Below are 72089 nucleotides of genomic sequence, written 5' to 3'. Positions count from 1 at the left end.
CAGTGATCTTCTGTAGAAAATGATGGACATTCTTTACATACAGAGAAGGTTTCTGGAAAATTCAAAGCATATATTTAGAACATGAGAGACTAGGTGTTACAAATATATTTAACCACATTATCAGAGGAAGATCTTGGATACCTTCACTTTGTGTGTGTCTTAGTCAGGCTTTCTATTCCTGCAAAAAACATAATGACCAAGAAGCAATTTGGGGAGGAAAGGGTTTATTCAGCTTATACTTCCACATTGCTGTTCATCACAAAAGAAAGTCAGGACAGGAACTCACACAAGGCAGGAACTTAAGAGACATGAGTGGGTGCAGAAGCTATGGAGGAATGCTGCTTATTGGCTTTCTTACTTCACAATTCAGCATGTCTACTTTTTTATATTTCTCCTTGAAATATAGTGCCAAGGTTAAAAGATCTAGAGATGATTTATTGTGTCAGGTAGCATCTGCTCCATATACTATTTATTTTATTAGTGTTGGCTTTGGACTAGGAGCGGTTACTGTCAAACAACAGATGCCATGCTACCCTAATTTTTTTTCCTCTTGAATAAACCTATTAAATGAACTACCTCACTTCTCCTTCCTGTACATTCATTTTTATGTAAATATTGTAAGTCTTCTTTCTCTTCTTTCTCTTTGTTGTTTGTGAACCTTAAATAGGTCAAAGAATTAGCTCTGTATTTCATTGGTTCCTTGTAATTTTAAAAGTTTCTTTTTCATGAACTTCAGGAAATTGGGGAAGATTATGTCCTGAACAAGCAGGTATTGTTCAGAGGTTAGATCCTGGGAAAAAGTACCAGGAGATCAGAAAATAAAGAGGATGGAAGAGAGAAAAGGTAAAAAAGCTTGGGATCAGAATGTCTTACAAACAATGCTTTATGTGAAGCAACATTATTTTGAAGTACATATACTTTTTGTGGCAGGGAAATATGAAGTCAGCAGAAACCATCATATAATGGGAAGAAATCAGAAAGAAGCTAATCAAACAATCTTGTCCCAGGGGAATACAGAATATCTTAAGAACATAATAGGACGAGACATGGGACAGATAGCTATAGTACCCTTCATTTAAAACAGTTGGGTTCTCAAGATCCCTGTATTTATATCCAGGCCTCATGGAAGAGCTCCCAAAGCCCTGCCAAGTATGTTCCTGCTTTTGAGAAGGAGGTATGGTTCCTTCCTGGTACAACGGGGCATCAGAGAAAGCCTCCGTTAATCAGACCTGCTCTCAACAGTAGATAAGCTAGAGTAACTGAGAGTGAAACATAATCACAGTATAGTATGTACTTGTGTACAAAAACATGTCACCTTATTCATCCTCAGCAACTATTTTTCAAAAAAGACAAATAATATCTTAACCTCCACATATCCACATATGATGAGGGAAGGAATATGAGAAAAGATAACTAAAATTAAGGACTATTTTAGGGATAGTAAGGAAACTTATAGTCAAAGCTGTGTAAAGTGTATACACTGCATTCTAGTGCCTGTCCTACTGAAAATTACTGTTCAGCTACCAAAGGACAAATGTAAACACCAAACCAGCCATGAACCATCTTTCATATAGTGAAGTCCTGCCAACAAAATATGCTAATGTTATGGTGAGAAATACCTTGTCAGGATAACTACCCAATATCAGATTTGACTTAAGTCTATAACTCTCTGTGAGATAGAACTTGACTCTACATAAGTGAACAAGAACCCAAGACTCTATAGCCCAGGGACATAGGATAAAACCATTACTGTTCTAAAATAACAAACCAAACCAAAACAAAACAAAATGTAGCAATAAAATGACTTCTAATGATACCAGTTACACTTTTAGATAAGTGCAGGTTGATGTCATTATGCAGGTGAAGGCAGGAACAAGATAGAATGAGGCCTGTCATTGGACAAGAAGGAAAGATGGATGGGAGAAAAGTTTTAGAGAGGGAAAGAGGCTGGAGCAAGGAGGAGAGAGCTGAGAGAACAAAGTGGTGGATGTTAAGATTCCTTTCTGTACATGTTACAGGTTGTGATGCTTATTCTTAAGGGATGGATGTATACAGGATTGTGTGTTGTCTAAGTGGGCAAATTATATCTTATCAATTGGATCAGACAATATTGTGTAATATGCAGAAAGTAAGAGACCTTGGAACACTCTGGCCTTAAACAGATGTATCTATCAAATCTCTCTCCTTAGGTTTCAAGAAACTCTGCAGAGGAGTTTCTGAAAAAAACTGTCTCAGTCCTCTCATAGACAGGAAGAGTGTAGGAGGACAGAAGGGGACAGAAGACACCAAAAACATGACCTTCTAAATCAGCAGGATCACAGCTCCTATGAACACACAGAGGCTTAAGCAATATGCTCAGGAACTGAGTGAATATCCACCAGGCTTCTGGGTATATATTATGGCTCTAGTTTAGTGTTTCAATAAGATTTAATAGCACTTAATAGGATTTAATAGTGGTTTAATCAGATTTAATAGGATACTTAATAGTGATTTACTATGAGTGCTCAAATACACCCCTGTGTCTTAGAAATTCTTTAGGGGGCTTTTCCTTCTTTTTCTTTGTTCTGTTCTATTTTGATATACTTTTTGTTTTGTTTTATTTTATCATTTAATTTATTAATATCTCTTGAAAGTCTGTTAATGAGAGACAGAGTAAGTAGATTTGATTGGGATTGGGATTGCATGGATGTAGGAAGATGGGAAGGAACAGAAACCATAATTAAGATATATTAGATGAGAAAAAATATGTTTTCAATAAAATGAAAAAGAATTAAATAGAAAGAAATAAAGAATAAGAACAAAGTCTGATTTTGGAGCCAGTAGCCAACCCTGACCATAACACAAAGTCTTGTCTTTTCTATTTTGATAGACATAGACTTCATACTACACAGTTGGGATTGAGGGTCAAAAGTTTATGCTGTTGTCGAGATTTGTGTTTTGTTTATAACACAGGACTGTAATTGTTGCTTTTATTTTTTCAGATAAAGGGATGAGATGAGAGCTATCCCCAAGCTGTGTATTTACAGCTTGGCATGAGCCCAGAGTGTTTCTTTGTTCTAACTATTCCTAGGCCTAGGTATGAAAGCTTCTAGCCTTCATTCAGTTGAATCTTCCAAGCTGACTGATTCAGCTATTCTCAGCTTTTGCCTGAATTGTTCTGCTTAGCTCATACTAACTTTGGCAATAGGCTCTAATCTTCTTGCTACTTATTCTCTAATTATTCTGTCTTCACCCGTGTCACTTAGCTTGTTCTCTCTGTACCCATCTCTGTAAAACTGTCATGGTACAACTGTCATACTCACACCCCCTTTCTCTTCTTGCACTGCTCTTAACAAGGCGGCCTCTCTTCCTTGTGCTATTTTCATGTGAGTTGGATGAGTCCTATCTCTTACTCATTCTGTCAAATCTTTCTGAATCATCACTTTATTTGCTCCTCAATTAGGTGACACTTTCAAACAAGGCTGTGTCCCTCTATAAACTAAACTTATGTTTACTATTATGGATTAAAAGTATGTAATAAGGGTGATGTATATTCAAGCCAGATCATACTGTAATTCATGTCTTCATTCCAGCTGATCTTAAAGACCTAGAAGGCTTTTAGATATGATCCTTTGCCAGAAAGGCCAAATTGCTGGTTTAAAACTCCTCTATTCAGGGATTATAATAAAATGGAAGGGTTTAATGTCTGGCTTTGTGTTCTTTTCCCTGAGAGTGATCCTGAGAGCTTTTCGGGGTGTTCAGCTTCACAGTGCAAACCATGGTCCTACTTCCCCAATTCATGAAAATGACATCAAGGTTAACAATATGATTTGTTGTGCATTGAGCATATCTGTTTAAAATAAAAAAAAATTCCACAAATCTCAGAAGTAAACGTGTCCTGAATGTGTTACAAAAGAGTGATGCTTACATTAATCTTTCACTGATTTTCATTTGCAGAAACTCATATGGCAGAATAGTGGTGTACACCACAGAAGTAAGCCTTGTGAAGAAGCAGGAGACAAATGATGGAATACTAACCACATTATGACACATGTGCTGGCACACATATTTGCACTAGTTTGTGATTGTAAATTCTATAAAATGTGAGCATGAATGACAATTTACCTCTTTTGAATATAGGTAAGTCAATTTATGTTAATGCACTTAACACATTTTAATATTCTATGAAATAGATATTCAACATTTCTGCACATAGTTTACTCCATGATTGATGGAGTAAAACAACAGATTATTGTTTTGTTCTGTTTTGTTTTGTTTTGTTTTGTCTTTATGAACGTAACAGGATTGGTGGTAACTCTTTACTCAGTTCAGACAATAGTTCCAAATGACTTATTTCAGAAAGCCTCAAGGAATGTGTAGAAAGGAAGATATCGACAGTTTAGTTTTAGTTACCATACATTAGGGAGAATGAGAACAACTATATCCATATCCTAAATGTTAGTGATCTAAGATTAAAAAGGACATTGCACAGATAAAAATAATGCATGAATTTAGCTAATGTGCTAGCTAGCTGTGTCTTCTTTTACTTATTTATCTAAGTAACATCAGTAGCTTGGCATGACTTTGTTTAATATCCCTGTATTATTGTTTCTTTTAATCTGTAGAAAAAAGTGCTATTGCCATTTTTCTCTTGGCTTTGCATTGATTTATTTTATGGAACTTGGCCATTTGGAATTAATCATTAAATACTTAATGAGTAGACAGAATGTTATATCTATGCCCTTCCATTATATCTCTAGGAGTGTTGAATGTCATAATTCAAAAAATTGATTTATCTATTGTAATAAGCAAGGCTCACATAACTTAAAGTTTTATCCTTTTCCTAGCACTTTTAAGTAGCAATGTTGGACATGCTTGTTGGGAATCTGGAGATCTGAGGGCAGCAGAGAAAGCACAAAGAGGAGCCTCTAGGTCACTGAAAGAGATCTGCAAGTCCATCAGCTGTATAAGAAAACAACTAGTAGAAGACACACAAATATATCACAAATGAGAAGCTCTGATACAGTTTGATTTTATAATCATATAATTCATACAATAGAATTAGAAATGTATGGCTGGTTCCATGTTTGTTGCTGTGCTGAAATACCACAATCAAAGCAACTTTGGGAACTATTTATTTATACTTAACAGATGCAGAGAGAAGAGTTCATCATGGTCATAGTGTAGAGGCATGGCAACAAGTGGTAGCATGGTGCTAAGAGCTCACAGGTGAGAACTTACATCTTCAATCCAAAGAGGAACCAAGCGGGGTGAACTTGGAAGTGGGGAAAGTCTATAACTCCCTTACCCTCATCCCTGTACTTCCTTCAGCCAGGATCTATTTGCTAAAAGTTCCATTAATATCCCCCCAAAGCTCCATCAGAGGGGGACTAACTGTTCCAATATTGAATGCTGTGGACAGTATTTCTCATTCAACTTACTATGTCTCTTTATTTATTTAATTAAGTGGAATGCTAGTAAGACATTTAAATTTCTTTCATTTTGTGGAATGGAGAGATGAAGCAATTAACTTGGGGCAAACAGAAATGTAGCTGGTAGAGTGTCTAATATAATCACTGAGTTAGTTGTCCATGTTAAGTTACATAACAAAGGTACCTTTTCTGCTTCTCTGCCTATGGATAGCAGCCAGCTTCTTGTGGTGTTGAGAGAGTGTTGTACTGTTGAAATAAGAGTACAGTCAGGTTCTTAGAACAGGAGTTCAACCTAGCTTGCAAGCTAATGAAGTGGTCCTAACTGGCATTGCATCCTTTTTGCATGCCAAATATCAAAATCTCCTGAGTAGTCTTGGACTTCCCCTGTGAGTAAAATCTTATTGTGCTCTAGTTTATTTGTCTGTGACTTACATTCATGTGTATCTGTTGGTGGCTGTGCTCACCTGTGCATGAATGTTGGGAGGCCAGAGTTCCTCTATGATTCTTCACCTTCCTTTTTGAGCAAAGTTAGACAGGGAACCTAAAGCTCCCTGTTTTATCAAGATTGGCTGTCTCCAGTCTCCTTGACTCAGACTTTCTTGTTCTTGCAAACCTGTGTTTGGACTACAGGTACATTTAACCATTCTCAGTGCTTTACACCAATGTTGAGGATCAAATCCAAGCTCACAAACCTGCGTTGTAAGTGAATAAAAAAAATAAATAAAAAGTAGAGACTTGACTGCTCCTAGGTATGGTAGAGCAGTATTTTGTAGATGAAATAGAGAGTATAGCCAGAGCAGCAACATTGGGGTGGGGGTGGGAAACAAAGTGAACAAAACCTGGGGCCCAGCCATGTGAGGAAAGGTGGGAGAAGAGCGGCAAGAGCATGCAGAGTAAAGGTTAGATGAAAGAGCCCAGCATCTGAAAGGTCTAGATTATTTAAGGAAGGGCAACTGGGAGAAGAACAGCCCAGACTCTGGGCTGGAGAATTTACAGTAGGGGACATGGTATACCAGCTGTACTTTGTAATAGCTAGGGACTGAAGTTTTCTGGGAGAATCTGGTTTTCAGGTCCATTTTGATATGTCCCTTTGTCCTAGACTTGAAACCTAATAGTAAGCATCTTACCCACTGAGCCATCTCTCCAGAATTGACTTATTTTTGACCTGTAAATGTTTGATTTACATGTATCGCAGTTTTGCTTTTGAAATTTTCCCATTTTTTTTCAAAACATGTCCACTAGAAGCAGTTTTATCCAGAGCAAAAGGCAGACTCATAGTCACTTATAATTTTTATATTTAACATTTATTGAGAGGACAACCCTCTCTATGTTTATGTATGTATGTATGTATGTATGTATGTATGTATGTATGTATGTATGTATGCATGTATGTATGCTTACCTGTGCATGCATGTTTGGGCTATAATAATGTATTATATATTATTAGAGTAAATGGTAGATGAAAAGGCCAGACAACCAAAATGGCTGGATTATACAGGGAGGAGCAGTTGGGGGAAAAACAGTCCAGACCCAGGAACAGAGAAGTTTAGGATAGAAAGTAGGCTATGCCAGGTATACCTGGTAACAGATAGGGACTTCAGAATGCTGGGGGAATCTATTTGACGTATCACCCTATTTACTAAAGTAAATAGTATATACAAAATAACTTCACAATTTGTACTTTTGATTAGGACATTATGTCTGAGGAAGTAATGCTTTAATATGAGTTTTACTAGCTAGGTCCTTTAATGAGTTTCTGTCTGTCAGTAAGCACTATTTTGATATACCATCTTCCTTGAATACCTCCATTTTTGAGTCATAAAGTTAGCCATTGTTCTTTAAACTTTCATGTTTTGTACTAAGATCTGTGCTGCCTTTCCTTCTTAGATGAGGCAATCTAACACATGGTAGTCATTCCTAGGAGAGGACCCTTTCAGTTATCTACCTGCACCCACAGCTGGGGCTGTTTCACAGCCCTCAGACACAAAACCTGCCTGCAGAGAGCGGGTCTGCCAGGAACACTCTCACTGCAAATATCACAGGATCACAGGATCACAGGATCACAGGATCACATGATCACAGGCCCACAGGAGGGACAAGCTCCAGTCAGAGACAGCAAGAACAACTAACACCATAGATAACCAGATGGCAAGAGGCAAGCATAAGAACATAAGCAACAAGATTACTTGGCATCATCAGGACCCAGTTCTCCCACCACAGCAAATATTAGATATCCCAACACAACAGAAAAGCAAGATTTGGATTTAAAGTCACATCTCATGATGATGATAGAAGACTTTAGTAAGGATATAAATAACTTGCCTAAAGAAATACAGGAGAACAGGTAAACAAGTAGAAACCCTTAAAGAGGAAACACAAAAATCCCTTAAAGAATTACAGGAAGACACAACCAATAGGTGAAGGAATTGAAAAAAAATCCAGGGCCTAAAATGGAAATAGAAACAATAAAGAAAACACAAAGAAAGATAGACTTTGAGATAGAAAACCTGGGAAGGAGATCAGGAGTCATAGACCCAAGCATAACCAACAGAATATATGAGATTGAAATGGGAATCAGAGGAAGAAGATACCATAGAAAACATTGACACAATAGTCAAAGAAAATGGAAAAGGCAAAAAGCTCCTAACTCAAAACATCCAGGAAATCCAGGACACAATGAGAAGATCAAACCAAAGAATAATAGGTATAAAAGAGATCAAAGATTCCCAACTCAAATGGCAAGTAAATATCTTCAACAAAATTATAGAAAGCTTCCATAACCTAAGAAAGAGATGCCTATAGATATAAAAGAAACCTACAGAACTCCAAACAGATTGGACCAGAAAAGAATTTCCTCCTGTCACATAATAGTCAAAACGCCAAATACACAAAACAAAGAAAGAATATTAAAGGCAGTAAGGGAAAATGGTCAAGTAACATATAAAGGTAGACCTATCAGAATTACACCAGACTTCTCAAGAGAGAATATGAACATTAGAAGACCCTAGACAGATGCCATACACACCCTAATGCCAGCACTGTCAACTATATCTGGCAAAACTCTCAATTAACATAGATGGAGAAACCAAGATATTCCATGACAAAACCAATTTTACACAATATCTTTCCACAAATCCAGCCCTACAAAAAATAACAGATGGAAAACTCCAACACCAGGAGGGAAATTACATAGTACACAGTGCAACAAACCCAAAAGAAGATAGCCGCACAAACATAATTCCACCTCTAACAATAAAAATAACAGAAAACAACAATCACTATTCCTTAATATCTCTTCACATCAATGGACTCAATTCCTTAATAAAAAGACTAACAGACTGAATACATAAAAAGATCTCAGCATTTTGCTGGATACAGGAAACACACTTCAGTGACAAAGACAGATACTACCTCAGAGTAAAAGGCTGGGTAAAAATTTTCCAAGCAAATGGTCCCAAGAAACAAGCTGGAGTAGTCAAGGACACTTCAAACTTATCAAAGGAAAAATCCACCAACACAAACTCTCAATTCTGAACATCTATGCTTCAAATGCAAAGGTACCCAGATTTATAAAAGAAACTTTACTAAAGCTCAAAGCATACATTCCACCACACACAATAATAGTAGCAGACTTTAACACCTCACTGTCATTAATGGACAGATGATGGAAGCAGAAACCAAAGAGACAGACAACGAAACTAACAGAAGTTATGAATCAAATGGATTTAATAGACATCTATGAAACATTTCATCCTAAAACAAAAGAATACACACTCTTCTCAGCATGTCATGTCACTTCTCAAAAATTGACCATATAATTGGTCACAAAATAGGCCTCAATAGATAAAAGGAGATAGAAATGATCCCATGCATCCTATCAGATCACCATGGACTAAAGCTGGTCTTCAAGAAAAACAAACAAAAAACAAACAAACAAAAAACAGGAAGCCCACATACACAGGGAAGCTGAACAATGCTCTACTCAATTAAAACATGTCAAGGAAGAAATAAAGAAAGAAATGAAAGGGTTTTTAGAATTTAATGAAAATCAAGGCCCAACATATGCAAACTTATGGGATACTATGTAAGCAGTACAAAGAGGAAAACTCATAGCTCCGAGTGCCTCCAAAAAAGAAACTGGAGAGCGCATACGCTAACAGCTAGCCTGACAGCACGCTTGTAATCTCTAGAACAAAAAGAAGCAAATAAACTCAAAAGCAGTAGACAGCAGGAAATAATCAAAGTTGTGACTGAAATCAACCAAGTAGAAACAAAAAGGACTATACAAAGAATCAACAAAACCAGGAGCTGGTTTTTTTTTTTTTTTTTTTTTTTTTTTTTTTTTTTTTTTTTTTTTTTTAGAAAATAAACAAGATATATAAACCCTTACTTAGACTAACCACAGGGCACAGAATGAGTATCCAAATTAACAAAATTAGAAATGAAAAGGGAGACATAACAACAGAATCTGAGGAAATTTAAGAAAATCATCACGTCCTACTGTAGAAGCCTATACTCCACAAAACTGGAAAATGTGGATGAAATGGACAATTTTCTAGACAGATACCAGCTACCAAATTTAAATCAGAATCATAACTCCTAAAGAAATAGAAGAAGTTATGAAAGGCCTCCCCACCAATAAAAGCCCAGGACCTGATGGGTTTAGTGAAGAATTCTATCAGACCTTTATAGAAGACCTAATACCAATATATAATCCACAGGCCACACATGAAGCTCAAGAAGGACAACTAAAGTTGGATGCTTCACTCCTTCTTAGAAGGGGGAATAAAAATATTCATAGGAGAAGATACAGAGACAAAGTTTGGAGCAGAGACTGAAAGAAAGGCCATTAGAGACTGTCCCACTTGGGGATCCAATCCATACACATATAGCCACCAAACCCAGTCAATATTGCTGATGCCAAGAAGTGCATCCTGACAGTAGCTTGAAATAAGCTGTCTTCTGAGAGTCTCTGCCATAGCATAACAAAAACAGAGGCGAATGCTCACAGCCAACCATTGAACTGAGAATGGGGTCACCATTGGAGGAGTTAGAAGATGGATTGAAGGAGCTGAAGGGATTTGCAACCCCATAAAAACAACAATACCAACCAACCAGAAGTTCCAGGAACTAAACCATCATCCAAAGAGCACACATGGGCAGACCCATGGCTCCAGCTAAATATATAGCAGAGGATGGCCTTTGTTGGGCATCAGTGGGAGGAGAAGTCCTTGGTCCTTCCAAGGCTTGACCCTTCAGTGTAAGGGAATATCAGGATGGGGAGGAGGGAAGGAATGGGTAGTTGGGTGGTGAAACACCCTTATACGAGAAGGGGAGAGGGATAGGGGGTTTAATGGCAGGAAACCAGAAAAGGGGATAACATTTGAAACATAAATTTAAAAAAATCCAATAAAAATAAGTTACTCTGTCAGCCCATGTCTGCCAAATATTAGATAAGCAAATAATTCTTGAAGTCCATTTTTTTGTTTGCTTTTTAAACCTGAGGATGTCTGTCAACTTAATACATTAGAAAATTGAATATATCAATTCTTGTTTCTGGCTTGTAACAAAGGAGTTTTAATATCTAACCAGAAGGACCTCTGAAAACTAATAGGAAATATTGTCTTTAAATGAGATTTAGCATTCATACTATAATTACAGTCATCAATACCACATAATTAATTAGGAGTACATATAACTTTTACTACAAAAAGAACCAAGATGCTTCATATAAATTTTGAGATTCTTTTATCTTTAAATATTGCCTGCCCTCATTCTTACCTTCAATAAATGGTCATTATCAGGATGGTGGTATGAGTAGGCCATGTGTCCATCTCTGAAGTTTTCTTGGGTATCCAGCAACATTCTAGTGAACAATGGTCATCCCCAAACAGTATTAACACTGAGATGTTATTCAGTATGTGAAGTCTTGGAGAAATTCACTCTGATATTAAGAGTAGACCTTGGTTCTTTTCACTGTTTGCTATAAGTCTGATTAAAGAATTACAATTTAAAAAATTATGTGATTCAGGTGTATCTGCATCCAGTGAATGTGCTGCATATTACCTGGTATATGATGACAAAGACAGTCACAGTGCTGCCCTGTTTATTTTTAGCAAGCCAAAGCTATCACAAAGAGTATCTTCATAAAATGAGTTTAACTTTGCTTGAATTTCATCTGTAGAGGATTTGGTCAACCATTAATAAACTCTGTAATGTATTAAGTAATTTTATCATTAGTTAAAATGACACACTTTTCATATAATTCAGTATACATTTTCCTTTAGAAGAATTTAGAGAATTTTTTCTCATTAGTAAATTATAGACTTCATGAGATCAGGAAAATGGTCCATTGCACAAAGATGCTGAAGCCTGTGGTTCACTCTTACATTCTCTAGCCTTAAAGCATAACTGATCATTGCTGTGAAGCAATCAGGGATATTTTATTCCATTTTAATTCTAAAACGAAAAAATGTAATCCTGAGAGTAAATTTTATAGATATTCAGTTGTAAAATGTGATGATTACTATAAAAAAAGAGGTTTTACAATGTTCAATCATAAAAATAGATATACACGTTAGTTATAGTTATATGCTCATCCACTCCCACACCCCACCTCAGAAACCTCCAAATGAAAAGGGTTGCTTTCTAGGCAGAAGAGAAGGTGAGGTACCTAAGAGAAGTTCGCTCTTTCTGCAGAGGATCCAGGTTTAGTTCTCAGCACACAAATGGAAGCTTACTACCACCTGGACCCTCAGTTCCATGGTATCCAGCTCCTTCTTCTGGCCTCCACAGATGCCAGGTATGCACGTGATATACAAACATACAAATATTCATGCATAAAAAACTTCTTTACAAATTGTTTGTTGCAGGGTAGGATGTTTATACTCAATACCTATAATCCAAACCCTTAGGAATCTGATGCAGGAAGATCAGAAAACCTGTCAACCCAGAGCTTATAACGAGTCTGGGGATAACCAGAGCAAAACATTTAGAGTGCTCAAAACAAACTGACCAAATTTCCTTTTACATAAATCTTGGTTGGAAAAAATACTGTTTCAGGAGTTTACATCAATTTTACTTCTTCCTGGGTAGATTTTTATACCATCCTCTTTTTGAAGTAAAATCATGATTATCAAAATCAGAATTTGATTCACTCTAATATCACATGTCGTATTCTTGAGCTCAACACAATTACTGCCTTAAATTTTAAGGGTAGAAATAGACTTTAATAGTTTATCATTACCAGAAATTATCTTTAGTAGAATGGCCTTTTTCTTTTTCAAACTTCATAGCAACATTTACCTCAGCCTCATTTGTGGTTATGACTAACAAAGCACAACTGGCAAAACTATGAATCAATCTCCATTCTATTCCCACATTAGCAGCATAGTTCAAATTCTTAACCTGCAAACAGAAAAGGTGATAAATAAGTTGTATTTGCTTGCACTATGTCCAAGAATTTTTCCTTTATCAATATGAAACTATTTTATACAGTATTTTAATGAATGATTATGTTACCATTGTTTCTTCTTTTTAAAACTCACTTTAAACCCCACTTGCTGACTCCTTCAAGGTACCATGCTCACATAGTCCCTCTGCCATCCCTTATCCCCTTCTCCTCTGAAAAGGAAAAGGGCCCACTGGGTATCGCCCCAACTTGGCACATCAAGTGTCTGCAGGGCTAGGTGAACACTCTACCACTGAGGCCAGATAAAACAGTTCAGTTAGGGGAAATTACTCTATCAACATGCATCAGCTTTAGGGATAGGCTCTGTTCCAGTTGTTGGGGGGGGCACATGATAGCCAATCTGCATGTCTGCTACATATGTGGAGTGGGGAGCTAGGTCTAGCCCATGTATGCCCATTGGTTGGTCATTCAGTCCCCAATGAGTCCCCAAATAGGTTAGTTGACTCCAGTGGTCCTCATGTGGAGTTCCTATTCTTATGGGACCCTCAATTCTTCCCCCAGCTCATGCATAAGAGTTCCCGAGCTCCATCCTTTGGGGCCGTCGGTCTATGAATCTATTTAGATCAGCTTCTAAGTGGAACCACTTAGAGAACAGTTATGCTAGGTGCTTGTCCGCAAATACAAAAGAGTGCCGGACACTATTACTGATGTTAAGGTGTGCTTATAGATAGGAGCCTAGCATGGCTGTCCTCTGAGAGGCCCAACAAGCAGCTAACTGAGACAGATGCAGATACTTACCAACTGTTGGACTAAAGTCAGGGACCTTTGTGGTTCCATTAGGGAAAGGCTGGAAGAAGCTGAGAAGGGCTACCCATTAGGAAGACCTGCAGTCTCAACTAACCCAGAACCCTAAGGTCTCTCAGGCACCTAGCCACCGAACAGGCAGCATACAGTAGCTGTTCGGAAGACCCCCTCCCTCCCTGACACATATAGAGCAGAGGTCTGTTGTCAGTGAGAGAAGAAGTATCTAACCCTTGAGTATTGAGGTCCCAGGGAGTGGGGAGGCCCAGTGGAGGGCAGGAAAAAGTATCCTCTTGGAAACAAGGGGGAGGAGAATGAGGGAGGGCATACCAGGAGTGGGGCAATGACTGAACTGTAAAATATAAAAGTAATAAAAGAAATAGTGTCAGAAATAGCGCTTGTCTATGGGATGGGTCTCAAGATGGGGGTAGTTCATGGGTGGTCAATCTTTCAATCTCTACTGTAACCCCCATAACTTTCTGGTAGACATGATAAATTTGGTGTTGAAAGTTTGATGTGTGAGTTGGTGTCCTTATCACTCCAATGGGGCTCCTGCCTGGCTACAGGAGCTGGCCTCTTTTAGGTTCCAAATGCCCCCGCTGCGAGTCTTAGCTAAAGTTGGCCCCCATTGACTCCTGTGAGCCTCCCCATTCCCAAGCCCAGTCTTTGGCAAATACTTGAGATGCTGCTGACGCCTCCAGGCCTGCCAGCTGCAGCTTTCCATTTGTTCTCCCTGCCCTCTGGCTCTCTCTCATATCTCTCCCAACACCCAATCCCAAACACCCATTCCCATCAACATCTCTTCTCCCACAGAGTTTTCTTCCTCTGTCTGCCTTATATAACTATATTATTCCTCCTAGGTGAGATTCAAGCATCCTCACCCAGGCCTTCCTTTATGTTTACCTTCCTTGGATTTGTATAGTGTAGCATGGGTACCCACTACATTATGGTTTGTATCCACATATTAGTGAGTATGTACTATGCATGTCCTCTTGGATCTGGATTACCTTTCTCTGCATGATATTCTCAAGTTCTACCCATTTGCCTGCAAAATTCATGAATACTATTCCATTGTGTAAATGTGCCACGTTTTCTTTCTCCATTCTTAGGTTTAGGGACATCTATGTTGTTTCCAGCTGCTGGCTATTATGAATAAAGCTACTACAAACATAATTGAGCAGGTGTCCCTGTGGTATAGTGGAGCATCACTGGGTAAAGGTCCACAAGTGGTATAGCTGCACCTTCAGATAGAACTATTTCCAGTTTTCTGAAAAACTGAAAAATTGATTTCCAAAGTGGGTGTACAAGTTTACAATCCCACCAGCAGTGGAGGAATATTCCCTTGTTCCACATCCTCACCAGCATATGCTATCGCTTGAGGTTTGTTTGTTTGTTTGTTTGTTTTTATCTTAGCCTGCTGAATGGGTTAAGGTGAATCTCAGGGTCTTTGAGATTTGTGTTATTCTGATGTCTAAGTACATTTAGCATTTCCTTAAGTGATTCACAGCCTTTCAAGATTCATTCTAATTGGGTTATTTGGGTTGTAGGTGTGTTATTTCTTGAATTCTTTATTTATTTTGGATACTAGTTCTCTTTCAGAGATAGAGATGGTGAAATTCCTTTCCCAGTCTATAGGAAAGTACTCCTATTGATGGTATTCTTTGCCTTACAGAAGCTTGTCGGCTTCATGAGGTCCCATTTATCAGTTTTTTGATATTAGGGCCTGAGCAATTGGTGCTCTGTTTAGGAAGTTTTCTCCTGTACCAAAGAGGTCAAGACTATTCACACTTTACGTTCTATTAGACGTATTGCTTCTGGTTTTATGTCAAGGTCTTTGATCCACATGGACTTGAGTTTGTGCAGGATGAGAAATATGGATCTATTTGTATCCTTTAATTGTAGACATCCAGTTAGACGAACACAATTTGTTGAAGGTGTGTTTTTTCCATGGGATGGTTTTGCCATATTTGTCAAAAATTAACTGTCCATAGGTATGCGGGTTTATATCACGGACTTCATTTCAATTCCATTGATCAACACATCTGTTCCTATACCAATACCACACAGTCCTTATTAATATTTCTATGTAGTCCTGCTTGAGGGATGGTGATAGCTCCATCTTTCATTATTCAGGATTCTTTTAGATATCCTGGTGTTTATTTGGTTTTCCATATGAAGTTAAAAATTGCTCTGTAAAGGTCTGTAAAGAATTGTCTTAGAATTTTGATGACAATTTCATTTGAATCTATAGATTGTTTTTGGAAAGATGACCATTTTCACTATGTTAATCCTACTGATCCATGAGCATGGGAGATCTTTTCTTCTTCTGAAATCTTCCTTAATTTCTTTCTTCAGTGATTTGAAGATTTTGTCATTTAGTTCTTTCATTTGCACGTCTAGAGTTATACCAAGATATTTTTATATTATGTGTGGCTACTGTAAATGGTGTTGTTTCCTTAATTTCTTTCTTTGCCATTATACCATTGGTATAAAGGAGGACTATTGCTATTTTAAAGTTAATTTTGTATCCAGACACTTTGCTGAAGGTTTATAAGTTGTAGAAGTCTCTGGTTTAATTTTTAGTGTCATTTATGTACACTATCATTATCATCTGAAAATAGTGATACTTTGACTTTTTCCTTTCCAATTTGTATCCCCTTGATATCTTTTAGTTGCTTTATTACTCTGGCTAGAACTTCAAGTACTATATGGAATATATAGGGAGAGAGTGTGCACACAGCCTTTTCTTGTCCCTGACTTTAGTGGAATTGTTTTAAGTTACTTTCAATTTAATTTAATGTTGACTATTGGCTTGTTGTATATTGCTATTATTATCTTTAGATATGGAGCTTATATCCCTGATTGGTCTAATTGTTTTAACATGAAGGTTTTTTTTTTTATTTTGTCAAGGGACTTTTTAGCATCTAATGAGATGATTTTGCATTTTTCTCTTTGTGTATATGTCAGATTACACTGATGGATTTTCATATATTTAACTATTCCTGTATCCTAGGATGAAGCCTACTTGATCATGGTAGATGATGTTTTATGTGTTCCTGGATTTGCTTTCCAAACATTCTGTGGAGTAATTTTGTATCAATGTTCATTAGATGAATTGGCTTGAAATTTTCTTTATTTTCGTTTGTTGTTGTTGTTGTTGTTGTTGTTGTGGAGTCTTGTGTGCTTTAGGTATCAGGGTGACTATAGCCATATAGAATGTTTTTGTTTCTATTTTATTGAATAGTCCGAAGAGTATTGATATTAGCTTTTCTTAAAAGTCTAGTAGAATTCTGAGCTAAAACCACTTAGTCCGGGGCTTTTTTTTGGTTGGTGGTTAAATTACTGTTTCTATTTCCTAAGTGGTTATAGGGCTGTTTAAATAGTTTACTTAAGTCTTGACTTAATTTTGGTGATATCTTCTATAAAATCACCCATCTCAATAAGATTTTCCAATTTTGTGGAGTATGTGCTTTTGAAGTAAGACCTAACAATTCTTTAAATTTCCTTGTCGTCTGTTGTTTGTCTCCCTTTTCATTTCTGACTTTGTTAATTTGGATATTGTGTCTTTGTATTTTAGTTAATTCGACTAGGGGTTGTCTATTTTGTTGATTTTCTCAAAGTACCAGCTCTTTGTTTTATTAATTTTTTTGTATTGTTTTCCTGTTTCTAACTCAATGACTTCAGCACAGATTTGGTTTTTTCCTCCCTTCTACTCCTCTTTCTATTTCTTCTAGAACTTTCAGATGTTCTTTTAAATTGCTGATATGAGAACCTTCTAATTTTTTATGGAGGCTTAGTGCTATGAACTTTCCTTTTATCACTGTTTTCATTGTGTCCCATACATTTGGTTATGCTGTGCCTTTATTTTCATTGAATTCGAAAGAGTTTTTAATTTTTTTTCATTTCTTCCCTGATGCAGAACTCATTGAGTAGCGAGTTATTCAGTTTCCATGACAGTGTATGCTTTCTGCTATTTCTGTTATTGTTGAAGTCTACCTTTAGTTCATGGTTGTCTGATAAAATATAAGACATTTATTTCAATTGTCATGTATCTGTGTGGCTTGCTTTATGACCAACTATATGTCCAGTTGTGGAGAAAGATCTATAAGGCACTGAGAAGAAAGCATATTTTTATGTTTGTCTGAATTATTCTGCAAATGTCTATTAAACCAATTTGATTCATAATGTCAATTAGTTTCATTATTTTTCCATTTAATGTTTGTCTGAATGACCTCTCAATTATGATAGTGGGGAGACTTCCATTATTAATGTGTAGGGTTCAATGTGAGATTTAGTTTATCATGGTATTTCTTTTACAAATGTGATTGTCTCTGCATTTGGGCCATAGATGTTAAAAAAATTGAGATATCATCTTTGTAGATTTTCTCTTCAATGAGTATGAACTTTCCTGTCTCTTTTGAAAAATTTAAGTTGAAAGTCTATTTTAGTAGATACTAGAATACTACTCCAGATAGCTTTGTGTGTTCCTTTGCTTGGAAAATATTTTTTACCCCTTTACTCTGAGGCAATATCCATCCTTATTGCTGAGGTGTGATTTTTTTATGTGTGTGTGCAGCAGAGTGATGGATCCTGTTTTTGCATAAATTCTGTGAGCTGTGTTTGTTTATTGGGGATTTGAGTCCATTGATGTTGAGGAACATTTATGACCAGTGATTGTTAATTCCTGTAATTTTAACATTGGTGGTGTTGAAGTGTGTGTGTGTGTGTGTGTGTGTGTGTGTGTGTGTGTGTGTGTGTGCATCCTTTGTTTCTGCTGTTTTGGAATTATTTATTTCTTGTGTTTTCTTGGATGTAGTTATTCTCCTTAGGTTGGAATTTTCCTTTTACTATTTCTTTTTATTCAGGACTGCATTTGTGGATAAACATTGTTTAAATTTTGATTTGTCTTAAAATATCTTCTTCTCTCCACCTATGCCTGGTTGGCATTTGTGGTTCTTTACAAATTGCAAGATATCTGCCTAGTCCCTTCTTGCTTTTACAGTCTCTGCTGAAACATCAGCTGTAATTCTTATAGGTCTGCTTTTGCAGCTTTTAATATTGTTTCTTTGTTTTGTAGATTTTGTGTTTTGATTATTATATGTTGGAAGGATTTTCTTTTCTAATCCAATCTAATTGGTGTTTTGTAAGCTACTTGCATGTTTATATGCATCTTTTTCTTTGGGCTTGGGAAGGTTTTCTTCGTTGATTTTGTTACAATTATTTACTGGTCTTAAGAGTTGTGAGTCCTCCCTTCTATTCTTACTATTCTTATGTTAAGTCTTTTCACAGTATCCCAGATTTTATGGATGATTTGTGTCAGGAATTTTTTACATTTAACATTTTCCTTGACTGGTGTATCATTTTCTTCTATTATATCTTCTACACCTGAGATTCTCTCTTCCATTCCTGTATTCTCTTGATGATGCATCTGTTTTTTCCTGTTCTCTTTCCTAGCTTTTCCATCTCCAGGATTCCCTCAGTTGTGCTTTCTTTACTGCTTCTATTTCCACTTTCAGGCCTTGCACAGATTTATTCCTATTCACCTTTTAAATTGTGTTTTGCTGTATATCTGTAAAGGATTATTTGTTTCCTTTTTCAAGACCTTTACTGTTTCGTTGTATTTTCCTGTATTTTCTTAAGGGATTAATTAATTTCCTCTTTCAAGGCCTCTATCATCTTTGTAAGTTTAGATTCAAGGTCATTTTCTTTTGCTCCACTTGTGTTAGGATACCCAAGACTTGCTCCAGTAGTATAGATGTGCTCTCCTGAAGCAATATTGCCTTTGATTTTATTATTTTTATTCTTTTGAGAGTCTTTAGCCATCTAGATCAGTTTAGTCCCATCATTTTTTGTATTTGATCATTGTTCTTAAAATCTCACTTAAATTAAAAAACTCACACTGTAGAGAAATGTAACATAATGCTGTTTTCTAGCCTCTGGTTGTTCATGTTGGAGACCTAGGAAAGTCGTCTGTATATTCTGGATAGATTTGTAAGATGTGATATCTCCCTAGACTACTGAGCAAGATTCTGCTTTTTCATACATTCTATCATAATCTTAGAAATTGTGTTGCACTCTGAGAACAAACAGATGAAGTAAAGAAGTGTCTCAGCTTGTTAGGTGCAGGAAGCAGAGGAAGGGCACAAGTAAAACAAGCTCAGCTCCGCTGGGGCTTTCTGGAGGGAAGAAACACATCCCTCATGTTCTCTTCTCACCCCTGCTCTAACCTATGGCTATGGTTGGAAGATTTTCTTAGGATAACACTGTTCCCAAGCCCTCATCAAAGTTCACTGATGCTCAGAACCCTGGTGGAAGGATTACCTCTTCTCCACAGGCTCATTTTCTTCTTCCTAATTTTTTCATCTTTGGTATTTTCCTTTTCATTCTTTTTTTCCTATACTCCTCTGGAATAGGTTTTGTTTTCTGTGAAATGGGCATCATTGTCTGATCTGTCTCAACATTGTTCTGAGATTCAGGTAACAAAATATATATGAAGATGTTTTATTAAGTTTATCTTGTATTAGTACCACAAGAGATAAATTTACCCATATTCATAACTCAAGATTCATATTTCATCTTGGAATCTCTCTCCACATATCTACTTACCAAACATTCTTTAAATTCTGTTTTAATTTGATTTAATAGTGACCTATTCATTCACCTTTGCTGACTTTGGAATGTCTAACTCAAATATGATTGACTTCAGAATGTTTCTGGGAAGAGAAAAACAGGGCACAGAGATCAGATACCTACATATGACAGAAAGTACTATTCCAGAATGAGATGAGGGGACAGAACAAAGATGGGAGTGATATACCATGAATCGACTGCTAGGTATCAGAATCCTCTGAAATATTTGTTAGCTTTGGATTTTTTTGTTATAAAACAGGTGTGGTTTAAAATGGGCATGCTTTTTCCCAGTTGCAATTAACAGATGCTAAAGCAGAAAAGACTATTTATTGCAATTTTCTTTTCTTTTTTGTCTTTTTTAATAGAATATTTTATGTATTTACATTTCAAATGTTATCACCTCTCCTGGTTCCCCCTCTCCAATCTTCCCTTCTCCTACTTCTGTGAGGATGCTCTCCTTCCCACCCACCCACTCCCAGCTTACCACCTTGGCATTCCCTTACACTGGGGGAATGAGACTTCTAAGACACCAGAGTAGTGTTTCTCAAACTGTGGGTCATGACCCCTTTAGGGATCAAATGATTCATTCACAGGGGTCACTGAAGGGCATCATAAAATGCAGATGAATACATTCTATTTCATAACAGTTATAAAATTACAGTTAATGAAGTACAAACAAACATGCTATTGTGGTTGAGACTCACTACAACATGAGTTACTGAATTGAAGGTTCACAAGCATTAGCAAGGAAGAGAAACAGTGTCATACTTTACTATCTCCATAGTTACTGACTGGAGCAAGAGAGTCAAGTCCTTAAGAGAAAACCTTATGTGCACAGAACTAATAAACAACTCTACATGATAGGTGTTCATAGATCTTCCTTGAAGATCATTCTTCTTGTTTGCTGGATAGGACATAATACTGTATATATTTAGGCATATAGGAAACCTGTATATATTATAATTGTGAACATATCACAGTTGGGAAAATGAACCTGAGAGCAAGCAAAACCAAGTGTTCTTCTTTAGTCTACAAAGGCTAGTCAAAGCCAAAGGTATCATTTTTGTCTTTGAAAAGAAAGTTGGCTAATGTTCTTTGATGCTATTGGGGGCGGGTGTTGAAAGGAATTCTTAGGATTATTCATAGCTCCATTTTCCTAGGGCATAACATGTCGGATTTGGATTCTTATACCAACTGTTAATGACTCAGTTCCTAGGAAAGACACGTGAAGACCAAGTATCTTTGAAATTTTGTGAATGAGTTTAGAATGGATAGTATGACCAGATTAGATATGGAAGTTAACCAGGCCATCTTTTTGTTGTTGCTGAAAACAGGAATTCCATACAACATAGGCATTGGTACGTAAACAGGAGAGCTGTTGGCCAGATGGAATGGCCTAGTTCCTTAATTGTAAGGGTTATGTCAGTATGGACTTCCACTGGCAAAGGAGGAATTCTATTTCAACTGGATTATTTAGGGATTCTCGTTGGACTTACATCTGCTCCTGAAAATGTTTTCTGCTAGGATAAGACATTTGGCCAAGCTTCACAGAACACATTTAAGGTAACAATTCACCAATCCAGTGCTACTAATATAGTTTGAATGGATATGTGTGCTTCTTTACCTCCTCCTGGATCTGGCTTCATTTCTTACTTCATCCTATTCCTTCACCTTTTCTGTTTTCTTCAAACATGGACTCTCATTGTACATCTAGGTCCTACTGTGAGTGTTACAGTGAGATCAAGTCCTTACCTTTTAGTTTTATCATAAGAATAATATCTATAATACTTCTTTGGCTAGCTCAACTTGAGGCCTTGTATCAGTGGAAAACATTACACTTCTCAGTGAATCCTACCAAAGACATCTGAAGCCATCTTTGTTAAAATCATAGACCTTTTAAAGATAAACTGACTGAGAATACAAATGGAAGAAGAGAGAGCAATATTAATTGTTTATGACCAATCATCATATATATTGGTGACTTTATTTTTTAAATGAGCCTATATATCCAGAGGAAATGTGAAGAAATTGTATGAAGCCCGCTAAGATAATGTAACTGTCACAAACTCCATGAGAACCTCCCCAGATAGAGTTGTTAGCCATCTTAACATACATAGAAAAATGTCTGTCAGTTTCCTGCTCAGGAGGGGACTTTGCTGTATGGTCTTCTTGCAGAACAAAGATGGGTTTGACTCATGTCATATCCTGGTCTTTGTTATACTCCAGCTGCAAGCAGAGGACCAGAAAGAAGATGGCAGCACAGAACATCAGTAATTGACCATGCATGGGAGAGAAAACAGGACCCAATTGCAGTAGGACTGGTTGTGCTCAGCATGGGTTTTATATACAGATCCAGGAAGCAGAAACCTGGCAGGTAGATCCATGAAGGGAATCACCTTATTTCTCATTTATTATCTTTCTTGTTGAAGAGAAGTTTGTTTTTCTATGGAAAATTATCATCATTCAATTAAAGTTTTAGGATATATATGACTGTTTGGTCTTATTTCTCAGTGTCAGAGTCCTGCTTTCCATACCCATTTTTTGCTAACAGATGTGATTTTCTTCTGTGTCATTCACCTCTGTTCCTGTTCCTTACCTTAAGCCACTGCTTGTTTGGTCTTCTTGGCATTCAGTAGACTTTCTGAATGGCAGGTCACAAGCTGTGTGCCAAGCCATACATGTATACCACACTGATTGTTGATTTTGTAGTTAATTCAAAAGGAGATGCCACTAAAAAGCTGTTTTAGTGTTTTAATATAATAAGTCATAATTACCCAGAAGCCATTACCAATCTTGCAGCTGAGAGAAATAGGGAAGTGCTGGTCTGTCTTTATGATGGAGAAGTTCAACCATAATATCTGATAACATGATAATGTTTATGATTGTTAAGCCCTTCTGTACTTCAGGGATAGTAGCAAGTTTATCCAGATGCCCAAAGTCCCCAGGATGAGATGTTACTTTCATTGTACAGAATTGTTTGACATATGTACATCCCCTAAACATATTGTTCAACATTAAAAGCTCTATCATTTCCTACACTTTTTTTAAAGATTTTTTTTATTTATATCGTGTATGTGAGTACACTGTTGCTATCTTCAGACATACTAGAAGAAAGCATCAGATCACTCTATAGATGGTTGTGAGCCACCATGTGGTTGCTTGGAATTGAACTCAGGACCTCTGGAGAAGCAGACAGTGCTCTTAACTGCTGAGCCATCTCTCCAGCCCTTCCTACACTTTTCTTGAAGTATAAGGCATGTAGGAAGATAAAGGTAAGGATTTCCTCTACAGGATCAGAACACAAACTATATCAAAGGGGCATCCTGGCAAATGGATTTCTCACCATGAAATGACATTGAGACTCACTCTTCTTTACATATACCTACTGATTTTACTGACTCAAAGATTTACCCTAAAATTTAATATATTGAGATTCTTTTTCTGTGTTGAATAATAAGATTCCCCAGAGTAATTTCCTGTGTATAATTATAGTCATCAATCTAAGACTTACCTATGTATGCTGTAGTGAGTTGGAATATTATAGTCTAGCTATATACTGACAATGGAAGGTTATTTAAAATTCCTGTGCCTCATTGTATAATCTTGTGTTAATCACTTATTTCTCTTAAGCTGGATATTATTCATTCTTCAATTTTTTTTTGTAGTTACAACCACATACTTTCTTCTCTGCTTAAGAATGATGTTTTATTCCATTGGTTTCAGTGACCTCCCACTCATAAATACTCTTTTATGTTTTAATGTTTTTACATCAAACTGTTTTCAAATCATGTTGAGTAAACTGTAGGATTATCATAGGTAATATTAGCCAAGGAAGTGAGCAAACAGTATAGACCATATCCATATAAATATCCTGAAGCAGTTCTTTGCTGAATCATAACCCCGTTCCATGGTAGATCTCTGTTGTTTAGGGTGCATCTGTGTCACGTTTGATAAATTAAAACTCAGGTTCAAATTAAGGGTAAAAGCTCATTCTACAAACCAACAAAGACTTGTGACACTCATAATACTTCAAAATATGTTTTTAAAAAATTGTAGCAACCATATAGTATTGGCTAGAGTGATAGTTTTATGAGTCAATTTGACTAAGCATGTACCAAATAATATAGATGATACTTTGAAAGCAGTTTTTAAAAAACAATATAACTTTGAAATCAGCTAAGTTTTAGTAAATATTACCTTATATAGTATAAGTCTATCTCATCTTTTTTAGTTCAAGGTTTTGTGAGGAATGCTGAGTCCCACTGGGGAAAACAAATTGCTTTCAGACCATAATCAGATTGGAACTGCATTGTTGCCCCATGTCCAATATGGCTGTATATCCTGCAGATGTTACCTATCCAGCTCTACAAGATAAAAACCAATTTTCCTCTCTCCTCTCTTTCCTTTCCTCTTCTTTTATTCTCCTCTCCTCTCTTCTCTTCTTTCTCTTCTCCCCCTTCCTCCCTGTGCTCTTCTTCTCTTCCGTCTCTTCCTCCCCTCTCTTTTCCTCTTCTGTCCTCTCTTGTTTTGTCCTTCCCTCTCCTCTTTCCTCTCCTCTCCTCTCCTCTCCTCTCCTCTCCTCTCCTCTCCTCTCCTCTCCTCTCCTCTCCTCTCCTCTCCTCTCCTCTCCTCTCCTCTTCTCTCCTCTCCTCTCCTCTCTTTGATTTCTCTGCACAGTTCTCAGACAGGTGATTTTGGTGATTTTTTAAAAAGATAATAATAAGGAAAAAAAAAACCATTTCAAATACTTGTACAAAATTAAGGTTTGAACCCTCAGATAGTTGCAAATCAGAACAGAATACAATGCAGGGGATACGTCTCTTAGACTTCCTGCAGTGAATGCTATCATTGCCATGCTTCAGTCTGTTTCCATGTCATTTCATTTGTGAATGAATCCTTGTATAAAACAGAAAAGTTGTCTATGGAATATAACTTTAACTATAATTTTGACAGGAACTGTACAATTTAGATAGCTGTGTGCTAGGTTAAAAATTAGAACTGTATGTTGACTTGTATGACAAGAATATCATGTGCAATCCATCATTGCTTCAAAATAAAGGAATACAATGAGATTACTTGGGGATCATCAGTAATTCCAAACTTTTGTATTTCCCCCATCATCCACCTAAAATTTGCAGAGACAGCGCCTGGGTGTTTTAGGTTGATTTAAAGGTTGACAAACATCCATTAAATATTCTAACTTCAGTCACAATAGAATTTGTTTTGGAAACGGATTGTGCTTGTCCTCCCAAAAGTCCCCACACAGCAAGCATTATCACTGTAACAGTTTCCTCTGCTGCTACACTAACTGCCCTAAGGAGGCTAGAGAACAGAGCTCTGTGCATGCTGTAGCAGGGTCTTTCCTTACCCCTGGATTTGCCTTAACATCGGAGAGCAGAAGACTATAGAAAACATTTAGTGTCCCATTTGTTCCATAGCAGGCAAAGTGCCAGCCCTGATGGAGCTGAATATACTTCACAAAGTTAACTTTTATTTCTCTTTTGAACTGAATTTTATTGTATTAGTTCTTTCTTAGTGAGCATATAAAATAACAGGTTTATCTATGATATTTAAGATCCATGCATATCTTATGCCCTCCCTGCCACTCTCCTTTTCTTTGCTCACTTCTCCCCTTCTAGTAAGTCATTGTCCTCCCACACAATGTGCTTCATTCAGACAAAACTGACTGTGAAGAAATATGACATATATACAAGTAATATTGTGCAGGTTGTAATTATATATTTAGATGTAAGGGCCCATGATTCACTGAAGAATGATACCCCAGACTCAAATAGTATGTAAAAGCAAAGAACGATTTTTTTTCTGCAGAACTCCAGCGTGTGTGTGTGTGTGTGTGTGTGTGTGTGTGTGTGTGTGTGTGTGTGTGGAGGGGGGTGTCTACCATTTACCATGATGGAGATGCCCAGGTGAGCACACAGGCACAAGTTAAGCAGATTAGGGGAATTCCATAGAGGGGTAAGTGACCTTTATCTTGATTGGTTGGGTAGGTCTCTAGGGGTATGGGTGTCTCTGGGATTGGCTAAGACTCTGGGGCTATTTCAAAACTGTTTCTGGGGGGCCTTGAGACTGTTGCTGGGGAAGCCTGGAAACTGTTGCTGACTCACAGTTCTTGCCTCAGGCCAGGTGGTGGGGCAGCTTCTGCTGGCGGGGCAACTACTGATTGGCTGCCCATGGCCTGTGGTTTTTCCAATAACTGGCTTGCCCAGACTTGTCCAGTTTAGTCTCCTGAACTGCTAGTTTGAAACCTGTCAAGTAATCAGCCTGTCTCAGTCCTCTCATAGAAACACACACACACACACACACACACACACACACACACACACACACACACAAATAATAATAATAATAGTAATAATAAAAGGTAGCCATGAAATTTGAAAGAGAGTAAAAAGACATGTATGAGAGGGTTTGTGGGAAAAAAATGGGGAAATCAAAAATTAAAAGAAATATTTTTTAAAAAGAGATGTGAGGTTTGAACTGTGGTTAAATTTTCCATGCATAAATCAGTTGTATTGAAACAACTTTTGAGTTTTCAAAACAAGTACTAAAACAGAATTGACTTTATCTTGGAAGGGAACTAACTGACCAAACATAGTCAACATACTTTGAAACAGTGATCAGATTTACTTAATGTAAGCAGAAGCTCCAATTTTCACTCACCAAGCCTTGCATTGAAGTCCTGCAAAGCTACATCTTCAGCAACTCTCTATTTTCACTGTTTGTTTTCTTTGTCATTTTTTTCATTTTATTAAAAATAGATATTTTACCAAAGAATATATCCTGATTATGATTTCTCCTGCACCTGCTTTCCCAGGTTCCTCCCCATCTACTTTATTATCTGGATCTACCCCTTTTCTGACTCTCATTAGGAAAAAAATGCTTCTAAGGGAGAATAAAAAAGAAAACATAATGAAATTAAACAAAACAAAATTAGTCAATACAAACAACAAGAAGGAAAGGGATCTAAGAGATGGCACAAGAAACAGAGACTCGGTTGTTTATGCTCTCAGAAAAACATAAAAACAGTTAACTGGAAGCCATAATGTATGCTCACAGGACCTACAGGATAAAAAAAGAAGAACAAAAGTATATATGTAAAATAGAGTAAGGTGAGATTAAAAATAATAAGAAAATTTAGAAAAAAGAAATGCTCTTACGTGACATTATGATTCAAAAATCTCCCGGGAAGCCTTCAAATTCATGTTCTGTTGGTCACCTACTGCTGATCATGCAGCCTGTACTTTAGAGTAGTTCTTGCCTCAGTTAAATTCCTTTGGAAAAAACTAAATTTTAGTTTGCAAGTGATTACCAATTGGAAATTGCTTTTGAGTTAGGGTTGGAGACATGTGTTTACTTCTTTAGGTCTAGGGCTGCATGCAGTTAAATATCATTATAGTAATGATTTGTATTTACTCAAAGACTACTGACAGTTAGCCTATTTCTTATACTTATTACCCATTTTTATATGTGCAATTATAGACACATGTTGGTATAATCTTCTTACATTATGTGAAGGTATGTTTCTGTATTTTCAATTGTTAATTCTGTACCAGCAGAGAGTTCAATGCTAGCAATGTACAAGTATTGTCAGTTATATGGCCCATTATAAGCCTTGTATTTATTAATATTTGTCATTCGTACCTACTCAGATACTTCAAGTTCAGACAGTCCTCTATACCAAGAGACAATCTAGAATAGTGTCAGAGGTTGTGTCAATGGCAACTGGTTGTAGTAATGAACTGGTGGCCAATCACTTGGCAGGAAGTAGAGGCTGTACTTCAGGCAGAGAGAATGACCCATAGGACAAGAACAGATGTGGGAGAAGGTAGATGGAACTGCAGGCACTCATGGCTGAGAAGAGTAGCAGGATGCAGGAACATGAGACCTAGAGCGCATAGCACATGTTGGCCAAGGACTGAAAAAAAAATTCTGAACCAGTAATATATGCTTGCTGGCAATTCCCAGAAGACGGACTTTAGAGAAACTTAGATACAGAAATAATTTTAAGCTCAAAAGCCATAAAAGAGAAATGGATAGAAATGTTTTGTAAGTATGCATAGATGCCAAAAATGGAAAAAAAATCGAGAATAGATGGATATAGAAAGAAACATAAAATTTAAGAAAGTAAAATTTCAGAAAGGAGATAGTGAGATTAATAAAGAACATATTTTCTGTGTTAAAACATGAAAAACACTATGGCAGAGGGCATTGGGACTTCATATAATTTTGTTTCAATTAGTAATATGGAATTCATTACAATACATTTGGTAATGATCATAGGTTTTTATGTCCTTTCTAAGATGGATCTGAAAAAAAAAAGACGTAGATAGAAGAGGACTAAGAAGTGGGATCCTGTGTTATAAGCTATAGAACAAAAATTAGAAGATATTTTAAATCAGAATAATGAGTTTTCTCAAGCTAGGTCAGGAAAACCCAAAGTAAGCCTACTGTGCGTCATAGTGATGAGATGGCAGGAAGTCAATTGAGGCCCATTAGAAGACATATAATAGACTGATCCAGCTGGTACAAAGTCGAGCAGTCCTTTGAGTGGGGATTATAGAAAAGACTGAGTAGACGACTCAAAGATAAAGGTTAGAAATCAGGAGGACTGTCCAGTCAATTCTGTGACAACCATGAGTTTAATTCTTAATCTCTGCATACCTGGGATGAAGCCTACTTGATCATGATGGATGATCATTTTGATATGTTCTTGGATTCAGTTTGCGAGAATTTGATTGAGCATTTTTGTGTCAATATTCATAAGGGAAATTGGTCTGAAATTCTCCTTCTTTGTTGGGTCTTTGTGTGGTTTAGGTATAAGCATAATTGTAGCTTTATAGAAGGAATTGGGTAGTGTTTCTTCTGTTCCTATTTTGTGGAATTGTTTGGACAGTATTGGTATTAGGTCTTCTATGAAGGTCTGATAGAATTCTGTACTAAACCCGTCTGGTCCTGGGCTTTTTATTTGGTTGGGAGACCTTTAATGGGTGCTTCTATTTCTTTAGGAGTTATGGGGTTGTTTAGATGTTTTATCTGATCCTGATTAACTTTGGTCCCTGGTATCTCTCTAGAAAATTGTCCATTTCCTCCAGATTTTCCAGTTTTGTTGAATATAAGCTTTTGTAGTAGGATCAGATGATTTTTTTTAATTTCCTCAGATTCTATTGTTATGTCTTCCTTTTCATTTCTGATTTTGTAAATTTGGAGACTGTCTCTGTGCCCTTGTTTAGTGTGGCTAAGGGTTTATCTATCTTGTTGACTTTCTCAAAGAACCAGCTCCTGGTTTTGTTGATTCCTTGTAAAGTTCTTTGTGCTTCTACTTGGTTGATTTCAACCCTGTGCTTGATTACTTCCCCCCATCTATGCCTCTTTGGTATATTTGCTTCTTTTTGTTATAGAGCTTTTAGGTGTGCTGTCAAGCTGCTAGTGTATGCTCCCTCCAATTTCTTTGTGGAGGCACTCAGAGCTATGAGCTTTCCTCTTAGCACAGCTTTCATTGTTTCCCATATGCCCACAGTCTGTATTTCTTCCTTATTGGGATGATACAGTTTTGATTTTATCCTTTTAAAAAATGTTAAATATTCTCTCTTTTCTTTGTGCTATAATTTGAACTTTTGGATCCTCAATATCCAGCCAAATACTTTACCAGTGAACTATATCATATCTCATGTGGGCTTTTTTGGTGTTATGTACATATCACTCCCCAAAGGTGTTGAAATGGGTACTTTCATAAGAAATTAAAAGAAGTTAGGTCAGTATTTCCTGAGACTCCTGTTACCGAAGACCATTTTCTACTGAAATTCTCCCTTTTCCTTTGACTACAGCTGAACTGCGAGAGAGATTAATGATTGTTCTGGAATTTGGTTGATTTTGAGTCTGTCAAGTAGTGTGGAGATACTGTATACCTATCTTTATCTTTGTCTGTGCTTAGGCTGCTCAGGAACGTTCTATCACCTGCTCCCAGTAATCCTGTATACCATTAGCTGGCACTAAGCTGGTCGGGTATATGGAGATGTGGGAAGGGGGAAGTGGAAGAAGCAGGGTGTGAATGTGAGGGTTGGTGGGGTGGGATATGGGTGGGCTTGTGTATCTTTCATCTTCAGATGTCCTTCCTACAACTTTGTTTCAATCTGTCTCCACTGTTAGTATAGGATTAATATCTGAAGCTCTCACCATGCCAGTGTATCCAGACCCCTGTGTACTTCTTTTGACCATGACGTCATTCTCTTCAAGGCAATTGGTAACATATATTTTGTGTCGACAGTATGACATACATTTTGAAAGAATGACTGTTAAATAACACTGTATCCTTGCTGGAGAGAATATACTGGTCCAGGAAACAGAGAGTGGAAGTGTTATCTCTTATCATCACTTTCAGTTGTGAATGTACTGGAAGATTGTATGCAAAGTATTTGATAAAGTAATGTCAGACATACTCCCACTAGAAGTGTATCATGTTTCCAGCATCCCTTTATTTCACACACAGATACAAACACACACACACACACACACACACACACACACACACACACACACACACACACACACACACAGAGAGAGAGAGAGAGAGAGAGAGAGAGAGAGAGAGAGAGAGAGAGAGACTCAACTCTTCAAATTTTCCTTGCTGAAAGAAACTGAAAGACACAAAATGACATGGCATTCCAAATGCTCCTTAAGCTCTGGGCCTTTTTTTGGCCAGTAGTTGAAAAAAAAGAAAGGTATAGATCAGATAGTTTGGACAGGCAGAAGAAATGTAGTATAACTTGAGATATTTCCTCAATTCCACTTTGACTTTTTGGTATTACTCTGCAAACAGCTGCTCATCTTATCTTTGGGCATTTTCTCTTCCACATTAAGTGGTGAGAACCGATTCACACCTCACTCACTAGGATTTGTACACTTATTATATCACTTTTGTTGAATGTGTCCTGGAAAGACAGTGTTAAAGAAACCTCTGGCTGTCTGAACAGATAGAGTACTAATTTGTGAAAGAAAGATACAGAGTTCATTGTGAAGTTGTAGAAGTTCATCAAGCAGAATCGTACCAGAGTTCATTTCACCTATTTTATTTGACAACAGATGTACATACATGAAAGGAACACTCTTCTCCACAGGAAGATTGGTGACATGGATGTATGGGGCACATACTCCAGTTCATGATACAAAGATTTTTTGTGTAGCAGTCCCTATGTAGGAAGTTACTGGAAATATGTTTTCATCATTAGGACATATGTCCTTAGCTGGAACAACTTCTGCCTTCCCTTGTAAGGCAGTATTGGCTATAGGAAAGAAAGCCAAAGTGTTAAGTCATGAGCTCTACATAGCTTCATCCACACCTGCCTCTGGATTTAGCAAAGTCTGATTTCACTTCCTTTATGCAAAGTAAAAATTGTTGCTTGAACTCCCTTTATTCAGCGTCAGTGTACTCTGTCACACACACCCTCTCTTTCTCTCTCTTTTACAGTTTGGTTTCTCATCAGTATACAGTCACTCCCCACCCCATTTCTTCCTGCCAGGACCTGGTTTATTTTATTTTCTTCCCACTCAGATCCATCCTGACAATCATTGCTATCCAATATTCATAAGCAAGTAGGAAACGTTACCACTTACCAATGACTTGAATGTCCCAGAAGTAGTTGTTTACATCGCAAAGGCAGGAAGTGTAAATGGCATGAGAAGAAATGTATTTGATGTTTGGGTTGCTCACAGTACTGACTTTCACCTGAGTGAAGAAAGAGAGCTAGTGTCAACATAGAGACAGCAGCCTGGGTTTGACCATTCAGCAAAATATGAAATTCACAGAGCACTATGGGTAAGGAGGCCTAAGTGTTTCCTCCTAGCTATCAGAATACAGTAGATGTTCAGCAGGTTTTTGGTAACTTCTTAGTCAAAATCAAATTTAGCTCCCATTCAATGTAAGGAGAAAAACTATTGATTTTTGAGGGTTGAGGTGAGGCATAGTGAAGGTCTGAAATCTAAACGGCTTTTTTTAAAAATATGTCTCTACCCATGGGAGTGAAACTACATGGGCGGTCATGTTTAACTCATCAGTTGATTGTATAATAGATTATAAATAATTTTTTAGTAATGTAATGGCCAAAGAGTATATATTACTGTTGTATTGTGTTTAAAGCATTAGCTGGTTTTCATCTAGCCTGAGGCTGAAGATTTCCAAATCAGAGTCAAAGATAATTAACATAAACCTCTCAAGAACCAAGAAGGGTTTTAATACAGGAGACACCAGATTTTATAGGTCAAACTCTCTGACTTTGGCTTTATAGCTTTGTGCTTCCTTAGTACTTGTTACACTGTGTCTTATTTTTGTCACTGTTACATGAAAGGATTGATACCTATATCTCTTACAAAGTTTGTGAGTCTTTGTACTTTTTGAATGAAAGGTATTACTTTACACATAAAAAAGCAGGTTTATTGTACAAATAGAAACAGACCCAGGTTGAAAGTTCTTGACTGACTAGTTTTAACATATTGATTTTCTTCAGCCAAAGTTATAAATTTTTCAGTCGGTGGTCAAATATAAGTAATGACTTCTTCTGCATGGCTTAAGTAGTATACTCTGCTAAAAATCCAACAGAAAGAACTTCTGGGTATCTACCCAATACCAAATCAAAAATCTTTTCTTTTAGCATCATTTTTATCTGGGTAAATATCCAGAAGTCCTATATTTCTATCATGGTTTTGGCATAAGTAAAATTTCAATTCTCTTTTATCATGATTTTTTAATTCAGTTTGAAAAAGTGATTTATTTATTTTTATTTTATGTGGGTCAGTGGGCATGTATGCTCAGTGTCCACACAGACCACAAGATGGTGTTGGATGCCCTGGAACTTGACTGCTGTGTGGCTATAAGTCACCAGGAGTGCTCTTAACTCATGAAGCATATCTCCAACCCTCAAACCTTCTTTTTGTATCTCTTTTCTAAGAGACAAAAGATAATTTCAAAGGAATTGGTAAGGAAATTGAGCAGGAATTAAAGAACTTGAAACAACTGAAGATGGAAATAGATTGAGGAAGGTGAGGACAATGTGTGTCTGTGCTTATTCAGGGCAAGTACGGCTTCACATTGAGGGACAGTTCACAGTCAACTCACTCCTATATTTCTTAGAGCTGTGTGCATCTTGTTGACCCCACGTCATTACTGCATGAGGTGGTGACAACAGATAAGTGGAGGTGGAAACAAGACTTCAAGAGTGTTTCCTGGTCACTGCCACACTGTCAGACTTATCTTTGTTGCTTGGCCATTTTCCTTGATTTTCAGTCTAAATTTTCATCTTGTTTCCTTGTGAAGACCCTTAGCCCACAATTAAAAGTTGCCACCAGTCATCCTCATAACACTAATATTTTACCTTTAGGATAGAATTTGTAACACACGTATTTCTAAAATAATATCTCTGAGTTTCAAATCCAGGAACATAGAAAACTAAAAAGGGCAATTTTAGAAAAATATTAAATCATTGAAAGTTTTATTGTAGCACTTCCTTTTCATGTTATCTCTCAATTGATCACTTACCGCCATACATTGGTCCACATTATTTTTAACCTGGAGTGTTACTGTAAATTCGTTTGCCTTTTTCAGTGGAGAAACTATCAGTTCTAGTGAAAGTGGATTGCTCCTGTTTGAGTAGAAAAGGTAGAAACACCAAATCAGATTGAAGAGTTCTTATATGGACAGGCAGAGTTTCAGGTATCAAATGTCAGGGAGATGCTGGTAAAGTTCAACACTTTGTCTGGAAGGACCCTTTGCACAGGATTTCTCCCAAAGCATTCCATATTTCTTTCCAATACACATTCAATATGATGAGGGAAATAGAAGTCAGACTAGACTGTCCTAGTCCTGACCACATGAGGACCTGGGAAAAGGAAGCTACTTTTTCTTTTCTGTCCCCAGTCATCATTTCAGGGTGGCGATTTATGACTTCAGAGTCTACCTTGGTGCATTCACCTTTCTGTTTTCCTTCTACAATATTCTAAAAGTCCTCCTAAGCTCTCTTTCTTCCAAAAGTAGAACTTGGAGAAGGATATTATATGCTCAGGGTCTGCTAAATTTGTCATTTAATGAACCTGCCCTCACAGTAAAATCTCATGCACCTCAGTACATTTATTCACTTCACTGATCTTTAGGCCTGACATAGGGAACATAAGACATTCTAGTTGACAAAAGTTAGATTCCCATCTCAAGTCATCTTGACATTATTCCCTCTATTGCCCAGTCCTCTGCTTCCCTACTAAAACTTCCTTGGCGTATAACATTTCCCCATCTAAACCTCCATGGTTTCCTTACCATCTAGTAGATTCTCCTTTTCAACATGATTCTTCACAGTGCTACTAGACATTGATTTCCACTTATCAAATGTTGTAGAAACGTTTACATTCCATTTTCTCTTTGAAAGAACTGGAGTCTGGTTATTTGTCCCCTATTTAATCATAGACTTAAAGAATAATTTTACCACACAATGAAGCTTATGTAAAGAAACGGGTTTGTTTAAGTAAATCTACTTCAGGTTTGGTTAGCACAGCCCTGCTTAGAATTGATGAGGACATAGATAATTATTGTACAATTTATATAATTCTTCTATTGATCATTTATTAGCTTTGTTTTTGTGTTGAGACAAAATGTTTGTCTGTCACCAGGTGAGTCATAAACATATAGTCCTTTGCATCTATTCACCAAATTTAGAAGTACAGATGAATGTTAACCACAGCTTAACCCAAAAATATAAACCAAGCCCATCTCTCTTCTTATACTTGCCATATTGTTAGGAAAAAGTGTGATATAACCAAAGATGACACTGTAATCTAGGCAGAAAAGTCAGTTTGCACACAATCTTTCAGTTCTTACCAAGGTATTTAGTCACAGAATATAGTCTTAAGAAGCTATGTGTTGTTGCACAGTTTAGAAGCTTGAAAAGTGAAACGTAGGACCACAAATTGCAGGAATACAGTATGGATAACCACCAACTGGGAAAATATTTCTAGGAAGGTGATACAGAAAAGAGAGGGTCTTACCAAATGTCCTGACCATAGGCAGTCTCCAAAAATAAGCACAAAATCAAGAGATGCATAGCAGCTCTGGGCTGATAGAACATTTGAAGAGAAGCCATGCTGTAAGAGTTGACACTCAAGCCTTGGCCATCTGAAACCCAGATCTCTCCTTTTATTTTGCAGCAAGAACACAAAGAAGCAGTTGCCAGGTCTACTTAGGTAAAATTGTCATATATTAGGATGCCTCCCAATGCCACCTTGTTTATTCTTCTGTAACAAAGGTCAGTATCCAGCTGGATCTTCAAAATGGATTAGAGTGAATAAAAAATGAGATACTTCTCTTTTGTCAGTATGAGATTAGAATGTTCTTAGATTATTAGAATGATCCTGTCCCATTGTTTTTTCTAAACAAGATCTTTTCTTCTTTATTTTTTGCTTCCTTATCTGTTCTTACTCTGGAAATATATAAATTTTAATCACTTCTCTTTTTATTCTGGTTGCCAGAAACTCTTACCTCCCTGGTAACTCAGAGAACTCCAACTCAAAATTATCCTGCAATGTAGTAATAAACCAGCATATTATCATTACTTAACTCCTCTGATTTGTGCTTTTAGGTATAGGTTTTTTTTTTCTGTAGGCGATGATAGTCCCCCCTTGCATTCTGAGTTTCTTGAAAACTCAATGCATATATTTATAAAGAAGTCACATGTGCATAGGAAGTTCAAATATATTTGATATCATTTTAACCATATCATCAGAGAGCAAGACCTGGACAACTTTGTTTTGTGTGTATTGGTTCTTTCAAGACTTGGGAGTAAATAAGATATTAGGGAGCATAATTTAGAAATTTCCGAAAAAGATCTTGTCAACCCAGATCTCAGACTCTATAACTTCAGTTATTGCTCTGCCTAGTTTTTCCTCACTGGGGAGTAGAGGTGTGGAGAGAGATGCCACATTCCACTTTTAAAGGAAATTTGTAGTCATCTCTATGGGACTGCAAGATAATACGAAAAATTACCAAACCCAGTCACTATTGCTGATGCCAAGAAGTGCATGCTAACAGGAGCCTGATATGGATGTGTCCTAAGAGGCTCTGCCAGAACCTTACTGATACAGATAAGGGTGTTTTCAACTAACCATCAGACTGAGCATGGGACCCCTAATGGGGGAGTTAGAAAAAGAACTGAAGGAGCTGAAGGGGTTTGCAACCCCATAGGAAGAACCACAAAATCAACCAACCAGACCCACCAGAACTCCCAGGAACTAAACCACAAAGCAATTACTGCACATGGAGTGATCCATGTCTCCAGCTGCATATGCAGCAGAGGATGGCATTGTCTAGCATCAATAGGAGGTGAAGCCCTTGGTCATGTGAAGGCTTGTTTCCCTAGCATAGGGGAATGCCAGGGCTTTGAAGTGAGAGTGGGTGGGTCAGAGTGAAACCTTCTTCATAAAAGCAGGGGAAGGGAGTAAGGGAATGGGAGAGGGGGAAAGTGGATAAAATTTGAAATGTAAATACATAAAATATCCAGTAAAAATTTTAAAAAAGAAACTTATGAAGTTTTAAAGTAAACAGCAGATCCATGGATTTGCCTACTCACCATTGAAATAGGAGAATCTTGGTATCCTGAGATAGATGGCAAGTGCTATTCCAGAATGGAGGGTCAGGAAAGCTCAGAATTCAGAGTGTCTGCTAGTCCATGATTCTCACTGAGGCAGAGTGCTTAAGTTAGAGGATCTAGAGATGACCTGTAGCTTGAAATGGCATCTATTTAATTTTTTTATTTATTATATCAGTGTTACCTATGAATTGGGAGGAGCTACTATCAAACACCAGATGCCATACACCCTAGGTTGTTTTTAACCCCTTAAATAAATGCATTAAATGAACATGAACTATCTCACTTTATCTTACCTAAAATTCATTTGTTATGGACATATTTTTCATCTTCTTTCTATTTTCTTTAATGCTGATTGTGAGAATTCACTGTGTATTTCATTGATTCCTTATAATTTTTTAAGTTTCTATTACATGAAGTTCAAAAAAATGAAAGAAATATGGGCAGAACAAAGAGATCATTGTTTAGTGGCAGGGTCCTAGGTGACAGTACCAGGAGATCAGAAGATAGAGGATACAATATAGAAAAGATATGAAAGCTTAGGATCGGGAGGTCTTCTAAAAGACGTGTCTTTTGCCAATCAAATTTATTATGAAGTATGTTTTCTTACATACACTTTCTGGGGAAGAAATGGGATGAAGTTAGTAGAAACTACCATTTGTTGACCGGAAGGCAGCAAGAAGCTAATAAAAAAACCGTTACATGAGGGGACCACCGTACCTTCAGAACATTACAGGCTGGGCATGCAGCATCCTTGGAACTGATAGTCATAGTCCCATATAGGATGAAGATTTGGGTTCTCACATCTCTATATATACATCAAGGTCTCGGGGGAAAGCTCCCAAAGCCATGGCCTCAGGCTATTTTTGTCTCTTCCAAGCATGTTCCTGGTTTTGAAAAGAAACTATGTTATTGCCGTATGCATTGGGGCCTCAGAGAAAAGCACAGTTGATCAAGCAAGCTTTCAATAGAAGTTAAGATATGGTAACTAAAGAGTGAGACATAATCAAAATATTTTATAAACATGTATGGAAAAGCCTGGTACCTTATTCAACCTCAGAAGCTATTCTTTATGAAGGAATAATTAACTGCTTTGCTTCTGAGCATATCAGTGCACAATGAGAGAAGGAATATGGAAAAAGACATCTAAGATTAAGGACTATTTTAGTGGTAGTAAAGAATCATAATCCAGTAGAAGCTCCCTGAAAAGTATACATAAAGGAAAGAGATCCAAATAAGACCCCCAAATAATTGGGGAGACAAAACTCCAATGGCTATCCCAAGTTACCAAATGACATTCCCATTACTGGATTGGGTTACAGCTAATTGAATTGTTGGCTCAAGGAGTCCAGTGGGAATTCTCAACAACCCAGACTGCTGCCAAGACTATAGATTGCTTCTCAAAATCTAACAACAAAACCCCAATGCTAAAGACAAGATCTACATAACTCACTAGACATGGAAAATCTAGCTGGTGCCTACATAGTGACTTCGTCTCTATACTATAGAGTCTTTCCTATGGAAAGGTACTCCGCAGCTACCAAGGAAGATGCATAAACACCAAAACACAGACACAAACCATGTATCTTAACTACAGAGTCTTGGCTATGAAATATGCTAATGCAATCATGACCCAAAGATTCTGGGAGTAACCACCCAATATCTGATTGGACTTAAATCCCTCTTCACCAGATGGAACCCATACGTCATACTGCTTAGGTGATCAAGAATCTGAAACTAGAAGGACAAGGAATTAGGGTAAATTCAATTCTAAAAAGAACCAAACCAAACCAAACCAAACCAAACCAAAACCAAACCAAAACTTCTTTTTTTTTATTAATTTGAGTATTTCTTTTTTTTTATTAATTTGAGTATTTCTTTTTTTGAAGTTTATTCCTTTTTTCTTTATTATTAGTTATTTTATTTATTTACATTTCAAATGTTATCCCTCCTCCCAGTTGGAGAGTAGGATGTTACCCAATGTGTGTGTGTGTGTGTGTGTGTGTGTGTGTGTGTGTGTGAGATCTGGGAACATAAATGGTAAGAGGCAGGTTTTAACCCTGCATCAGTGTCTTTTAAATATTTTTTTTACTACAGTCAGCCTTGATTCCAGTCATTTTAGACATAATAGTTCATATTGAACTTTAATTTGATGGGTCCTTCATAAAACATTGTGAAATGTAAGATTAGCAAACCTCATACAGAACATAATAGGGGAATGTGGTCACCATGACCCTACTCTGAGTCAAGTTACTTTTCTGTGACAAAGACTAGCAGGTAGCAACAATATGAAATAGCAGGCAAGCATGCAACAGAATGGCTGCAGTTACGCTGGCAGGGGATGAGGGTGGGGTTAGAAGCTCAGAATGCTGTATTTCCGTTTTCTCCAAGAGACTTAAATGGTCCTCCTCAATTCTTTGGTATTTTAAGAGCACATTGCTTGCTTTACATATGTGTGGCTTTCTGGTTTGTTGAGTTTTCTTCTGCTGCCATTTATTTTTATGTTACCGCACATTGGTTGAAAAGAATACATGGTAATTTTAATACTTTAATTTTGGGTGGCCTGTTTTATGGACTAGCATATGACTTTTTCCCATGTCCTTCTGAACAGTGTATGTCCTGTTGAGGTTCATTATTTTGTAGGATTTTCTTAGGTACATTGGGTCTAAAGTATGTTTTAACACTCCTCTTTTGATTTTGTGTCTAAATAAAAGATCGTTTTAGAAAAGTGACACTTCGGATTTCTGTAAAATGATTGTTTGTAGCTTATATCTCTTCTTGGGCCTTTGACTCACGTCTTTATATATTTGAATGCTCTGATTTTGAAGTGTATAGACATTAAGAATTGCTTCCTATCTCACTTTTTCATTATTCTGCAGTATAAATTGTACTTTCTTTGATTATTACATTTTGCTTTCATGCATTTTTTTTTATTAACTTGAGTATTTCTTATATACATTTTGAGTGTTATTCCCTTTCCGGTATCCGGGCAAACATCCCCCTCCCCCCTCACCTTCCTTATGGGTGTTCCCCTCCCAAACTTACCCCCATTGCCGCCCTCCCCCCACCAGTCTAGTTCACTGGGGGTTCAGTCTTAGCAGGACCCAGGGCTTCCCCTTCCACTGGTGCTCTTACTAGGATATTCATTGCTACCTATGAGGTCAGAGTCCAGGGTCAGTCCATGTATAGTCTTTAGGTAGTGGCTTAGTCCCTGGAAGCTCTGGTTGCTTAGCATTGTTGTACATATGGGGTCTCGAGCCCCTTCAAGATCTTCCAGTTCTTTCTCTGATTCCTTCAACGGGGGTCCTATTCTCAGTTCAGTGGTTTGCTGCTGGCATTCACCTCTGTATTTGCTGTATTCTGGCTGTGTCTCTCAGGAGCGATCTACATCCGGCTCCTGTCGGTCTGCACTTCTTTGCTTCATCCATCATGTCTAATTGGGTGGCTGTATATGTATGGGCCACATGTGGGGCAGGCTCTGAATGGGTGTTCCTTCAGTCTCTGTTTTAATCTTTGCCTCTCTATTCCCTGCCAAGGGTATTCTTGTTCCCCTTTTAAAGAAGGAGTGAAGCATTCACATTTTGATCATCCGTCTTGAGTTTCATTTGTTCTAGGTATCTAGGGTAATTCAAGCATTTGGGCTAATAGCCACTTATCAATGAGTGCATACCATGTATGTCTTTCTGTGATTGGGTTAGCTCACTCAGGATGATATTTTCCAGTTCCAACCATTTGCCTACGAATTTCATAAAGTCGTTGTTTTTGATAGCTGAGTAATATTCCATTGTGTAGATGTACCACATTTTCTGTATCCATTCCTCTGTTGAAGGGCATCTGGGTTCTTTCCAGCTTCTGGCTATTATAAATAAGGCTGCAATGAACATAGTGGAGCACGTGTCTTTTTTATATGTTGGGGCATCTTTTGGGTATATGCCCAAGAGAGGTATAGCTGGATCCTCAGGCAGTTCAATGTCCAATTTTCTGAGGAACCTCCAGAATGGTTTCCAGAATGGTTGTACCAGTTTGCAATCCCACCAACAATGGAGGAGTGTTCCTCTTTCTCCACATCCTCGCCAGCATCTGTTTTCCCCTGAGTTTTTGATCATAGCCATTCTCACTGGTGTGAGGTGAAATCTCAGGGTTGTTTTGATTTGCATTTCCCTTATGAATAAAGATATTGAACATTTCTTTAGGTGTTTCTCAGCCATTTGGCATTCCTCAGCTGTTAATTTTTGTTTAGCTCTGAACCCCATTTTTTAATAGGGTTATTTGTTTCCCTGCGGTCTAACTTCTTGAGTTCTTTGTATATTTTGGATATAAGGCCTCTATCTGTTGTAGGATTGGTAAAGATCTTTTCCCAATCTGTTGGTTGCCGATTTGTCCTAACCACAGTGTCCTTTGCCTTACAGAAGCTTTGCAGTTTTATGAGATCCCATTTGTCGATTCTTTTTTTTTTCTGTTAATTATAGCACTGTTTTTCTTTTTTTTCTTTTTTTTCTTTTTTATTAACTTGAGTATTTCTTATATACATTTCGAGTGTTATTCCCTTTCCCGGTTTCCGGGCAAACATCCCCCTCCCCCCTCCCCTTCCTTATGGGTGTTCCCCTCCCAACCCTCCCCCCATTGCCGCCCTCCCCCCATAGACTAGTTCACTGGGGGTTCAGTCTTAGCAGGACCCAGGGCTTCCCCTTCCACTGGTGTACTTACTAGGATATTCATTGCTACCTATGGGGTCAGAGTCCAGGGTCAGTCCATGTATAGTCTTTAGGTAGTGGTTTAGTCCCTGGAAGCTCTGGTTGCTTGACATTGTTGTACTTTTGGAGTCTCGAGCCCCTTCAAGCTCTTCCAGTTCTTTCTCTGATTCCTTCAACGGGGGACCTATTCTCAGTTCAGTGGTTTGCTGCTGGCATTCGCCTCTGTATTTGCTGTATTCTGGCTGTGTCTCTCAGGAGCGATCTACATCCGGCTCCTGTTGGTCTGCACTTCTTTGCTTCATCCATCTTGTCTAATTGGGTGGCTGAGTATTTCTTATATACGTTTGGAGTGTTATTCCCTTTCCCGGTTTCCGGGCAAATATCCCCCTCCCCCCTCCCCTTCTTTATGGGTGTTCCCCTCCCATCCTCCCCCCCTTGTCGCCCTCCCCCAACAGTCTAGTTCACTGGGGGTTCAGTCTTAGCAGGACGCAGGGCTTCCCCTTCCACTGGTGCTCTTACTAGGATATTCATTGCTACCTATGAGGTCAGAGTCCAGGGTCAGTCCATGTATAGTCTTTAGGTAGTAGCTTAGTCCCTGGAAGCTCTGGTTGCTTGGCATTGTTGTACATATGGGGTCTCGAGCCCCTTCAAGCTCTTCCAGTTCTTTCTCTGATTCCTTCAACGGGGGTCCTATTCTCAATTCAGGTTTGCTTCTGGCATTCGCCTCTGTGTTTGCTGTATTCTGGCTGTGTCTCTCGGGAGAGATCTACATCTGGCTCCTGTCGGCCTGCACTTCTTTGCTTCATCCATCTTGTCTAATTGGATGGCTGTATATGCATGGGCCACATGTGGGGCAGGCTCTGAATGGGTGTTCCTTCTGTGTCTGTTTTAATCTTTGCCTCTCTATTCCCTGCCAAGGGTATTCTTGTTCCCCTTTTAAAGAAGGAGTGAAGCATTCACATTTTGATCATCCGTCTTGAGTTTCATTTGTTCTATGCATCTAGGGTAATTCAAGCATTTGGGCTAATAGCCACTTATCAATGAGTGCATATCATGTGTGTTTTTCTGTGATTGGGTTACCTCACTCAGGATGATATTTTCCAGTTCCAACCATTTGCCTACGAATTTCATAAAGTCATTGTTTTTGATAGCTGAGTAATATTCCATTGTGTAGATGTACCACATTTTCTGTATCCATTCCTCTGTTGAAGGGCATCTGGGTTCTTTCCAGCTTCTGGCTAGTATAAATAAGGCTTCGATGAACATAGTGGAGGACGTGTCTTTTTTATATGTTGGGGCATCTTTTGGGTATATGCCTAAGAGAGGTATAGCTGGATCCTCAGGCAGTTCAATGTCCAATATTCTGTGGAACCTCCAGACTGATTTCCAGAATGGTTGTACCAGTCTGCAATCCCACCAACAATGGAGGAGTGTTCCTCTTTCTCCGCATCCTCGCCAGCATCTGCTGTCACCTGAGTTTTTGATCTTAGCCATTCTCACTGGTGTGAGGTGAAATCTCAGAGTTGTTTTGATTTGCATTTCACTTATGACTAAAGATGTTGAACATTTCTTTAGGTGTTTCTCAGCCATTTGGCATTCCTCAGCTGTGAATTCTTTGTTTAGCTCTGAACCCCATTTTTTAATAGTGTTATTTGTCTCCCTGCAGTCTAACTTCTTGAGTTCTTTGTATATTTTGGATATAAGGCCTCTATCTGTTGTAGGATTGGTAAAGACCTTTTCCCAATCTGTTGGTTGCCGTTTTGTCCTAACCACAGTGTCCTTTGCCTTACAGAAGCTTTGCAATTTTATGAGATCCCATTTATCAATTCTTGATCTTAGAGCATAAGCTATTGGTGTTTTGTTCAAGAAATTTTTTCCACTGCCCATGTGTTCCAGAAGCTTCCCTAGGTTTTCTTCTATTAGTTTGAGTGTATCTGGTTTGATGTGGAGGTCCTTGATCCACTTGGACTTAAGCTTTGTACAGGGTGATAAGCATGGATCGATCTGCATTCTTCTACATGTTGACCTCCAGTTGAACCAGCACCATTTGCTGAAAATTCTACCTTTTTTTCCATTGGATGGTTTTGGCTCCTTTGTCAAAAATCAAGTGACCATAGGTGTGTGGGTTCATTTCTGGGTCTTCAATTCTATTCCATTGGTCTATCTGTCTGTCTCTGTACCAATACCATGCAGTTTTTATCAGTATTGCTCTGTAATACTGCTTGAGTTCAGCGATAGTGATTCCCCCTGAAGTCCTTTTATTGTTGAGGATAGCTTTAGCTATCCTGGGTTTTTTGTTAATCCAGATGAATTTGCAAATTGTTCTGTCTAACTCTTTGAAGAATTGGATTGGTATTTTGATGGGGATTGCATTGAATCTGTAGATTGCTTTTGGTAAAATGGCCATTTTTACTATATTAATCCTGCCAATCCATGAGCATGGGACATCTTTCCATCTTCTGAGGTCTTCTTCAATTTCTTTCCTCAGTGTCTTGAAGTTCTTATTGTACAGATCTTTTACTTGCTTGGTTAAAGTCACACCGAGGTACTTTATATTATTTGGGTCTATAATGAAGGTGTCGTTTCCCTAATTTCTTTCTCGGCTTGTTTCTCTTTTGTGTAGAGGAAGGCTACTGATTTATTTGAGTTAATTTTATACACAGCCACTTTGCTGAAGTTGTTTATCAGCTTTAGTAGTTCTCTGGTGGAACTTTTGGGATCACTTAAATATACTATCATATCATCTGCAAATAGTGATATTTTGACTTCTTCTTTTCCAATCTGTATCCCCTTGACCTCCTTTTGTTGTCTGATTGCTCTGGCTAGAACTTCAAGAACTATATTGAATAAGTAGGGAGAGAGTGGGCAGCCTTGTCTAGTCCCTGATTTTAGTGGGATTGCTTCAAGTTTCTCTCCATTTAGTTTAATGTTAGCAACTGGTTTGCTGTATATGGCTTTTACTATGTTTAGGTATGGGCCTTGAATTCCTATTCTTTCCAGGACTTTTATCATGAAGGGGTGTTGAATTTTGTCAAATGCTTTCTCAGCATCTAATGAAATGATCATGTGGTTCTGTTCTTTCAGTTTGTTTATATAATGGATCACGTTGATGGTTTTCCGTATATTAAACCATCCCTGCATGCCTGGGATGAAGCCTACTTGATCATGGTGGATGATTGTTTTGATGTGCTCTTGAATTCGGTTTGCCAGAATTTTATTGAGTATTTTTGCGTCGATATTCATAAGGGAAATTGGTCTGAAGTTCTCTTTCTTTGTTGTGTCTTTGTGTGGTTTAGGTATAAGAGTAATTGTGGCTTCATAGAAGGAATTCGGTAGGGCTCCATCTGTTTCAATTTTGTGGAATAGTTTGGATAATATTGGTATGAGGTCTTCTATGAAGGTTTGATAGAATTCTGCACTAAACCCGTCTGGACCTGGGCTCTTTTTGGTTGGGAGACCTTTAATGACTGCTTCTATTTCCTTAGGAGTTATGGGGTTGTTTAACTGGTTTATCTGTTCCTGATTTAACTTCGATACCTGGTATCTGTCTAGGAAATTGTCCATTTCCTGAAGATTTTCAAATTTTGTTGAATATAGGTTTTTATAGTAAGATCTGATGATTTTTTGAATTTCCTCCGAATCTGTAGTTATGTCTCCCTTTTCATTTCTGATTTTGTTAATTTGGATACACTCTCTGTGTCCTCTCATTAGTCTGGCTAAGGGTTTATCTATCTTGTTGATTTTCTCAAAGAACCAACTTTTGGTTCTGTTGATTCTTTCTATGGTCCTTTTTGTTTCTACTTGGTTGATTTCAGCTCTGAGTTTGATTATTTCCTGCCTTCTACTCCTCCTGGGTGTATTTGCTTCCTTTTGTTCTAGAGCTTTTAGGTGTGCTGTCAAGCTGCTGACATATGCTCTTTCCTGTTTCTTTCTGCAGGCACTCAGTGCTATGAGTTTTCCTCTTAGCACAGCTTTCATTGTGTCCCATAAGTTTGGGTATGTTGTACCTTCATTTCCATTAAATTCTAAGAAGTCTTTAATTTCTTTCTTTATGTCTTCCTTGACCAGGTTATCATTGAGCAGAGCATTGTTCAATTTCCACATATATGTGGGCATTCTTCCCTTATTGTCATTGAAGACTAGTTTTAGGCCGTGGGTGTCCAATAGCACGCATGGGATTATTTCTATTTTTCTGTAGCTGTTGAGGCCCTTTTTTTGACCAAGTATATGCTCAATTTTGGAGAAAGTACCATGAGGAGCTGAGAAGAAGGTATATCCTATTGCTTTAGGGTAGAATGTTCTATAAATATCCGTTAAATCCATTTGGCTCATGACTTCTCTTAGTCTGTCTACGTCTCTGTTTAATTTCTGTTTCCATGATCTGTTCATTGATGACAGTGGGGTGTTGAAGTCTCCTACTATTATTGTGTGAGGTGCAATGTTTGTTTTGGGCTTTAGTAAGGTTTCTTTTACGTATGTAGGTGCCCTCGTGTTTGGGGCATAGATATTTAGGATTGAGAGTTCATCTTGGTTGGTTTTTCCTTTGATGAATATGAAGTGTCCTTCCTTATCTTTTTTGATGAATTTTAGTTGAAGGTTGATTTTATTTGATATTAGAATGGCTACTCCAGCTTGCTTCTTCTGACCATTTGCTTGGAAAGTTGTTTTCCAGCCTTTCACTCTGAGGTAGTGTCTGTCTTTGTCTCTGAGGTGTGTTTCCTGTAGGCAGCAGAATGTAGGGTCCTCGTTGCTTATCCAGTTTGTTAATCTATGTCTTTTTACTGGGGAGTTGAGGCCATTGACGTTGAGAGATATTAAGGAATAGTGATTATTGCTTCCTGTTATATTCATATTTGGATGTGAGGTTATGTTTGTGTGCTTGTCTTCTCTTTCAAACCAAAACTTCTAATGGCACCCTATACACTCATAGGTAAGTATCTTGTTCAGCCATTATTAGAGAATCTTACTCCTGTAGCATATGGGAACAAATGTAGAGATGCACAGCAAGACAATATGCAGAGATTGAGAGACCGTGGAACAGTCAGACCTGAAACAGATGTCTCATCAAATTTCTCCCCTCAGTGGGCAAGAAACTCGGTAGAGGAGGAGGCAGAAGGAGTGTAAAAGATGGAGGGGACAGAAGAAACCAACAAAACAAAACCTTCTAAATCAGCTTTGTCAAAGTTCCTAGGAAATCACAGAGACTGAGTCAAAATGCACAGGGTCTGCATGGGTTTGCCTCAGGTCTTCTGTGTGTATATTGTGGCTTCCTCAGTGTGCAAATGGGTATCTCTCTGTGTCTTAGACATTCTTTTGAGCTCTTATCCATCTGTTTGTTTGGTTTGGATGTTTGGTTTTTTATTTTGGATGTTTTTGTTTTTGATGTTTTGTTTTGTCCAATTCAGATGTGTTAGCTTCTGTTTCATTTGATTTGATTATTTTATTGTATTTTATTATTATTTCTTGGAATTCTGTTTTCTAACTAGACACAGAGAGGGAGTGGATATGCATGGGAAGGGAAGTAGGGAGGATTTGGGATGGGTAGAGGGAAGGTAAACCAAAATTTGTATATATTATGTGAGAAAAAACAATTTCAATAAAATGAAAAACAATTAAAAAGAAATATCAAAGAATAGAAACCAAATCAGATCAGATTTTGGAGCCAGCCGTCTAGCCTTACCAAGACATACAGCTTTTTTCCCCCTCTCTTCTACTGAACATTACTTCTATGATAGACATAGGTTTTATCTCATGTGGTTGACATGGAAAGGCACCATTTATGCTGTTGTAGTGATTGTGTTATACCACATGGCCTATAAAATAATGTAGAGTTTTGATCTCTTGTGCTGTGTTCTTTCCTCTAGGAGTGCTGATGAGAGCATTTGGGGGGTTCATTTTCACATTGCACCTTCATGAGTTCATGAAATGACATAAAGGCTAAAACTGTGATTTGCTGTGCATAGAGCAGACCTGCTTAAAGTAAACATGAATGTATGGTCCTTTATAAGTAGATGTGTTCTGGGTGTGTTATAAGAGAAAGATTCTTAACTTAATATTTCATTAATTTTCATCTGCAGGACCTCAGATAGTAGTAAAGTTGTCAGCAACATAAAAGTCAATCTCGTGAAGATGTGGAAGATTGATGATGGGGGTTCCAGTCATCATAACAGATGTGTATGAATAAATATATGTACTAATACATGAGTATTAAGGCCAGAGAATGCGTGCAGGAAGGATAATTTAAATTTTTTAGAATTCAGATATGTAACCAAGTTTATATCAATACATTCAACATGCTTTACTTTTCTATGAAAAAGATTGAATTTGGAATGCACAGGAAACCATATTAAACTTGGTATGGTTTGCATGAATCCATGAAGTTGTAATGTGAACTCTTTCTCTGAGAGTCATTTCTGATCATAGTTTAGTACACTTTTGGTGGAGTAAAACATTTTAGATTGTGGGTTTTCTATTGTTTAAGAAGGTGACAGTTTTGTGGGTGAAGCTGTACTCAGTTCTAAGAATAGTTTTAAATGTCCTAATCCAGGCAACCTCAAGGAATTTGCAGAATGTAAGAAATCAGTAGTTTCTTTTTAGTTACCTTACATTAGAGGGAAGGAGGACAATTGAATCAATGGCATAAAGGTTAGTTATCTAACATAAAAAGTTCATTGTCCAGATGAAAATAACATGTGTCTTTGGCCTATGTGCCCTATCTCTCCTTTTATTTATTTATGTAACTTCAGCAACTTTGGCATGAGTCTATTAAGTAAGTCAGCAGTGTTGTTTCTTTTAATCTGTAGACAAAAGGAGCTATTGACACTCTTCTCTAGACTTTCCATTGGTGTATTCTACAGAACTTAGATATTTGAAGTGGGTCATGGAGTCCTTACAGAGACAGAGAGAATGTCATATCTATTTTCTTCCTTTATATCTCTAGTGGTACTATTCATAATTTAGGAAATTTACTTATCTATTGTAATAAGAAAAGTTTGCTTATTACAATGTCTTATCCTTTTATGGCTTGATTAATTTACAAAGTTGGACATGTGTGTTGAGAATCTGGGATCTGAGGGAAAAAGGGAAAGATCACAGAAGTCTTCACAGGTCACTAAAAGAGATCTGCAAGTACCTTAGCTGTATGAGAAAACTAGTAGTGGACAACACAGCAAGTTTCACATTATCACACATCAGAAGCTCTGATGTAGCTGGACTTTATAATTGTATAATTCATACAAGAAAGTTAGAAATGTGTTGGTTCCTTTTTGTTTCTGTGCTAAAAGAGCACAACGCAAAGCACTTTGGGAAAGATTTGCTTGGGTGTACAATTGCAGAAGAAGAGACACCATGGTGGGGAGGAATAGAGAAGCAAGTGGCAACATGGTGACAAGAGCTAGAAGCTGAGAGATTACATCTTCAACCTAAAGTGGAAGCAGAAAGAATGAACTTGAAAATGGAAAGAGAAGGGGAGCAAAAATATTCATAGAGGGGATATGGAGGCAAAGTTTGGAGCAGAGACTGTAGGAATGGTCATTCAGAGCCTGTCCACATGTGGGCCATATGCCCCCCCCACACACACACACAGCCACCAAACCTAGATAAGATTGACGAAGCTAAGAAGTGCATGCTGACAGGAAGCAGATATAGATGTCTCCTAAGAGACACAGCCAGAGCATGTCAAATACAGAGGCGAATGCTAGCAGCAAACCACTGAACTGAGAATGGGACCCCCTTTTCAGGAATTAAAGAAAAGATTGAAAGAGCTGAAGGGCCTTGCAGCCCCATAAGAACAACAATGCCAACCAATCAGAGCTTCCAGGGACTAAACCACTACCCAAAGACTATACATGGACTGACCCATGGCTCCAGCTACATATGTAGCAGAGGATAGCCTTTTGGGTACCAATGGAAAGAGAAGTCCTTGGCCCTGCCAAGGTTGGACCCCCAGTGTAGGGGAATGTTGGGGGAGGGGTTGGAATGGGAAGTGCATGGGGAGGGGGACACCCTTATAGAAGAAGGGGAGGCAGATGGGATTGGGGGCTTATTTCCGAGAAACTGGGTAAGGGAATAATATTTGAAATGTAAATTAAAAAATATCCAATAGAAAAAAAGAGAAAGTGGGAAGAGGGAACTTTCAAAGCTCATCCTCAGGTGTGCATGCTTCCACCAGCAAGGCTATCCCTGCTAAAAGTTCCATTACTATTCCAAAGAGCACTGCCAACTAGTGACTAACTGTTCTAACACAGTTGCCTATGGGCACCCTTTCTCACTGAACTTACTAAGGCCCTTTATTTTTACTTACTTAGCAAAATGGTAGTAAGAAAGTTAGTATTTCTTTCATGTTATGGGATAGGGAGTTGGAGCAATTAACTTGGAACACAAAGCATTGTAACTAGTATCTAAGACAGTCATTGAATTGGGTGTTTCTATTCTATTCTATTCTATTCTATTCTATTCTATTCTATTCTATTCTATTCTATTCTATTCTATTCTATTATTATATTGCATAATGAAGGTGCCCTGTCTACCTCTGAGTAGTGGACAATTTTTTTGGTGTTGAAAATGCCATTGACCAATTACTCCTCAGCAATCTTGGGCTCTTCCTCTGAGTGAAATCTTGTACTGTTGTGTTTTATGAGTGTTGCTTACAGCTGTGTGTATAACATCTCTTTGTATGACAGCTGTGTGTATTGGGGTGGGTGTGGGTGGAGAGAGAGGAAGAGAGGAAGACAGACAGATGGACCCAGAGAAAAATATGAAAGTATTTTACACTTTGAAATTTCTTTTAGGATATTAAGTCATAGAAATTAATGACTCTAGAACAAAATTTCCTCCCTTGGTCCTGTTTTGAGGTTCTCTCTGTCAGCCAGCATTATTTTATGTTGATGTTCCATCTTCCTTCGATATATTTGTACTCTTTGAGTCATAGAACTAGCCTTTGTTCCTCGAAGACTGCCTTTATGTTGAAATTAAGATGTATACTGCCTTTCCTACTTAGAGGTGCCCATATCACAGTGGTGATTACTGTGAGTGTACATTGAATCTAAACAGATATAAGAGTATGTACTGTTGTTATTCATGAATACCTACAGTTTATCTTTCTGTTTATGAAATTTAGTAGTGATTTTCTTTTTGATTTAGAGATGAGATGTGTTTTTTAAAAGAGGCCCAATATTCTTACTTTTTCCTTCATAGAATAGAATTAAGACATCTTGCAGATGTTTCTCCTCAGCTACTGTAGTGGAGTGTTTCTAACTTTTCATTTTAATATTTTGTTGTGTACATTACCAAATACTAGAACCTAAAATCTTGAAAATTTAATAACAAATCTTTAGTAATCACTTTACTATGCTGACATAATAAAATTTTATCCATTCTGTAGAACTTGAACAATAATTTATTGGTAAGATAAAGTTTAGCTATTGAAGGAAAAAATGTATCAATATGTTTTTTGTCCTTAAGTAAACATTGTTCCAAAATTGGAATAGAAAGAAATTAGGACCAAGTCAGAAAGGCCAAGTAAGCCTGTGTGTGTGTGTGTGTGTGTGTGTGTGTGTGTGTGTGTGTGTGTGTGTGTGCGCGTGCGTGCATGTGGGCATGCACAGGTGTGTGTGTATACATATATATATGTATATATATTTAAAGCAAATATATGTGATTGTGCTTACTATAATTAAAGACTATTCATTTTTCTTAATGTCAATATTAAAAGATGTTTACTTTCTCAGCTAGTTTACCACAGACTTTAAGAAAAGGTTACAAATGCATAAACAGAAGACCGAACACAATTCAAATTACCTATTATATTTAGCTTTCTGAAGTTTCTAAAGCAGATACAGAATTAAACCAATAACCCAGGGAAATAATTATAGACACAAAAACAAAACTAGCAAACAACTTTGGTCTTGGAAATAATAAATTCCTTCAGAAAGGAACCTGCCCCAAACTGAACATCCCCCAAGATAAAGGGAGAAGCATACATGGGTAAATGTCTGATGCAAGTATTAAAAAGCCAGATAAGAGGAAAAAGTATCTTCAAGAGCATTTTCGAAAGAAACAGGGCTTCATTCCTTAACAAAGATGTAAACCACTACAAGAGACATTCAGAAGGAAGTACGAATTTTAGCTACCACATTTTACACATGCAATTAATGTTAGTGTTCCAAAAACATGTGAAATAATCTTTTTGAACAACCTTCTTTCCCTCTCCTGAATTCTGATCCTCGTGTAAGACCACTGACTTGAAGGGTTTGATTCCATTTTCTTACCGAGATATACTCTGTTGTGATTCTAATTCTTCTTATAGCATCTCTAAAGTCCTTTCAGTTATCCATACCCAGTACTACAATGATTACCTGAGAAGTATAGTCTACATTTCCCGCTTTGAGTTCTTGAAATCTACTTTTCCATTTGCCAGATGATTTTCAGCTCTTTTGGATCTTTGCTTGTGCCTCACTTCTATCAAAAAGCAGTAGCTGGTCCCATCTGAGAAAACAACTCAGGACTCATAGCCTTCATTTATAGTCAGCCACATTTGCTATGCCCCATTTGGAACTGATTGAGAAGAAGCAACAGAATGTAATGCAATACACTAGTTCATGGTGAGGACTACAGACTGTTCCTTCCTGGTTACAAATCACTCCCATCTTCTGGGAAATGAAGGTGGAGCTCCTGGAGAGCAATAGGATAGAGAAAAGTCAAGCACTGGGCAGCGCGGCTTGCATCCTTGTTTCCCTGAGTATTTGGACTATCTCAGCAGTGACCTCTCCACTCTTTGAGAGTGGCTCTTCTCTTCTGAATTTTTTTCTTCTTTTCTTTAAAAGTTTTTGGTGTGTATTTGTAAGATTTGTGTGCATGAGTGAGTGTGAATGTCCCTGTGCCATGGCACACTCAAGTGTCATCCCTTTCCTTCTACTCACTTAAAGAAAGCATCAGCACACACAAAACGAGCTTGTCCAAGAGCTTCTACACCTGCCTCCTGTCTAACTGTAGAAGTACTGAAATTATTAACGTGTGCTACAGTTTCTGGCTTTATGTGGGTTCTGGGGATTCAAATCTAAGTCCTCAATCCTGCATGGTAAGTAGTGCACACACTATAGTATCTCTCCACCCTTCTTTCCTTTTTATGTAACTGGATAGAAAACACTCATAAAGTCTCAGTAATGGTACTTTGAAAGACTAATGGAAGAAATTTGGGGTTCTTCCATGATTTTGATACTAGATTTTATACAACACCGTAACACATGGTGACGCTTATAAGAAGTTTATTTAACAGATTACAATGGGTATTCCAGTCAATTTTACTTAGAGAAAATGATAATGGTTTTGAAAGATGCATAAGAAGCCTTTGTTAATTCACGTACACAGTACGGTCTGTGAAGTACCGGTTTCCTGAGATGGGCACCACTGCGACGTCATTAGGGCAGATACCTTTATCCTTAACAATGTCAACCATTATTCTAAATGTTAAAGTTTCTGGAAGAAATAAAACAAAAGTCATCTCTCAGACACTCTAGGGTTCTCTGGTTTTCCTGATATGACTAGTTAAATTCTTCCTGGGATAGAGTTTCCCCAAATCATTTGAAGTCACCCCCTTTTATCTAACCTTTCTCACGCTATACTATCTAGAGCTTTAGATCCCAGGAATGCTCCTCATGGGCATCCTTCCCACCTATCATGTTGCCCTTCCATGCTTCCAACTGGAAGTTCTGCAGCTATGTTTACATTTTAATTTTTCCTCTTTGGCAAGTAGTTCTTTCTACTTACGAGTGACTACAAAAGTCCAGTAAAGGGTGGTAGGATGATCATTGCAGATGCAGCGCGTTTGTATATAGTTGAAGCCACCATCAACCGGTGTATTACTTATAAGGTAAGCTTTGACCTGGTCGGGAGAGAAAGTTCACTGTTAGTACAAAAAAGGGTAAATAGAAGGCAATACAAAAGAGGAAATAGCTGAGACACGGACTAGGAGGACAGACACCTTACATTCATTGTTGTATTATCATTCTACAGGCTAATTTTCCAAAGTTTTCTCTCTTCACACCATCATACTTATCCCAGAAGTCTGAGTGCAAGATTCAGAGAGTGCAAGTGAATATACTAGGCAAGAAGATTCATTCTACTGTGCCTGTCTCCTGAGGGAAGGCTTGCCCTTGGTACCAGCTAAAGTTCTTGGAAATGACTCATGTGAACTTTTACTATGTGACCCCCACTGAACAGCAGTCCCATTGTTTAAGTATTGATTCCAGAATGAGGCTTTGTGAGAATGATGGCCAGGTCACTGCCTCGGCAAATTCTAACTCCGTCACAATTGAATTACTCTCTCACTCTCACCAATTTCAACTGCAAGAATAAAAGTTACTCGCTCTGCCCAGGTCTGGAAATTATTCGATAAGTAAATTTTTGGAGAACAATTTCTTTGCTTTTGAAACCTGAGAGTGCCTGTTAACTTAAGCATGACATAATAATATCTGTGTTAATATATTATATTATATATTATATATTATATATAATATTATATATGTAATACATACATACAGATATGCATGCGCTTGCTAACACACACACATACACACACACATACTCTCTCTCTCTCTCTCTTTCTCTCTCTCTCTCCTGTTTCTAGCATCTAATTTAAGAGTTTTGTTCTAGGGTTATGTCTACCCAGATGGACTTGTGAATAGAATTCAGTGATTACAAAAACAAATGAGAAAATAATGCACTTAAATGAAATTCAACCCTTCATCTATACTGACACTCAATAATGCAATGCAGTAAATTAGAAGTATATATGATTTTTTACTGCAAACTGCATGAAAGCATTTCATAACAAGTTTCAGATTCATTCACCTTGAAATCTTACCTGCACTCATCTTTACCTTGAATATATGGTCAGTATTAGGGCAGTGGTATGATTAGGGCCAAGGATACATCCCACATGTATATTTCTGATGTTTGCTCCCATATCTAGCAACTTTATATGAATAATTATTATTCAGAAGGGCAAGAGGAAAATAGTGTCTTAATGGAGAAGAACCAGATCACTCATATTCTCTTCTTACCCCTGCTCTAAACTATGGTTGCAGGATGTTCATACGAGAACCCTGTTCCCAAGTCCTATCAGAATCCACTGATGCTCGGGGGACCCTGGAATAAGCAGTATAAATTTTCCATGAGCTCATTGTCTTCTTCCACCTATTTCTATCTTAGATAATTTTCATTCTCTTTCCCAATCTTTCTCTTCCTAGACTCTTGTGGACCAGAGTTTCTTCTTTGTGAAATGGGAATCATCATCTGCTCCAAGTTCTCCACTGTTGAGAGATTCACACAACAGAATACATATGGAGATGTTAAGTGTACCATGCAGTATTAGCAGAAGAGATTAATTCATTATATTCCTAACTCATGTCAGATTTTGCCTTGAATTTACTATCCATCTGTCTACTTACCACCAGACATTCTTTATATTGTGTTTGAAGAGTAAGTGACATATCAACCTCCTGATTTTCGTCAGGTGTACTTGGAACATTTAGTTGAAATAAAAGTGGCTGTGGAATAGTTCTGGGGAGAAAAAATAGGGCACAGAGAGGTCAGAGACCTTATTATGGGAGAAAGCACTATTCTATCATGGAGCAAGGGGATAAAGTAAAGGAAAGTGCTATAGCTTGAATCAATTCCTAAGCAGCAGAATTCCCTGAAATTTTTGTGTGTTTGTTTGAATATTTTCTTTTGTTTAACTCAGCAACAGACATATTGTTTAAAATGGAGCATACCTTTTCCCAGTAACAAATGACAAATGTTATAAAAGGAGATTATCTACTATCTCATGCTATTTCTTAACACTCTCTAACAGTTGTGCTCATACTGTGTGAACAAGGTTCACCTAAAATCACACAAAAAATACCTGCATATATTTACATTATTATTCATAACAGTAGAAAAAGAAAGTAGCAGTGAGATTATTTTATGATTACGAGTCACCAAAACATGAACTGTTCAAGAATCACTGCACTACAGTGTGCTCGCTCCTTGTCCCTCGCTGGAGCAATAGAGTCAAGTCATCCTTAGGGCAAACTTCATACCCACAGAATCATGTAAACAACCCTGTGCTGGAGGATTATATAGATCTTCCTTGAATATCTTATCCTTATGGTTGCTAGATAGGACCTAGGCATTGTTGACCTATTTAGTAAAACAGAGCAGTTGGAATTGTGAACGCACCACAATTGGGGGAAAGGGCCCCCAATTGATAAAGCAAAATATAAAGCAAAGAACAAGTCTTCCTCTTTACAATGCCTTTTTTGGGCCAAGGGGATCAATCTTCTTCCTAAAGAACCTGGCTAGTATCCTTTGGTGCTATGTGTGGTAGAAAAAGATTTTTAGAGAGCATCATTCATACATTTTCCTAGGGCTGAACATGTTAGATTTCAAGAGTAGCACAATCTTTTCTATGATTCAGTTCCTATGAAAGATATATGAAGATCAATGAAAATTCTGGTTTTGTGGAAGCCTTTAGGATGGTAGATATAGCAATTAACCATGCCAGTGCTTTCCTGAGGCTATGGATTCCATACTGGGGAGATATTTAATAATAAGTACAGAAGAGTTGTGGGCCAACTGGGATGGCCAAAGCACTTAATTATAAGGCTTATTTCAACATGAACATCCTCTGGTCCAGAAAGAACACCATCTACATTAGAACATGCAGGGATTCTCAGCATGCCTATATCATCTCTTTAAAACCTTGTGATTTCTGCTAGGAAATGACATTTGACCAAGCTTCCCAGACCAAAAGACAGCATCATAATCCTGCTGTGAGTATAGAGATCTCTAGTTTGCTTCAACTGGTTTCATTTGCCCCGTGGCTACATTTATTACTTTGATTAACTTCTTCACATTTTCAGCTTTATTAAAACATGTACTCTCAGTATGGTGGCCTCTGGGTCCTAGGGTGACTGTTTCTATAGGTCCTCATCTTTACCTTTAGGTTTTATTGTGAAAATGACATTTACGATGACTTTTTTTATTAATTCAACCCCAGACTATGCATCAGTGATAAAGGCTCTCATTGTCTGAGACTCCTTCAAATGACATTTGAAGCTGTTGCTAGAACTAAGAGACTGCTTTACCTTTATAAAGTACACTGAGAAACATATGAACTATGGATGAGAGAGAGAGTGAGAGTCATTGTTTGTTTATACCTTATCATATACATTGGAGGCTTAACTGTATAGGCAAGCATATCCATCCAGTGGAAATGTGAAAGCAGTAGATAGAGGATACTAAGGGAATAGAACTTGACATATGACCCATGAGAAATATCAAGGACAGAGTCCTTTGCTACCTAAAAATCAACCTCAAGCTGTATATCGGTTCCCAGGCAAGAAGGGATCCTCTCTATGCTTTTCCAGCAGGAAAAAAGAGAGAAGGGCTTTACTCACTCATTATCCTGGCCTTCATTGATCCCCAGTTGCAGACAGAGGACCAAGAAGAACGTGGCAGCAGTGGATGTGAATGAGAGACCTTGCATGGTGAAGAAATCAGGACACCAGAGCAGTAGGATCCTTGGTGCTCAGCACAGGTTTTATATACAGATCACAGAAGCAGAAAAGCTGGCACGTATGTTCATGAAATGAATCACCTAATCACTTTCCTTACTCATGATCTTTCCTTACTAGGGAGAAGTTTGTTATTTCTATGAAAAAAATGTCATTCAATTAAATTGTTAGAATATGTGTGATTGTTCTTCCTTATTTTCTTAGTGTCAAAGACCTTCTTTAAAGGTCCTTTCCTGGCTAACAGACATGTTTTTCTTCTTTGTCATTTACCTCTGTTCCTGTTCCTTACCTTAAATTATTTCTTGCTTGGTCTTGGCAGACAGTAGGTATTCTGAATGACAGGTCCCAAGCTACAGATGTACAACACACTCATTGATGATATTGCTATTAATTCAAAGAGAGATGCCACTAAAAACTATATTAGAGAGCTGATATTATCAGCCATTATTACCCAAAAGCCATTTCCAATCACATTTCTAAGAACTAAGAAAGGACTGGGCTCTCTGGATGATGGAGCAGTATGACTATAGTACCTTATAACAGGGTGATGTTTATGACTGTTAAGCCTTTCTTACTTCAGGAGTAATAGTAAGTTATCCAGATACTCAAAGTCTCTATAGTGAAATGTTGCTCTCTTTGTCCAGAATTCATTCACATAGTTAAATGCCCCCAAACAGATCATTCAGCATTAAAAATTCAGTCATTTTCCACATTTGATTTGTTGTGTAAGGCATATAAGAAAATAATTATATTTCTGTCCACTGGACCACAATTCAAATTATATAATAGAGGCATTCCGGGAACATACATTTCTCTCCCATAAAAAAAATAGGGAAACTCATTTTTTCTTATATATCCCTACTATATTTAAAGCTTTAACATGAATGTTTTATTTTAAGATTTTTCCTTTTTTTATATTGTATATATTTCTCTATTTACATTCCAAATGTTACTCCCTTTCCAGGTGTCCTGTCCATAGGCTCCCTCCCCTCTCTCCCATAAGGGTGTTCCCCCATCCATCTCCCATTACCACCCCCTGACATTCTACTGCATTAGGGGTGCAACCATGGTAGGACTGAGGACTTCCCCTTCCACTGGTGCCCCAACAAGGCTACATATGCACTTAGAACCCTGGGTAAGTCCATGTATAGTCTTTGGTTAGTGGTTTAGTTCCTGGGAGCTCTGGTTGGTTGGCATTGTTGTTCTCTTAGGGGTACAAGCCCCTTCAGCTCTTTCAATCCTTCCTCTAATTCTCCCAAAAGGGGTCCAGTTCTCAATTCAGTGGTTTGCTGCTAGAATTTACCTCTGTATTTGACATGTTCTGGTTGTGTCTCTCAGGAGAGATCTATATCCGGTTGCTTTCAGCATGCACTTTTTAGCTTCATCAATCTTATCTAGTTTTGGTGGATATATATATATATATATATTCCACATGTGAGGCAGGCTCTGAATGCCCATTCCTTCAGTCACTGCTCTAAACTTTGCCTCCATATCCCCTCCTATGGATATTTTTGTTCCCCCTTTTAAGAAGGAGTTGAAGCATCCACATTTTGATCAACCTTCTTCTTGAGCTTCCTGTGGTCTGTGGATTGCATCTTGGGTAATTTGAACATTTGAGCTAATATCCACTTATCAGTGAGTACATACCATGTGTGTTTTTCTGTAATTGAGTTACTTAACTCAGGATGATATTTTCTAAGTTCATTCCATTTGCCTATGAATTTCATGAAGTCATTGTTTTTGACTGCTAAGCAGTACTCCATTGTGTAGATATATCACATTTTCTGTATCCATTCTTCTGTTGAAGGGCATCTGGTTTCTTTCCAGCTTCTGGCTATTATAAATGTGCTGCTATGAATATAGTGAAGCATGTGTCTTTGTTATATGTTGGGGCATCTTTTGGATATATGCCCAAGAGAGGTATAGCTGGGTCCTCAGGCAGTTCAATGTCCAAATTTCTGAGGAACCTCCAGACTCATTTCCAGAGTGGTTGTACCAGTATGCAATCCCACCAACAATGGAGGACTGTTCCCCTTTCTCCACATCCTCACCAGCATTTGCTGTCACCTGAGTTTTTGATCTTAGCCATTCTGACTGGTGTGAGGTGAAATCTCAGGGTTGTTTTGATTTGCATTTCCCTTATGACTAAAGATGTTGAACATTTCTTTAGGTGTTTCTCAGCCATTCTGCATTCCTCAGCTGTGAATTCTGTGTTTAGTTCTGAACCCCATTTTTAATAGGGTTATTTGTCTCCCTGTGGTCTAACTTCTTGAGTTCTTTGTATATTTTGGATATAAGGCCTCTATCTGTTGTAGGATTGGTAAAGATCTTTTCCCAATCTGTTGGTTGTCGTTTTGTCCTAATGACAGTGTCCTTTGCTTTTCAGAAGCTTTGCAGTTTTATGAGGTCCCATTCATTGATTCTTGTTCTTAGAGAATAAGCCATTTGTGTTTTGCTCAGGGAATTTTCCCCAGTGCCCATGTGTTAGAGATCATCTCCACTTTTTTCCCTATTAGTTTCAGTGTATCTGGTTTGATGTTGAGGTGTTTGATCCACTTAAACTTAAGTTTTGTACATGGTGATAAGAATGAATCGATTTGCATTCTTCTACATGCTGACCTCCAGCTGAACCAGCGCCATTTGTTGAAAATGCTATCTTTTTTCCATTGGATGGTTTTAGCTCCTTTGTCAAAGATCAAGTGACCATAGGTGTGTGGGTTCATTTCTGGGTCTTCAATTCTATTCCACTGATCTTTCTGCCTTTCTCTGTACCAATACCATACAGTTTTATGATTATTACTCTTTAATACTGCTTGAGGTCAGGGTGGTGATTCCCCCAGAAGTTCCTTTATTGTTGAGTATAGTTTTTGCTATCCTGGGCTTTTTGTTATTCTGAATGAATTTGCAAATTGCTCTTTCTCTCTCTATAAAGAATTGAGTAGGAATTTTGATGGGGTTAAGATACTTTTTATCTGTGGATGACAAGAGCCCACGAAGATGATAAGAGGTATGAATTCTAAAGTCATCAATCTAAGTCTTACCTATGTATTTTGCTACCGTGTGAGGTGGGAAAATAAATCTAGCTGTATGCTCACAGAGGATGAATTTTTAAATTCCTCTCCTGCTTCTTTATTCTTGTGCTAATCTTTTTCTCTTACATTGCACACCAATAAGTTTTTGTTGTTTGTAGTTATAACCACATTTTTTCTTCTATGTCTCAAGAATGACATCTCCATTCTCTCTTGTCTTGGACTCAGTGTGACTCTTTCATAAATACTTCTTAAATTTTTAATGCTCTGTTCTTATTTACTTCAATAATCTGTACTAGAGGGCCATCATATTAGCTTATATTACCCAATGAAGTGGGAAAAAACCTAGACCATGTTCACATAGGAAATCCAAAAATGCCTTTTTCTGGCCTATAACTACCCCTCCAAGGGACATCTCTGTACTCTAGTGTGCATCAGTACTACTTTTAATTAAGTATGGCTCAACAAGGACAGATGTACATGAATTCAGATATATAATAAGTCAAATGATCTTTCTATAAACCAATAGAGACAAGTGGTACCGATAACACTTCAAAATACGTAACAAGAAGTAATGAACATACTAACATTGACTCGTCCAGTTGTTTTATGAGTCACTTTGACTAAACAAAGTACCCAGAAATATATATGTCGCATTGAAGTCATTTAAAACAACAATGTGAAAAACATAATCAGCCAAATTTCAGTCAAATTGCGTTCTATAATGTAGATAAAGAAAAGAGTGGCCCTCAAAGAGAGTTACAGAACATGGAATGCATGAGAATAGGGCAAGTGCAATAATATTATGAAATTCTATTTTTATCCTGTTTTCCAAATGGAAAACTGAAGCACAGGGAAAACAAATTTCCAGCACAGCTTATCAGTCAGCAGCCAAAGAAACCAAATTTTTGGATCATGTTTTGTGCAATCTGACAAAATTTACTTACAATATTAAGCAGACAAGACACGAAATGACAAATATTATATAGAAAGGACATTGAATGAGGCACCAGTAAGTAAGAAGCCTGGAGTTTTCACATAAACTCGGAGTAAATATACATTCTGAATGATGTCAGGTGTTCAACTCAAGAAGTCTTAACCTAATACTAAGTGTTGACTAATTCCTTGCCTGCTCATAACCATAAGCTCCAGTGGTGATGGTAATTTGAAAAACTGGAATTTTATTATGTCCTTATATTTGACTATCCTGCTTTTGATGAAGCTACATACATACATACATACACACAAATACATGCACACATACATGCATAGTTTTATTACTTTTAAAATTGTTTCTTTCTTTGCTGTTTTCCTCTTCCTCCCTGAGTATTTTCACGCACATATAGTGTAATGTGCATGTGATGGTTAGAGGATAACTTGTGGGTGCAAACCTGTTCTCAGGTCTTCAGGTTTGGTACCAGGATTCTTTACCCATAGAGTTGTCTCACCAGTCTTTTCAGTAATATATAAATTGAAAAAAGATAATTGGGTTTGCTGATGCCTGCTTATAACCCTACAATTTAGGAAGCAAAGGCCAGAGAAGGAGTAGTTCAGGTCCTCCTCAACTATGTAGTGAGTTCAAGGCCAGGCTAGGCTCAATCTCAAAAACAAATAAGTATATAAAGTTTAGAACAGGAAACAAACACAAGTTTTAATAGCCTGTTGGTATCATTGAGCCAAAATTAAAAAAAAGAAAATAGAAAAGATTATATTGAAGCCTCTATAAAAGTAAATCTGTCCTGGGCACTTAAGCTCATGACTATTTCCTCATAACTACTGAGATTTTGAAGGTTATAGACTCAGATTACATGTAGGATGAAGGGAAATATATACCATAGTAAGTTATTTTTCATAATGAGAATGATGAATGTGTGTGTGTGTGTGTGTGCGCGCGCGCGCGCACGTGCACACATAGGTGCATACACTAATATGCACACAACAACGTTCTAGCTGCTTTCATGGATTAATCCTCAGCTTGTAGCGACTTGATACAATGAAAGTTCATTTGCAGCTTCCATAAAATCTTATAAAAGTTACCCCAGCTCTTAGGAACACTCATTAGTCCTGTTTCTAAGGTCACTCTGGGCATTCAAATCTTTATTAAAAGGAGACTGGGGAATGGAGGATAAAGGAGGGTGTGTTATTTACTCTTTTTTTTGTCCCTGTGGCAAAATACTTGGTAAAGTTAACTTAAGGAAGTAAAGGTTGATTTTGGCTCACAGTTGGAGGGCACAGTGGGAAGGTGTGGTGACAGGAGTGTCAGGCAGCTCTTCTATGACGTCTACATTCAGGAACAGAGATGAATTTTGGTGCTTATCTCATGCTCTCATTTTTATTCAGTGTTACACCAAGCCCATGGAATACTTTCAGGGTGGGCATCCTCACCTTATAAACTCAACCTAGAAAAACTCTCTCAATCAAGTCTAGAAGTTTGTCTCCTAAGTGACTCTTGATCCTGACAAATTCATAGTTAATAGTAGTCATTGCAGAGGGTAATTTTATAGTCAAGAATCCAAGGTGACATGCCATTCACCTTGTTTGTCCCATGGACTTTATCACAACCTTGAAGTGTGAGGCTATGAATATCTTTGGGGAAGCTTCTATGTCATTGCATGAGTAAAACATTCACATCTTCATTTTAAGAGACAACACAAAATGTCTAACCAATATTTTATATTGTCAACTTTTACCCTTGGTATTTAACTCATTCTTCTCCTCTATGTCTGTCTGTCTGCATTTATGCACATATTTGTATGCCTGTGTAAAATAGAAACATATAGGCACCCAGTGTCTTCTTCAGTTGACCTCTCCTTTATTTTTTGAGATAGGGTCTCTCACTAAATTTTGAGCTCACTGACTTGGCTATGCTAGCTGGCCAGAAAATTAGAGTGATCCATCTCTGAATCACAAGTACAAAAATAGCATTCAGCTTTTACATTGTCTGCTGGACAGACAAGCTTAGGTCCTTTTGATTACATTGACTTTACTTCATGAGATATCTCTTCAGCCCCCACCATCTTTATGATCTTTGGTTTTTTTTCCTTCTGATTTATAGTGAGTTTATAATGAGTTTACTTTTGGGAGAGATGGCTCAGTGCTTAAAACACTAACTGTTCTTCGAGAGGTCCTGAGTTCAAAACCCAGCAACCACATAGTGGCTCACAACTATCTGTAATGAGGTCTGATGACCTCTTCTGGTATGTCTGTAGATAGCTGTAGTGTACTTATATATAATAAATGAATAAGTCTTAAAAAAGAGTTTACTTTTAATTTTGTGATTGCTAGTAGTACTTATTGTTTTAATTTCTTTTTGGTATATTGTATATTACATTATATGAATAATCTTGCCTATTGAAACATGTCTTTATATTACTAATCCCTATTTCTTCTTTTGTTTCCTTTTGAGATTTTCTCTTCATGAACACAGTTCTTAATTTAATGATTACCTTCATTTACTCTGTTCTTTATCATTAGTATTTTATACACTGACTTTCACTGTATCAATTATATATTCCTTTGACAACTATAATTTTGTAATAATTATTATGATCACTGACACAGAATACAGTAATCCCTTCATGTTATTTTATTTAACATTCTTTTATTTTATGTTTATTCTTGATTTTCTTTATACCATATATTTTTTGAGTTTTTAAAATTCTGCAACAACAAAAAAGCTAACTCTATTGGTATCACACTGACTTTGTAGAAAGCTTAATGCTCTTCTAAATGAGGCTACCTAGCCTTTCATGTTTCATCTCTTCTGTTTTCAATATTCCAAAAAGTGCCATGTTGAGTGTTGATAGAAAACTGCCATCAGACAGTAAGTCATATGGTGCCTTAGCTAGAGTTCTAATATTCTAAAGATTTAAGAAAGGGTTGTGTGAAAGTCCCAGGGCAACCCAAAAAAAAATTGCTTTTCTTCTACTGTGTGGGTTCTAAGGACTGAAGTAAGATTCTTGGGTGATGTCAACTTTTGTATGTTGAGCCATTTCATTCGTAAGAACCGTTGTATATGTCCAACAGTACAGTTTAGATATCAAATGTCTTCTAAAGGCTGACATGTTTAGGGCTTGAACTCTGCGTTGAGCTTGACCTCACATGTACAGTTGTCATTGCTATTTCAATCTTAAACAATGATGCTAAAAGTTGCCTTCCAATCCTATGCTATACTACTTGGATTTTCAACCTCTAAAACTACCAGACAGAAAATATTTCCCTGTATAAAGTTAATTGTATTTGGGTGCTTTGTTATATTAATACAAACATGTGCATTTTGGTACATTTTATTTTGGGGGAGACAGAATTATTTCTGCTACATTGTGTCATATAGGTTCCTAAAAATCAGTGCAGTATAAGAAAATCTCATAATAAAGCCCATATGCCTCACAAGGAGTAGGTTTCTATATGAGTTTTCAAGCCTACTGGTTTATAGAGTAACTAAAACATTAAGCCTAAGAAATAAAATGTCTTGAATGAAGGTATCATGCATGGATAGACCACAGTGCTGCCAGTAGTCATAGGTTTTTAAACCAAACTCCACATGAGTTGTTTAACAATCACTCCTCAGAGGTTTATATAGCAAAACCCATTATTGCCATTGTTCTTGGTTTCCTACTAGAACTGGATGGTAAGACTGCACTGCTGAACATATCACACACTTTAGACACAGGCCATGGAGAAATAAAACCATCAGTGAACTGAACACTTTCTCCCTTCTGGCTAGTGTTCATAGTGTTTGACGGTCCTACGCATGCAAGCTATTGTGGGAGAATTCATCAACAGTATTATCTGACAGTGGCCCCTGCATTCTACAAGGCAGAAAGACCTACTAGGGAAGTATGACTACTGATACCACAGTGGCATAGCTATACTGGAGGTTACCAATCTCTGTCTGACTGGATCTATAGCCAAGTTTACAGGATAGAATGCATGCCAGGTACTGTAAATCTGTTCAAAATCTTATGGATGGTGAGGCTGCAGACCCTACAGAGAGATCTACTACTGATGTTTTAGTAAATGAGCATGTAATTTAATCTGCCTTATAAATATTTTGGTTTATATTCATGAACTAGTACTGCTTTCAAAAGCTTCTTTTCTCAATGGGCCATAGTAGAGACTCATAAATAGGCAATGTGAGATGACTTTGTGACTGTTGTAAAACAAACAAACAAACAAACAAACAAAACAAACAAACAAAAACCCTATACAGGACATCTGTGCCTTCTTTCTAAGGTCTAGGAAACATGACAGATAGATGTTGGAAAGACTGTACGAGCAAGAAGATAGGGAACAGTTCCTTGGAATATTGTCTTCTGGACAGGATATATAGAACCATTGCATTGAATATATAGTATATAGTATATAATATATATATATATATATAGTATATATAGTAGCTGTGACCATTTGCACAGGAGCTGAATATACACAATAAGACATGTAAGAAGAGGGCTGGTTGAGAATAAGATCAGGGTCAGCAGGAGTGTGAGTGTAGACAAAATGGGGTATTGGGAGGCATGAAGTCAATGACACTCAATTGTATGGATGTAGGAAATTGTTGAAAATAAAAGTAATAACATAATAGAAGAAAACCCTACATTGCTTATGAACAAAATGGGATTAAATGCTTAGTCTTAAAAACATTTTAGTAGAATGTTATATATCTTAGGTGGTAAAAATCTAACTTCTGAAATCGATATGCTACTTTATCTTGTGAAAAACATAAGGTATGCTTGAGGCATCAGATATAAAAAGGTGGGGCTTGCGAATTAATGTGAAGTGGTTGGAGGCCCATGGTCTGAAATCAGAAAGCTTGAAATACACAATGTGGCCCAGACCCGGTGAGAGAGAGACCCAACCGCCTGGTCAGGTGGGCACTCCTGAGGCTGCAGAGCGGAAGAGACCACCAACACTGCTCACCCCTGCCCACATCCCTGGCCCAAGAGGAAACTGTATAAGGCCTCTGGGCTCCCGTGGGGGAGGGCCCAGGAGCGGCAGGACCCCTGCCTGAGACACCACCAGAACCTGAAAGAAACAGACCGGATAAACAGTTCTCTGCACCCAAATCCCGTGGGAGGGAGAGCTAAACCTTCAGAGAGGCAGACAAGCCTGGGAAACCAGAAGAGACTGCTCCCTGCACACACATCTCGGATGCCAGAGGAAAAAGCCAAAGACCATCTGGAACCCTAGTGCACTGAAGCTCCCGGAAGGGGCGGCACAGGTTTTCCTGGTTGCTGCCGCTGCAGAGAGCCTGTGGGCAGCACCCCACGAGCGAACTTGAGCCTCGGGACCACAGGTAAGACCAAATTTTCTGCTGCAAGAAAGCTGCCTGGTGAACTCAAGACACAGGCCCACAGGAACAGCTGAAGACCTGTAGAGAGGAAAAACTACATGCCCGAAAGCAGAACACTCTGTCCCCATAACTGACTGAAAGAGAGGAAAACAGGTCTACAGCACTCCTGACACACAGGCTTATAGGACAGTCTAGCCACTGTCAGAAATAGCAGAACAAAGCAACACTAGAGATAATCTGATGGCGAGAGGCAAGCGCAGGAACCCAAGCAACAGAAAACAAGACTACATGGCACCATTGGAGCCCAATTCTCCCATCAAAACAAACATGGAATATCCAAACACACCAGAAAAGCAAGATCTAGTTTCAAAATCATTTTTGATCATGATGCTGGAGGACTTCAAGAAAGACGTGAAGAACTCCCTTAGAGAACAAGTAGAAGCCTACAGAGAGGAATCGCAAAAATGCCTGAAAGAATCGCAAAAATCCCTGAAAGAATTCCAGGAAAACATAAATAAACAAGTAGAAGCCCATAGAGAGGAGACACAAAAATCCCTGAAAGAATTCCAGGAAAACACAATCAAACAGTTGAAGGAATTAAAAATGGAAATAGAAGCAATCAAGAAAGAACACATGGAAACAACCCTGGATATAGAAAACCAAAAGAAGAGACAAGGAGCTGTAGATACAAGCTTCACCAACAGAATACAAGAGATGGAAGAGAGAATCTCAGGAGCAGAAGATTCCATAGAAATCATTGACTCAACTGTCAAAGATAATGTAAAGCAGAAAAAGCTACTGGTCCAAAACATACAGGAAATCCAGGACTCAATGAGAAGATCAAACCTAAGGATAATAGGTATAGAAGAGAGTGAAGACTCCCAGCTCAAAGGACCAGTAAATATCTTCAACAAAATCATAGAAGAAAACTTCCCTAACCTAAAAAAAGAGATACCCATAGACATACAAGAAGCCTACAGAACTCCAAATAGATTGGACCAGAAAAGAAACACCTCCTGTCACATAATTGTCAAAACACCAAACGCACAAAATAAAGAAAGAATATTAAAAGCAGTAAGGGAAAAAGGTCAAGTAACATATAAAGGCAGACATATCAGAATCACACCAGACTTCTCGCCAGAAACTATGAAGGCCAGAAGATCCTGGACTGATGTATTACAGAACCTAAGAGAACACAAATGCCAGCCCAGGTTACTGTATCCTGCAAAACTCTCAATTAACATTGATGGAGAAAACAAGATATTCCATGACAAAACCAAATTTACACAATATCTTTCCACAAATACAGCACTACAAAGGATAATAAATGGTAAAGCCCAACATAAGGAGGCAAGCTATACCCTAGAAGAAGCAAGAAACTAATCGTCTTGGCAACAAAACAAAGAGAATGAAAGCACACAAACATAACCTCACATCCAAATATGAATATAAAGGGAAACAATAATCACTATTCCTTAATATCTCTCAATATCAATGGCCTCAACTCCCCAATAAAAAGACATAGATTAACAAACTGGATACGCAACGAGGACCCTGCATTCTGCTGCCTACAGGAAACACACCTCAGAGACAAAGACAGACACTACCTCAGAGTGAAAGGCTGGAAAACAACTTTCCAAGCAAATGGTCAGAAGAAGCAAGCTGGAGTAGCCATTCTAATATCAAATAAAATCAATTTCCAACTAAAAGTCATCAAAAAAGATAAGGAAGGACACTTCATATTCATCAAAGGAAAAATCCACCAAGATGAACTCTCAATCCTAAATATCTATGCCCCAAATACAAGGGCACCTACATACGTAAAAGAAACCTTACTAAAGCTCAAAACACACATTGCACCTCACACAATAATAGTGGGAGATTTCAACACCCCACTCTCATCAATGGACAGATCATGGAAACAGAAATTAAACAGTGATGTCGACAGACTAAGAGAAGTCATGAGCCAAATGGACTTAACGGATATTTATAGAACATTCTATCCTAAAGCAAAAGGATATACCTTCTTCTCAGCTCCTCATGGTACTTTCTCCAAAATTGACCATATAATTGGTCAAAAAACGGGCCTCAACAGGTACAGAAAGATAGAAATAATCCCATGCGTGCTATCGGACCACCACGGCCTAAAACTGGTCTTCAATAACAATAAGGGAAGAATGCCCACATATACGTGGAAATTGAACAATGCTCTACTCAATGATAACCTGGTCAAGGAAGAAATAAAGAAAGAAATTAAACCTTTTTAGAATTTAATGAAAATGAAGATACAACATACTCAAACCTATGGGACACAATGAAAGCTGTGCTAAGAGGAAAACTCATAGCGCTGAGTGCCTGCAGAAAGAAACAGGAAAGAGCATATGTCAGCAGCTTGACAGCACACCTAAAAGCTCTAGAACAAAAAGAAGCAAATACACCCAGGAGGAGTAGAAGGCAGGAAATAATCAAACTCAGAGCTGAAATCAACCAAGTAGAAACAAAAAGGACCATAGAAAGAATCGACAGAAGCAAAAGTTGGTTCTTTGAGAAAATCAACAAGATAGATAAACCCGTAGTCTGGACTAATGAGAGGACACAGAGAGTGCGTCCAAATTAACAAAATCAGAAATGAAAAGGGAGACATAACTACAGATTCAGAGGAAATTCAAAAAATCATCAGATCTTACTATAAAAACCTATATTCAACAAAATTTGAAAATCTTCAGGAAATGCACAATTTCCTAGACAGATACCAGGTACCGAAGTTAAATCAGGAACAGATAAACCAGTTAAACAACCCCATAACTCCTAAGGAAATAGAAGCAGTCATTAAAGGTCTCCCAACTAAAAAGAGCCCAGGTCCAGACAGGTTTAGTGCAGAATTCTATCAAACCTTCATAGAAGACCTCATACCAATATTATCCAAACTATTCCACAAAATTGAAACAGATGGAGCCCTACCGAATTCCTTCTACGAAGCCAAAATTACTCTTATACCTAAACCACACAAAGACACAACAAAGAAAGAGAACTTCAGACCAATTTCCCTTATGAATATCGACGCAAAAATACTCAATAAAATTCTGGCAAACCGAATTCAAGAGCACATCAAAACAATCATCCACCATGATCAAGTAGGCTTCATCCCAGGCATGCAGGGATGGTTTAATATACAGAAAACCATCAACGTGATCCATTATATAAACAAACTGAAAGAACAGAACCACATGATCATTTCATTAGATGCTGAGAAAGCATTTGACAAAATTCAACACCCCTTCATGATAAAAGTCCTGGAAAGAATAGGAATTCAAGGCCCATACCTAAACATAGTAAAAGCCATATACAGCAAACCAGTTGCTAACATTAAACTAAATGGAGAGAAACTTGAAGCAATCCCACTAAAATCAGGGACTAGACAAGGCTGCCCACTCTCTCCCTACTTATTCAATATAGTTCTTGAAGTTCTAGCCAGAGCAATCAGACAACAAAAGGAAATCAAGGGGATACAGATCGGAAAAGAAGAGGTCAAAATATCACTATTTGCAGATGACATGATAGTATATTTAAGTGATCCCAAAAGTTCCACCAGAGAACTACTAAAGCTGATAAACAACTTCAGCAAAGTGGCTGGGTATAAAATTAACTCAAATAAATCAGTTGCCTTCCTCTATACAAAAGAGAAACAAGCCGAGAAAGAAATTAGGGAAACGACACCCTTCATAATAGACCCAAATAATATAAAGTACCTTGGTGTGATTTTAACCAAGCAAGTAAAAGATCTGAACAATAAGAACTTCAAGACACTGAGGAAAGAAATTGAAGAAGACCTCAGAAGATGGAAAGATCTCCCATGCTCATGGATTGGCAGGATTAATATAGTAAAAATGGCCATTTTACCAAAAGCAATCTACAGATTCAATGCAATCCCCATCAAAATACCAATCCAATTCTTCAAAGAGTTAGACAGAACAATTTGCAAATTCATCTCGAATAACAAAAAACCCAGGATAGCTAAAGCTATCCTCAACAATAAAAGGACTTCAGGGGGAATCACTATCCCTGAACTCAAGCAGTATTACAGAGCAATAGTGATAAAAACTGCATGGTATTGGTACAGAGACAGACAGATAGACCAATGGAATAGAATTGAAGACCCAGAAAAGAACCCACACACCTATGGTCACTTGATTTTTGACAAAGGAGCCAAAACCATCCAATGGAAAAAAGATAGCATTTTCAGCAAATGGTGCTGGTTCAACTGGAGGGCAACATGTAGAAGAATGCAGATCGATCCATGCTTATCACCCTGTACAAAGCTTAAGTCCAAGTGGATCAAGGACCTCCACATCAAACCAGACATACTCAAACTAATAGAACAAAAACTAGGGAAGCATCTGGAACACATGGGCACTGGAAAAAATTTCCTGAACAAAACACCAATGGCTTATGCTCTAAGATCAAGAATCGACAAATGGGATCTGATAAAACTGCAAAGCTTCTGTAAGGCAAAGGACACTGTGGTTAGGACAAAACGGCAACCAACAGATTGGGAAAAGATCTTTACCAATCCTACAACAGATAGAGGCCTTATATCCAAAATATACAAAGAACTCAAGAAGTTAGACCGCAGGGAAACAAATAACCCTATTAAAAAATGGGGTTCAGAGCTAAACAAAGAATTCACAGCTGAGGAATGCCGAATGGCTGAGAAACACCTAAAGAAATGTTCAACATCTTTAGTCATAAGGGAAATGCAAATCAAAACAACCCTGAGATTTCACATCACACCAGTGAGAATGGCTAAGATCAAAAACTCAGGTGACAGCAGATGCTGGCGAGGATGTGGAGAAAGAGGAACACTCCTCCATTGTTGGTGGGATTGCAGACTGGTAAAACCATTCTGGAAATCAGTCTGGAGGTTCCTCAGAAAATTGGACATTGAACTGCCTGAGGATCCAGCTATTCCTCTCTTGGGCATATACCCAAAAGATGCCTCAACATATAAAAGAGACACGTGCTCCACTATGTTCATCGCAGCCTTATTTATAATAGCCAGAAGCTGGAAAGAACCCAGATGCCCTTCAACAGAGGAATGGATACAGAAAATGTGGTACATCTACACAATGGAATATTACTCAGCTATCAAAAACAACGAGTTTATGAAATTCGTAGGCAAATGGTTGGAACTGGAAAATATCATCCTGAGTGAGCTAACCAAATCACAGAAAGACATACATGGTATGCACTCATTGATAAGTGGCTATTAGCCCAAATGCTTGAACTACCCTAGATCCCTAGAACAAACGAAACTCAAGACGGATGATCAAAATGTGAATGCTTCACTCCTTCTTTAAATGAGGAAAAAGAATACCCTTGGCAGGGAAGGGAGAGGCAAAGATTAAAACAGAGACTGAAGGAACACCCATTCAGAGCCTGCCCCACATGTGGCCCATACATGTACAGCCACCCAATTAGACAAGATGGATGAAGCAAAGAAGTGCAGACTGACAGGGCCGGATGTAGATCTCTCCTGAGAGACACAGCTAGAATACAGCAAATACAGAGGCGAATGCCAGCAGCAAACCACTGAACTGAGAATAGGTCCCCTATTGAAGGAA

General features: G+C 37.8%; 2 protein-coding genes across 2 annotated transcripts; both read right to left on the bottom strand.

Moving 5' to 3' along the window:
• Window positions 1-31428: 31428 nt before the first annotated feature.
• Sval2 (seminal vesicle antigen-like 2) lies at window positions 31429-35393 on the bottom strand. The gene is made up of 4 exons (NM_133291.1): window positions 35299-35393; window positions 33803-33905; window positions 31885-31996; window positions 31429-31553 (listed from the first exon to the last, which is right to left on the bottom strand). Exons 1-4 carry the CDS (start codon window positions 35391-35393, stop codon window positions 31429-31431), a joined length of 435 nt encoding a protein of 144 aa, NP_579825.1.
• Window positions 35394-52837: 17444 nt separating this feature from the next.
• Pip (prolactin induced protein) lies at window positions 52838-57132 on the bottom strand. The gene is given in 4 exon segments (NM_022708.2): window positions 52838-53062; window positions 53354-53468; window positions 55036-55147; window positions 57028-57132. Coding segments are annotated over 4 exon segments (441 nt in total). The 5' UTR covers window positions 57117-57132; the 3' UTR covers window positions 52838-52937.
• Window positions 57133-72089: the final 14957 nt, after the last annotated feature.

The sequence above is a fragment of the Rattus norvegicus genome, chromosome 4, assembly GCF_036323735.1.
Source record: "Rattus norvegicus strain BN/NHsdMcwi chromosome 4, GRCr8, whole genome shotgun sequence".
Classification (NCBI taxonomy): Eukaryota; Metazoa; Chordata; class Mammalia; order Rodentia; family Muridae; genus Rattus; species Rattus norvegicus.
Note: the sequence above shows the minus strand (reverse complement) of the source record. Positions and strands in the feature narration are given on the sequence as shown.

Coding starts and splice junctions, on each gene's coding strand:
- Sval2 (NM_133291.1), bottom strand. CDS start 35,393: ATGGCTTCTCTTCAAATGTTCTATCAGCCCAGAGCTGCTATGCATCTC. Junction 33,906..35,298: donor GCCTATGGTCAGGACATTTG/GTAAGACCCTCT, acceptor CTACTCAAACAG/GAGCAATCCACTTTCACTAG. Junction 31,554..31,884: donor CTGGGACATTCAAGTCATTG/GTAAGTGGTAAC, acceptor TCTTTCCTATAG/CCAATACTGCCTTACAAGGG.